General features: G+C 35.7%; 6 protein-coding genes and 1 long non-coding RNA gene across 7 annotated transcripts; 5 read left to right on the forward strand and 2 right to left on the reverse strand.

Moving 5' to 3' along the window:
* The first annotated feature begins 2,400 nt into the window (after positions 1-2,400).
* Positions 2,401-4,891, forward strand: LOC125215016 (putative inactive receptor kinase At1g48480). The gene is made up of 2 exons (XM_048116299.2): positions 2,401-3,789; positions 4,080-4,891. Exons 1-2 carry the CDS (start codon positions 2,523-2,525, stop codon positions 4,679-4,681), a joined length of 1,869 nt encoding a protein of 622 aa, XP_047972256.2. The 5' UTR covers positions 2,401-2,522; the 3' UTR covers positions 4,682-4,891.
* Positions 4,892-13,630: 8,739 nt separating this feature from the next.
* Positions 13,631-16,097, reverse strand: LOC125216899 (LRR receptor-like serine/threonine-protein kinase SIK1). The gene is made up of 3 exons (XM_089066746.1): positions 15,973-16,097; positions 14,335-15,887; positions 13,631-14,250 (listed from the first exon to the last, which is right to left on the reverse strand). Exons 1-3 carry the CDS (start codon positions 16,095-16,097, stop codon positions 13,880-13,882), a joined length of 2,049 nt encoding a protein of 682 aa, XP_088922872.1. The 3' UTR covers positions 13,631-13,879.
* Positions 16,098-17,163: 1,066 nt separating this feature from the next.
* LOC125210507 (uncharacterized) lies at positions 17,164-17,597 on the forward strand. The gene is made up of 3 exons (XR_016137303.1): positions 17,164-17,272; positions 17,351-17,399; positions 17,479-17,597. It is a non-coding gene; the product is annotated as an uncharacterized LOC125210507 (long non-coding RNA).
* Positions 17,598-41,510: 23,913 nt separating this feature from the next.
* Positions 41,511-43,983, forward strand: LOC125214104 (glutamine synthetase cytosolic isozyme-like). The gene is made up of 12 exons (XM_048114987.2): positions 41,511-41,687; positions 41,801-41,840; positions 41,932-42,035; positions 42,113-42,161; positions 42,249-42,355; positions 42,440-42,527; positions 42,712-42,840; positions 42,928-43,002; positions 43,083-43,136; positions 43,205-43,242; positions 43,338-43,497; positions 43,578-43,983. The coding sequence occupies exons 1-12, from the start codon at positions 41,614-41,616 to the stop codon at positions 43,728-43,730; spliced, it is 1,071 nt and encodes a 356-aa protein (XP_047970944.2). The 5' UTR covers positions 41,511-41,613; the 3' UTR covers positions 43,731-43,983.
* A 12,919-nt stretch (positions 43,984-56,902) lies between these two features.
* Positions 56,903-63,798, forward strand: LOC125211463 (Tetratricopeptide repeat (TPR)-like superfamily protein). The gene is made up of 18 exons (XM_048111268.2): positions 56,903-57,078; positions 57,327-57,410; positions 57,954-58,144; positions 58,238-58,342; positions 58,771-58,871; positions 58,954-59,032; positions 60,012-60,023; positions 60,115-60,180; positions 60,299-60,367; positions 60,457-60,513; positions 61,213-61,290; positions 61,479-61,576; positions 61,658-61,703; positions 61,954-62,081; positions 62,233-62,341; positions 62,732-62,794; positions 63,065-63,130; positions 63,487-63,798. Exons 1-18 carry the CDS (start codon positions 56,985-56,987, stop codon positions 63,664-63,666), a joined length of 1,626 nt encoding a protein of 541 aa, XP_047967225.2. The 5' UTR covers positions 56,903-56,984; the 3' UTR covers positions 63,667-63,798.
* Positions 63,799-65,793: 1,995 nt separating this feature from the next.
* On the forward strand, positions 65,794-68,146 carry MMD1 (RING/FYVE/PHD zinc finger superfamily protein). The gene is made up of 3 exons (XM_048110056.2): positions 65,794-66,055; positions 66,137-66,380; positions 66,658-68,146. The coding sequence occupies exons 1-3, from the start codon at positions 65,794-65,796 to the stop codon at positions 68,138-68,140; spliced, it is 1,989 nt and encodes a 662-aa protein (XP_047966013.1). The 3' UTR covers positions 68,141-68,146.
* A 90-nt stretch (positions 68,147-68,236) lies between these two features.
* On the reverse strand, positions 68,237-69,748 carry LOC125209514 (ARM repeat superfamily protein). Its single transcript, XM_048109115.2, has one exon. It carries the CDS (start codon positions 69,644-69,646, stop codon positions 68,345-68,347), a length of 1,302 nt encoding a protein of 433 aa, XP_047965072.1. The 5' UTR covers positions 69,647-69,748; the 3' UTR covers positions 68,237-68,344.
* Between the last annotated feature and the right edge of the window lie 2,341 nt (positions 69,749-72,089).

The following is a 72,089-nucleotide window of genomic DNA, read 5'->3' on the forward strand; positions in this document are numbered from 1 at the left end:
AGAGTACAACGGCAAGCAGCTCATGCCGTGCTGATGGCAAGAGCACAACTCTTAGCTAAGGCTGCATAAGAAATGCTCTAAAAATCTTGCATTCGCCGTTGCATGCAAATATCATGGTTGAACAAGTAGACTATAAGACTGAAAATATGATCATTTAGAATTACATCTAGTACCTATAAATTCTGGTGAGGGGGTTATGCAAACAAGCTAAGCCGTAACATTATTTTTTTATATATACGAAGTAATTTTATTGATTCAATATTACTTAAAGTTTTATTTTATCTGTAACGGCCATATTTTATTTGGTGGGACTAAACTAGACATGAATCCTATTAAATGCGTTGTCTGAAAGGGCTAGGCATAATAATATATCGCGTATTTTTAAAACCACAAAAATCCAGATTTCAGAATCTGTTGCTCAGCTGTATCATTGTAAGCTTTCTTAAATATTTTTATACCCAAATTAATAATTTTCCGTCATTCTTAATTCTCATTTAGGATTAATATACATGATTAAGATACCACTTTATTATGCTATAAAAATAATAACTTTACCCTTAAGAATAGTTGATAAACATGAATATTTCTTAAAACTTAAAATAATATTGTGTGCGCTATAGAAGTAAATTTAAATTTAAATTGACATCTTTTAAATTCTCGTATACTCATATATATTTGTGGAGATATTGACCGTTAATATCATGAAACTTTCAAAAAATTTGATTTTTCTCATGAATTATCAACTTGGCACTAATATGACGAACTTTATTTGTGGTTGTTATTTTCCACCCGTTAGTTGAGATGGCAAATTAATGTGTAAGTGGATTGTCAGGCTTCTCGGAAAGTTGATGTGCAATTCACCGGGATTTAAACAAAACGATCGTTTTGTTTAGTAAATTGTAAACAAAAACGACAACGTTTAATTTTCTTCCTCATTTGAACAGATTTGTCTTCCTTATTTGTGGTGTGAGATTGGAGTTTTTTCTTCCATTAGGGTTCACAATTCATAGTGCAGATTTAGAGTTTGATTCCATATTCAGGATGTCTTACATGGTGGGATTGAAGTCGATCTTGTAACGTTGCAGACCAATGCTAATCTCGGACGGCGTTATTCTCGTCTTCAATGTCGACCAACGCAAGGAGACCACTGCTTCATTGTCACATATCAGTAGAAGAAAGGAAAGAACATTGAGGCCAATGCTTTTTGAATTTAAATGGAAAAAAAATCTTTTTATTTAAGGAAAAAATGGATGAAAACGTTTTTAGTTTATTTAAATGATTTGCTAACTAGATTTAGGAAATGAAAACCTTTTTAACTTAATTTGCCAACTAGATTTTGTTTTGTCAACTCAACATCTAACATCTATGTCCTTTTAATGTAGTCAGAATCCATCGTCAGTCGAAAGGCTCGCCAGCTTCCTCCCCCCCAAGGGCTGCTCCGCGCAACAAGAGCCATGCAATGCTAGCTCGTTGCTGGGCCGTCCTAGCGAGATGAGTTAGAGCCCACGACGAGCTCAGCAGCGTTACGAATGATCTAATGATCGAAGTAGCATAATTAAAGTTATAGTATGTAATTCATAAAATATATATATTAATTTCTAAAATATAATTAAGGTTAAATATTTAAATCAAATCAAAGCCTTTTGCAGAACTTGTATTGTCACGTCGTTAGTCAAATGTTTCATGCTTTTGGCCGGCACATATTTGAAGATATATCATGTTCTTGGTCGTAGTTGTTATAATTGTGTTTGTGTGCCACATAAATAACTACCAATAATTTTGATAGAATAGCATGTAATTTGGTAGGAAATACCTTGCATAGAACATTTTTTATAACGGAGTGAAATCGCGTAACTTTGCATCAAAATGATGAAATATTTATAGGAAATGAGAGATATATAACAGAGGCCTTATAATGAATAAAATAAAATATAATGTTAAATAAAAAGTCGGCGGCAAAACAAAATAAAACCTTATAATTCAAGAGCTGGAAACATACTATAATCGATTATTAATAGAAAAATTGGTATTATTTGTTAAAAATATAAAGATACCATGTGGTAAAAGGACACCACTTTTAGAAGTGGCGATAATATAATTATAATTATCATTCATGATACTTATAGTATATGCATAGGCAATTAGACATAATTTTGCCATATCAACCGGTTATATCATTTTTTATTACTCTAAACACAAGCGTTAAAAAATTATTAATCCTAAGAGAAAGTTAACAATTAAAACCAATTTTTGATATCTGTATAATCTTATTGATTGTGGTATCTCCAATTAACGTAAAATAATAAGCATTAGACATTAATTGATCTGGTGCAATAAGTAGCGTGGGCCCCAATAAGAGTAACATGGGTTTGTATAATTTTATATCAACAACGGCTTCTCTGTCTCTAAACTACACAAGCTCATTCACTGTATAATCTCTCTCAATTTGATAGCAGCAAATAGCAATGTCGCGATAAAGATTTCCTCCTAAATTCCGCGAAATTGCCTACATTTGTTCCAAGATGAATCATCCAATCAGCATCCGCCACCTCCTCCTATTGGTGGCCGCGGTGCTCCTCTTCCCCTCCGCCGCGCCGGACATCGCCTCCGACCGCGCCGCCCTCCTCGCCCTCCGCTCCGCCGTGGGAGGCCGGGTCCTCCTCTGGAACCTCTCCAGCCCCACCCCCTGCGCTTGGTCCGGCGTCAATTGCTCCCCCGACAACTCCTCCGTCGTCGAGCTCCATTTCCCCGGAATGGGCCTCTCCGGCGAGCTCCCACCCAAATCCTTCTCCAACATGACCAATCTGCAGACGCTCAGCCTCCGCTACAACGCCCTCTCCGGCCCCCTCCCGCCGGACCTCTTCACTTCCCTCACCTCCCTCCGCAATCTCTACTTGCAGCACAATTTCTTCACCGGCGAGCTTCCCCAAACCCTCTTTTCCCTCACCTCGCTGGTCAGGCTCAATTTAGCAGAGAACAACTTCTCCGGCCCGATTTCGCCGGGTTTTACCAATTTGACCCGATTAGGCACGCTCTATTTGCAGAGCAACCGCTTCTCCGGCCCGATCCCGGCCTTGGATCTGCCCTCGTTAGTTCAATTCGACGTTTCCAACAATAACCTAACCGGCTCCATCCCCAATTCCCTTTCTAAAAACCCTAAATCCTCCTTCCTCGGCAATTCACTCTGCGGCGAGCCTCTCGATTCATGCGGCGGCGCCAATCCGAAGAAGAAGAAGAAGCTCTCCGCCGGCGCGATTGCCGGCATTGTAATCGGCTCCGTCTTCGCGCTTTTCGCGATCCTGCTGCTCCTCTTCTGCTTTTGTAGGAAGCGCTCCAGATCCAAGGACGAACACGTGGCGAATGCGAAGGAAGTCGAGGCTCCTCCGCCGCCGATTCCGCCCCCTAAATCGGCGGAGAGCCTTTTTGCGGCGGCGGGGAAGGAGAAGGAGGTGGTGGTGGAAGCTGATTTGAAGAAAGGGTTGGTTTTCTTCGGGAAAACAGGGTGGAACATTGAATTGGAGGATCTGTTGAAGGCCTCGGCGGAGGTTTTGGGGAAGGGGACGTTCGGGACCGCGTATAAGGCCGTGCTGGAGACGGGGCTGGCCGTGGCCGTGAAGCGGCTGAGGGATGTGACAATGCCGGAGAAGGAGTTCAGGAAGAAGATGGAGGAGATTGGGAGAATGGATCATCCCAATTTGGTGCCGTTGAGAGCTTATTACTACAATGGAGAGGAGAAGCTTCTTGTTTATGAGTACCTTCCATTGGGAAGCTTATCTGCCTTGTTACATGGTAATTTTCTTCATTAATTTCTGATTTTGATTCAATATTGTGTTTGTTTAGATGCTGATTAACATAGTACATTTCTGTCTTGCATTAGTTATAGTTAAAAAAATTTTGATCTTTTTGTAGTATTTCATTCAAATCTTGTCCTCTCTTGAGACAAAGACTTGTCCCATTATATTTTGTATTGTAGCTCAAATTATTGTGTAGAATCTTGGCACATTGCATTCAAATTACCCTTCCTTCTTTAGCAATTGTGTATAAAGAGCTGAAAATGTGATTAATCGCCGGTGTTCCAGGAAACAAGGGAGCGAGCAGGACGCCGTTGAACTGGGAGACGAGGGTGGGCATCGCGCTAGGGGCCGCAAAGGGAGTTTCGTACCTTCACTCGCAAGGACCAACCGTCTCCCACGGCAACATCAAGTCGTCGAACATTCTCCTCACTAAGTCATACGAAGGTCGCGTCTCAGACTTTGGCCTCGCGCAGCTCGCGGGTCCTGCTGCTGCTCCTAACCGCGTCGCGGGATACAGGGCGCCCGAGGTGACGGATCCCCACCGAGTCTCCCAGAAGGCGGACGTGTACAGCTTTGGCGTGTTGCTGCTGGAGCTGCTGACGGGGAAGGCTCCAACACACACGCTGGTGAACGAGGAGGGTGTGGATCTCCCGCGGTGGGTCCAGTCCGTGGTCCGGGAGGAGTGGACGGCTGAGGTGTTCGATCTCGAGCTCCTCCGCTACCAAAACGTCGAGGAGGACATGGTGCAGCTGTTGCAGCTCGCGGTGGACTGCACCGCGCAGTACCCGGACAAGCGCCCCTCGATGGATGACGTGGTCGTGAAGATCGAGGAGCTGTGCCGTCCGAGCGGCGGCGGCGATGGCGTGGACGTCTTTGAGGAGTCGTGATTGAAATAGCCGGAAAATTGTGGTTTATTTGTTTGTTCATTCTTGAAGTGTAATATTTGATTAAGGAATTTCCCACTATTTCATTCTTATTTTTTTTAATTTTCTTGTAATATTTTGTTGGTTATTTGCCTTGTTGTAGGAGAATAGATTGTTTTTGATGATTCTTGGTGGTTGTGAACTGTAAAATGAGTATGAATTTATTCTTGTTGAGCTGGCGGTGACCTTTTAATGTAAAGATTTCTTCCAAATACAAATGCACATGACCACCACACACCAACTCATCATATTTTGTTGTCAATGTCGATTTATTTGCAGAAATATATTACTACTACATCGTGACACCAACTACATTGTAGTGTGAAGATATTATTTTTTTGTCTTTTAAAATTATGGGTCGCTTTCAGCCGTTTTAGGTCTGATGGTAGTAAGCCCTTTTCAATTGTTCCTTTTTCTTAACGTTTAAAAGGCTAAAAAGTCAAGAATCTATATTCCATCTATGTTATTTTCTGCAAATCACAATGGATTACTCCCTTTATCCCTTAAATTTTATCACATTTTGACTACATTTTGACTGCGTATGAGTTTGAAGAAATATAATAATAGAATGTGAGTCATACTTTTATATATTAGTTTTATAATAAAATGTGAATGAGAATGAGTTAGTAGAATATAAAAAAATGTGAAATGTTAAAATTTTGTGGGAGGGACGGAAATGAATAAATGTGACAAATTTTATAGGATGAAGGAAGTATTATTACACTATTACTTAAATTTGTTTGAGGGTAAATTTTTTCCGTTTGATTAACGGATTTGATTTGATATAGTTTACCTCTATATCTAATTATACATATTATTTTGAAATTAAGTATGCTCCATATTGAGGATGTCTTTTTCAACACAATGTAGAATCGCTGAACCGGAATAGGAGATTTTCATATAAAAAATCTTGTTTGTCAAAGAAATAAGTGGACTATTTTAGTATATTTGATTCTAATATAATGCAGTTACCATTTTATAACATAATGAAAATTGATGATGGTGGTTTGAGCGTCTTAATTAAGTAAAGAATGTAATTTGGAGCATTTGAGGTAGATATTGCTTACTTGTGATTTTATCTTTGTTGGTTGTTCAACTTTTGATAAGAATTTGCTTTCCAAGTTAGAGTCTTATCATTATGAGTTAAGTGCACGTAATTTCTGGTTGGATTATGATTGGCCGATGAATCTTTAATCCGACCCATATTTTTTTTGCCCACTGCATAACTTTTCCTAGTATCTAATAACATCATTGCAGTAGGTGTCATTACAGAATTTTTAAATGAAAGGATTTGAATTTTTTTGAATTTGAATTCCATTTTTTTTATTCCATTGGAAGTTGGTTTTTCAAAATTCAAAACTACACATTCAGTTAAACATAAATTACTAGTACAATTCTGAATTGAAATTAAGATGATGCATTTACATTTACAGGGCTGAGTTCCATTCCTGTTTGTAGAATAAACTGAAAGTCTGAAACACATCATGAACAAAAACAAAGTGTTCACATTCTGGACTTCAAATGCTCATTAATTACACTTATTTAAATTGTGATATTTATCAAAAATTACATAATTTAAATATCATAAATTACATATTATTTTTAAAAAATTACTTCAATTTTAGTGTTCATGCAAGTAGCTGGACTAAGGCTTCATATTGTTGCAAATTTGCCATTTGGTTTCATCCATCATCTGTGTCTTTTTCAATCGTTGCTAAATATATTTTGAAATTAATTGCTTTAGTCATTGAATTTCTTTGAACATGCCAAAATATTTCTCCTAAAGAACAGTTCGACTACTCCCGTTGTCGAACTCGTCCCCTTCACCTTCAACATTTCTGCTTTACGACCTATGGGATGGCCCCGACTCTACATCATCTCGTTGAGTACTTGTTGGAAACGGAGAGCGTCGTTGTTATACGGTTAGATGAAGTAACACCGTAAAACTGCGAGTCACTTTGAACAATTGACCACATCTCCTTTGTTAGGATTAGTATACTTAAAAATCATGTTTCGAGCATGATACATGATCAGAATTGATTGTATACAACAAATTCTACAATCCACTTTCGTCCAAGCAGGAGAAGTAATGTTATCGCATTGTATTTGCTTATTCATTTATAAGATTTTTCTCAAATATTTAAATGTATAAAAAGTAAACAAAGTGTAATTAATCTAAACAATAGACATGTTGTGAACAACGTTCATCGTATGTAACACAATCGGTTCTTTGTAGAACTATAATACTAGTTCACAACCTAGAGACTACCTATCGTGAAAGGTTGCAGTGTCAATCCACATGTTTCCTTACCTTAGAAAATAAACCACGCCGGTGTGGAATAACACTGGATGATCTAAAAATTGAAATAAGTCTTTCTTGTTACTTACTAAAAGACGATATCTCGGTGATGATTATTTCTTAATCATCGTTGACACAACATTGAGCATATAATATTAATTATGCACTATTTTAATTTATCAAATGGCGCATATATTTCATTATCCAAGAATCTTCATATCTTTAATATGACCAGCCATTTGAAATGTACCTATATATAATATACGTACGCAACAATAAACCTATCAAGCAATAGTTTAGTTGGTTAAGTTAAAGTAGCATTTTGAACTATTGATCTTAGGTTTGATTCCCCTTTGCGCCTATTAATTGTAATATATTGTGAGTCCTTAGATTTTCTCTTGATTTCATTTATGTTCCAATATTTTTTATATCTCCTACTATTTTCTATGTCTTCTTATATTTTCTCTTAAATTCATTTATCTTCAAATATTTTTCTATAACTCCTCTATTTATTTTTTTTAGTAATTTTTTATACAATCTTTTAGCTAGTAAATTTGTATTACTTTTGTATCACAAAGAATGATTTTTCATAATTTAAGAATAGAAATTATTTCTTTAATCCTTAAATATTTAAACATGTCATATTATGTTATTTAAAATCAATTTTAATGATATGATCTTTATTATTCTCTCTCTTACTTAATTTTATCTCCACTTTAACTATTTACTATTCCCTCTGTTTCGTAGTAGTGGAGATATTTTTTTTCGGCACGAAAATTAAGAAAATTTGTGTTAAGTAAGTTTAGTAAATGGATAGTAAATGGAGAATGAAGTAGGAAAGGGAAAAGGTAGAGAGATGGAGAGAGAATAAAATTAGAAAGAGTAAAATAAGTGAGAAGAAATTACTCAACTACTATGGAACGTATTAAAATGGAAAAATGACTCAACTACTATGGAATGGAGGGAGTATCATTTTTTCCAAAACAAGTCAAAAAATGAAACGTCTCGTTTAGACTGGACAGAGAGAGTACTTCTTTAATTTCATGAATAAGTATATAATACTAGCAAAAATCAATTTAATACTATACTCTTTGTTATAAAAATAAACTCCCTCCGTGCCGCCTTATTGACACATTTCTTTTTTCTAATATTTTGTGAGAAATGATAATAAATACTCCCTCCATCCCGGCTAAAATGACACATTCCTTAGCCGGCACGGGATTTTAGGAGTTACTGATTAAAGTGTTTAATTGGAGAGAGAAAATGTGGGTGTAAGTATTAAAATAGAAAGAGAAAGAAAGATAAATATTTTAAAAAGAGTGAGAAAGAGTTGTTGGGTGTATTAATTGGAGAGAGAAAGTTTTCAAAAAAGGTAATGTGTCATCTTAATTGGGACAAACTAAAAAGGAAAACATGTCATCTTAAGCAGGACGGAGGCAGTGGCGAATCCAGGATTTTCGGTTTGGGGGTACGATAAATATTTTTATCAATTAGGAGATTCAGAATTGATTAATTATTTTTTCTTTAACATGTCATTATTTTTTTCAATAAAAAGCTTCATTTTCTTGTATTTGAAAGACTTTCATAGGAAATTATTATATTTATATATTAGGAATAATTTATTTAAACTTTTGCGAAGTGCGTTCTTTTTAATGACAAAACTTCTTTTGGCTTATTTAAGAAAAGTTTCAAGAATTATCAAAAAAAACAAACAAATATTAGCATTAGAAATACAAAACGTAAAATATGAAATACATTAGAAGAAAATTGAAATTTTGTGCAAAACAATTGGAAAATGATAAAATAAATAAAATAAAAGTATTGAAAAAGAATTAAAAGTACTCTTAAAAAATTAAATGTATTACATAAAGAAAATTTTTTAAAATACAAATACTGAAAGGAATTAAGCGTTAGAGCAGTGAAAAGATAAGATAACTTTATATTAGTGGACAATTCAATGTTTTATAAGAAAAAAATCAAAGCATTAAATTTTTATAGCACTGGTAGTAATAATGAAAGGGAAAAAAATGATAAAAATGGATCAACGAAGGGGGACAAAAACTAAGAAATGTGCCTACCAAGATTCGAACTCGCATCTTATGCAAAAGAAAAGCAAACCTTTTGCCGCTGGGCCAATAGCCTAGGTTGTCTTTGATGGAATTCTATACGGTATTATTATGATATTTTTGGGGTACACTTGTACCCCCTTGCTCCCATGTAGATCCGCCAGTGGACGGAGGGAGTAGTTAAACTAGAGAGAAAATAAAGTAAGAGATATAATAACGTAGAAGTGACTCTCTTCTACATTATTATCTCTCTTGTTTTATTTTCTTCCGCTTTAACTATTTTTATCATTTTTCCAAAACACATGCGAAAGGGAAATGCGTCATTTAGACTGGGATAGATGGAATATTTTTTTAATTCGATGTCAACATTGTCACTGTATCTTAATTTCTATTCACCCTCTAATTATTTATATAATTATTCATCTCTACATTACTCATGTTCGATTTATTTACGTAGAAAGTAAATAACTCAACAAATTTTAACAGTAATTTGGACCTTGGAGGATCTGAGTACGATCGATGTTCAATGTCATTCATCCTCACGTGCTCATTTCAGTTTTTCTGAATTGTATGTTTATCAAATAACAAAATTGTCGTCACTTTTATTTATTTGTCATGCTCCGATTCCGATTTTTCCATGACCAATGGTCATTGTATGTTCTAGGTACTATGTTTTTTTTTTTATCTTGTACGACTCATTTGTGCTCTTATTCTGATTATAATATGGTAACTGGTATGCTTCGATTTTGCATTTATTATGACCTATTATTCAGTTGTAGGCAATATTTCATAGTACTTATATGATTCTTTTTTCAATCATCACTTTGTAATTATTATATCTTGTTTATGCATGTTAGATTAGCCTCGGCAATGGCGCCAAAAACTTAATGTACTTAGCACTAAAAATACCTGCAAGTTTATAGTGTAGATCTAGTATAATTAAAGGTCAGTACCGGGATATCGAACACAGGGAATAAGATTGCAACTATCTATTATGTACTAAGCGTCATATACTATTTAGGGACACGAGATTTTTGGATTTAGATTATAAACTAGACATAAATAAATAAACAAATAATAGAAAACATAAAAACAAATGATACAAAACAGGATAAGGAATGTAGAAATTTAAGAACCACAATAAAAAACTAATATCCAAAAGACTTCCTTGAATTACGGTCTTTAGAGTTACTAAGCTATCACAGATGCAAAACTATATATTCTCCCGAAGCATGCAATTTGTAGATTGCTACCTAGAACCGAAGTGTCCTTTCTAGAACTAAGGCAACAACTCCTAAAAGCTCCTAAGATAAATTTGCTTCATTCAAAGACTCAAATCTCCCGATTATATTGGCAAAAACGTCAACTTCTCTTCTTTCAAATTAAACTACTCATCTCTCGAGTATTGTGGTAAAATACACATGCATTTATAAGATGTCCAATCAAACAAATGTATAAGCACAAGAGAAATTGAAATAACTACAAGAGCTAACAAGAAAAAACAATTGAATAAATAACTTATAATCATAGCATGTTTATCAAAAATTCTACAAAAGATGTTTACTATGTTACTCATAGACAAGTAAAAACAACAAAAAGTACTACACATGAAGAAAAACAAAGCAAAATCAAAGGTTGAATTATGCAGTCTTCAGTCTTCTCTTGCCTGGATCTGTAGAGCTCCGCTTCAATGGAAGATGGATGAATTTAAGTGTGGAATATGGGATGGAAGAAGTATAGAGAGGAAGAGGATTGGAGGCTCTGAGATGAATGTTATGAATTAGGTTATGAGATATATATATAAGTTTGAAAAATATTTATAATTGGTGAAAAGTATCCTCCAAGTAATGAGAAAGATGGTAAATTCGAATTCCTCAATTAATAGGAGAGATTTGACAATAGTTTCTTTCCTTTCTTAATTTCCGATTAATTTTGACTGTACTGCGCAATGTTCGTAAAATGACCATAACTTTATCCACAGAACTCCGATTTAGATGTTCAAGGTACCCACGCGAAGATCTTTCAAAGGCAAAGAGAATAGTATGTATTAAGCACTGATTGGACTTCAAACTCGCCGGAAGAAGGGCTCGAACAGAGGCTGCTGCACCTTGGCCATTTTTGCACCTTTTTTCTTTCTTTTTCTATCATTTATCAGCAAACATGTCAAAATACCAAAATGTATAATATACGCAGTTTAAGAACATTATTTGCAAGATTGACATTTAAAGGGAGCCAAATCTAGGCCCTAAAAACATGCAAATCCCGTGTTTATCATTATCTTATATGACCTGATGTTGTGTTTGCCATGGTACGTATCACAACTCTTCGTCTTTAAGAATTCTTAGTTTACGTACTTGTTTTGGTAGCATTTGACTCGGATTCCAGTTGACACCGTAGTTTATAAAGATTCTCAGTTCTATCGCTCCAAGGAGCCAAAAAAATCTTATTTGCTTTGTCTTTAAGAATTCTTAGTTTACGTACTTGTTTTGGTTGCATTTGACTCAGATTCCAGTAGCTATCTTACTTGGAGCATCTTTTAGTTGATAATCTTGAATGCAATGAAGTTTATTGAGTTTTATTTTGTGTTTCAACTAACTTATGTTTTCATTGTGCCTAGTTAGATATATTTAGATTTTTTACGTTGATTTCTAATTTTTACATGCTTGAATTTTCTTAGTTAAATTAGATCTAGTGGTTCTTTAAGTTTCAATCGTTCCTTTATTCTAAAGATATATGGATCTGGTTTTTGGCTAAATTCTGCTACCTTTCATGTTAGTCATGTTAAGCGTCTATCGTTTTCTACATGATTTAGCATAGTTTAATTTCGAGTTAGATCTGAATTTTACAAGTCTGAATTCGAGCATTCATCAATGGAGATTTGATTTCTGATCAGTTTTGTTACTTGGTGAAGAGGATAATGTCACCATCTGAATCTGGGACAACTATGTTGCTTTTGTTACTTTTCTGTCTTGTCCTTCCATCGTTTCAGCTTTATGCAATTTTAGGAGTTTGTTAAGTTTCCACTTTTCACATGGACACTAGTAGTACAACACTCACATTCTCGTACACATTCCACAACATGAAGCACTTGGTGTCACACCGGTCGGGATAAGTATAGTCCCAGTTTAGTTCACGTCTACCTTTCCAGAATGTCATCACAAAGGTATAATGCCTACATCCATCTCTATGGGCTCAATGCTTTACACCATTATACTAACCAGTAGAAGTTGGTTGAGATTTTGATAAGAGAAGTTTATGCATAAATCCCAATGACATGGCTAGATCTAGGTACCCTCTTGGCCAGTTGAAGCATACACCTGCACACCAACTTAGGCACAATCATCATGAGCTTATCACTCCATTTTTGATATCTATAAGTGCACTATCTGTAATTTCTATATTCATATAAGGTGGTGCGCCTTACCATAAAAAAAGGTTCATTTTCACATATTCGATCAGCATCCTCCGCATTTGATCACTACCGGTACTAGTAGCTGTAGTAGTGGTTGTGATCACAACATATGTGAGGTGTGTGAGGAAGGCACAGAGCTCCGTTATTGGTTCTATCACTATGCTAAATGTGACTACTCTTTCCACGTAAACTGCATTTTCTCGCTTGGGCATTTGTCCAAAGTCAACTTAGGAGGAAAATGTAGCATGCCTTGTCACTCTCATCCTCTCATAATTAAACGGATGCTTAAGTTTGGAAGAAATGAGAGGTGTGGGTATAGCAACCAAATCATTTCGGGATTGGTAGATCAAGCGGCTTCCTCCTGTTGACAATGCGATTATTGGATTCATTTTTCTTGTGCAAGGGATTCATTCACATCCTTTCACGAATCACGATTATAGATCCATGGTTTTTGGGAAAATTGATGAACAAAAGTTGTATGATGCTATATTGTAGTAATTGTGGAGGAGATGGATTCACTTTGTTTATGAAACTGTACATGTTTATATTGTGATATGGGTGAGGTGTGTGAATTTAATGAATTAAAAGAGCTTGGTTTTACAAAATTTGATTTAAATCCTTTCCTTTTATAAATCCTTTTGATGGGGAGAATGGCTAATTTAGTTGTAACTGGGAAGGAGACGGATGATAATGTGTCTAAGTAGTTGTATTAGTACTTGTTTTTTGTTATTATTGTCATTACTACATCATTGTCATGAAAGACAAATGGATATTGATTCCAAAACAATGAACTCTTGTTTTAATTTTATTGGAAGGTTAGTCAATTCTATGATTGTATTTAAGATTACATAAAAATTGCTAATATAATTTTAATGAAAGACAAATATGTACATAAAAATTGCTAATATATGAATTACTCCTATTGCTGTATTGAGGATTATGCCACAAAACATAAAATTTGGTCGTAAATATAGTAAACTTAGATAGGAAATCCCAAACTCTATCATGAGCTTTTAAACTTGGAGAATCTGGAGATCAGCCATAATTCGTGATATTAGTGACCAATAAGGTCTAAATAGAATTCTTAGATGAGAAGGCTTTGCTCTTATATAATTTTTGTTTTTACCTTCCTGAGCTTGAAGCAAAAACCCACAATCTTCCGAACAAAATGCTGAATATTATAGAAAATGTCAGGATAGGAAATGTCCCAACCCTCCACATCTTGTTTAGAAGCTCTTCTAGAAACAGTGGTAACTAGCTTAGGGCTATTTGTTTCATAGAGATCTTTACACTTTGTTCGACATTAGAGACTGATTATTATCGGAAAAAACTAACAAAATGGAAGAAGATAGAACACGACACAATAACAACATCATGACATAAGCTCAATCTGAATGCATGAGATGAAGCACTGATATGGAGCGTAATGGCATGGTCAACCGTGGTGGGTGCTTAGCGAGTTCATGAGACACATCCTTCATACACGGCCGCGACTTTGGATCAGAGCTTATGCATTTGAGTGCTGTTTTCACCGCTCCAACCACTTCCCTCGACACTCTTACATCTTCGTCTGGAGATGGCAGCCGCTTGTCCAAGAGTTGTTGCACCATCATGTTTTGAGCAGACAGTGTGGATCTCATCGTCGTCATGGAGGAAATGAAATGCCCTGGATGATCTCCAAACATGATTTCCAGTGCCACAACTCCGAAGCTATATACGTCACATTTTTCTGTGACCATCATTGTGAGGGCTAACTCTGCAACCAACAAACATTTCACCATCATTCATAGATATAGTTAATGTGTTAAATGAAGATGTGGTAGGTAAGCAATATTTAAACCTGGTGCAATATAGCCTCGAGTCCCGACTAACAGAGTCTGATTGGAGGAATTTGGATCCAACAATCTAGCTGTCCCAAAATCAGATAAACAACCTTCGTACTCAGAATCCAAGAGTATGTTGCTAGTCGATACGTCTCTGTGTAGAATAGGCGGGCTGCAATCGTGATGCATGTAAGACAATGCATTGGCAATGCCCTTCACCACATTTATCCTCTTCTTCCAATTCAGCTCCACTGCTTCATCTTCGGCCTTCAACACACTAAACAAGCTTCCTCTTTCCATGTAGTCATATATGAGAAACATGCTTTGTTTGTGCAGACAAAAACCAAAAAGCTTTACAACATGTCGATGACGTATTTGAGAGAGAACCTTGACTTCGTTTCTAAAACACATGTCATAATTAGGATTATCTCCTTCAAATCTGTGAAGCTTCTTAACAGCAACAACTCTTCCACTGGGCAGTTTTGCTCTGTAGACACTTCCATAGGCACCAGTTCCAATGCAGTATTTGAAATCAAAGTCTTGTGTTGCTTCAATGATGTCTTGATAAGCCATGTTGCCATCAAAGTTCCAAATCTTGAATATATCTCCATGTTTGGGATAAGGTGGTGTGAGTGGTGCTGCTTTCTTTTCCCTTCTTTTGGAGAATATGAAATAGATTCCACAGAAAATGAAAATCACAAAGATTACATAGTAAATAATTTCCATGTTAATCCTGGATCCCTTTGGAGGATGTAAGTTGAGATTGTCTAGGAACGATTCTGTCCCAAACTTACGCCATACGTTGGATGGAATCCGGCCTACTAAACTGTTGTAGGACAAATTAATTCCATCCAAACGTGAAACAGATTCAGGGACTTCACCAAAAACATAGTTCCAAGAAAGATCGATATTGAGAAACTGTGCATTAGCACCATATCCAAACTCAAAAGGTATCCGTCCTCGGATTGTATTTCTAGTGAGGTCTATCCTTTTTATAGAAGGAAGCATGTGTATTCCTGCTTCAAAAACACCCTCCAACCTATTCAAGTCCAATTTCAAGATTTCCAATTTTGTTAATTGGCTCATATTCGTGGGCAGATAGCCACTGATGTTATTGTTGCTCAAATCAAGAAATATCAAATGATGGAGATACCCTATTCCAGAGGGAATGGCACCAAAAATTCTGTTAGAAGATATGTCAAGCACCTCTAAGTTTCTTGGCAGTAAAAGAGGCAGCTCAATTTGAAGTTGACTATGAGACAAATTGAGATAAACTAGGCTGGAGCTCCCTATTTCAGGTGCTATGACACTATTACCAAGATCATTATCAGAAAGGTCAAGCACATGTAACTGACTCAAATTTGTGAATGAAAGTGGCAGATAAGAATAGACATGATTATGAGACAAATTGAGATAAATTAGGTTGGAGAAGTAACTTATACTATTTGATGAGATATCTCCATAGAGACCACATGAGGTGAGATGAATGCTAGTGAGAGATGTGAAAACAAGCGGATCCAAATAGCGAAGATCGTGGCAGTACCAAGGTTCATCATCGCACCCTACATTACTAGCTTATCTTTGCAACGCGGCCATGATCATCACAGGTAATGCCTTCCAAGTGGCAGTGGTGAACTGTTGAATTGATATAAGGCCATCCAAAATCCTTCAATGCTTGGAATTCTCTGCTCGAATTTGAAACATTCCTTGCTACTGCTTCACTCAACATTGATTTGGTGATGATGAGGATTATGAAACTAGTAGCAAATCCTAAATCCATCTCTTATCTCTTGATCTTGTAGTTGCAGCTCCAATATTATCTCTCTATATAATTCTTTAATTAACTAGTACATAACATGTTTTTAAGGTCAATGCCTTAAATACAAGTCAACGCTGAATTGTATTCAAACATTGGCCTACTATCCTATAAATTTCCTACTACTTTTCTTTTCCTTTATTCAAAGGTATGGATGCAACCCAAGCCTTGACTTGGGAAGATATTCATTTCATGAAGCTCTTCTAATTTTATTTTGTTTATTAAAAAGGCTGACTTGAAATAATATTGACTATTAATGCAATTTCTGTAAGGATTAAGCTAGCTAAATTAACTTAGTTTGTGTAAAACAGAAGGGAAGAAACTAGGGATTACACATACCAACATACATTTGATCTTGATTCTACAAATATAAAATATTCACAACATAATTCAAGAATAAGAAGGAACCACAGACATTCTACAAGATCATTGCTGAGTATATTTGGTGAGTTTGTTCATACAAATTCATTGATTTTATAAAGGATCTTTCTACCTTGTTTATTTTGATTTGATTTGGCTAAAGTGACTGATGCAAAATATTTGGCAGGATTGGTGGCTCTGGTATGGACCTCAGAAGCAAAGCTAGGGTGATTGGTACAAGAAAGAGAGAAGTAAAGAATAAACGCAAAAGGTGAGCTAAATAAGAGTGTGCAAGGGTGCATGCACACGTGGAATGATAGGAACAAATCGTCACACACGCGTGAGTGTTGGAAGTTAGGAAGTTAGGAAGCCGTTAGGAGGCGGTTAGAGGTTGTTAGATTGGGAATCTGAGCTGTTAGCTTAGTCACAGCTATATAAGCTGATCTTATTCATTGTAATGCGCATATTATGACTTAATGCAAAGTTCTTCTTCTACTCTCTCTTCTCCGTCTAGTAGCTCGATTCGTGTAGGTGCTATTCTGGGTGTCGTTCCTATCTCCGGTGACCTCAATACCGCACCAATGATAATCTAAATTACTCTAAAATTTTCCATTTTTTATTGTTTTGATTGAAGTAAAAATTTAATTTTAATGTAATAAGTTGTTTCATATCTGCAGACTCTTTCTGTCCTGTTAGCAATCCTTCGAGCTCCCCAAGTGGAACTTCGATGGATCTAGCACCGGCCAAGCTCCTGGAGAGGACAGTGAAGTCATCCTATAGTATGTTTATAAATATTTATTTTCATTTATTTATTTGAATTGTTTTATGTACTGATGGGATGAGTTATGATGAAATAGTCCACAGGCAATTTTCAGGGATCCATTTAGAAGGGGACATAACATTCTGGTGAACTGTTTGTCTGCGTGTTTATTTCCCTATATTTGGATTGAATTATATTTGAAGTATTGTGTTTTCTTGCTTGTAGGTCATCTGTGATGCGTATACGCCTGGTCGCGAGCCTATTCCAATGAACAACCGACACAGTGCAGCCAATATTTTCAGCCATCCTGATGTTGTTGCAGAGGTTCCATGGTATTATAATGATTTCTTTTTCGTCTGTGAGTCTGTGACATGATTCACTAGGAAATCTAAATTTTTGGATCTCGGATCTTGTTCTAATAGGTATGGTATTGAGCAAGAATACACGCTTCTGCATAAGGAAGTTAAGTGGCCTCTTGGATGGCCCGTTGGTGGTTTCCCTGGACCTCAGGTACCGATCTCTCCATATTCCTCGTTTTCTTGTCCCTTGATCACTTCTTGTCACAGTTATCGAATTTCTTGTTCTTATAATTAGACTTGGCTTATGAATGTGAGTTGTATGTTTTCTGGTGTTGGTTTATATGTATAAGTGCCAGTTACATATTAGTCAATGGTTGGATATAGGGACCTTATTACTGTGGAATTGGAGCTGACAGCCTTCGGTCGTGACATCGTTGATGCACACTACAAGGCCTGCCTTTATGCCGGGGTCAACATTAGTGGCATCGACGGAGAAGTGATGTCTGGCCAGGTAAAGTTTGGTGTCTCGAAAATTTTGTCTTATCATGTTAATCAACCTCAAGGACCATCATTTTTTTATTTTCCATTCTGAAAAATGTGTGTGTGCACAGAGTGTTGCTAACCGCGGTGCATCTATCCGTGTGGGGCATGACACGGAGAAAGAAGGCAAGGGCTACTTTGAGGATAGGCGCCCGGCTTCCAACATGGACCCCTATGTTGTGACCTCGATGATTGCGGAGACCACCCTCCTCGGAAAGCAGTGAGCAAACAAGGGATTTTGTTTACTTCACATATGATATGTAGCTTATCATATGGATTGGGATCATTGGTATCATTGGTGTATGTTAATAATTTATGTGTGGCCTTGCTCGGAAATTCAACAAACAATGTCTCTGAAATGTTTACCTCGTGTTGTTATAGCATGTCACTTCATTTTCAATTTATTTGTTTTGTTATATTATTATGTGGTTTTGTGCAATAGGAAATTGAACTATAAAAGAGGTGTATAATTTGGCATATGGTTTATGGAAAATGTTTTAGAGACATAATGGCATTGCCATAACGAGGATAAAATAGTAATTATGTACTATATTATATTTTTATTTAAATTTATGTTATGTTTATTTACTTTTTTAACCTTCACATTAAAGTATTCATTAAATATACTTATTTTTGAAAGATTACATCAAATTTTAATAAAAAAGTTATCACATATCCTGAACCCATCTATTTAATATTCTAAAAAAATATATAGTTAACATTTTCTTTTTTTTCTTTATAAATTGTTAGAGTCATAGGATCATTTACTGTATTATACAACAAATTAAAATTTGATACAAAGTATACAATAATCATACTGATTGAGTTTTTGGATATCATTTTAATTCTTTACATTCAAAATTTTAATTAATTTAATTTTTAATATCTGGAACGCTACAATCGAACATCTAAAAAACATAATCACATGTTCTTAACTCGTTATTTACTATTTTGAGTTATATTCTCTCTTTTTTAGTACAAAATATTATAATTCTTAGCTCGGTTCACTAAATCATGCAACAGATTATAATTTGATATATGATAGGAGTAGAGTAGTATATTAATACTAGTTGAGTTCGCGGTTTTGATTTTAAAAGTTTCATAATTTTAATTTTAATATTTTTGCATTCCAAAATTTTACATTATTTAAATTCTTAATTTTTTGAATGTCACAGATCCATCAATCACATGTTCTTAAAATTTTTAAAACATGTAATTGTTTATATTCTTAAATTTTAATATCAATTAGTAGTTGATATATAATACACTAAAATGAATTAAAATGTGAATAGAAGTCTCATCAATTATTTTCATATTAAACAATTCCTAAAATTATAGAATCTAATCTTGTTCATTATTTTGGAAACAATAGGACTCCCTCCGTTCCATAGTAATAGAGGCATTTCATTTTGCGCACTCGTTTTGAAAAAATAATTATAAATAGTTAAAGTGGAGAAAAAGTAAAGTAAGAAACAGAATATTGTAGATAAGACTCTTATTTAAATTATTATTTCTCTTACTTTACTCTCTCTCCACTTTAACTATTTATTATCATTTTTTCTAAACGAGTGCAGAAAATGAAATGACTCTATTACTGTGGAACAGAGGGAGTAATATATATCCTGATGTATACATGTGGCCATTTTTACAACTTAAAAATTTAATAAATTCTTATTAATAAAATAATTGAATGAAAATATATATTTTCATTGAATGATAAAACTGAGAAATTGAGTGTAAATACATGTAGTTGTTTCCATAACTTATCATCTAAATGATTATTTAATACTAATAAAATAATTTAATATGAATGACTATTTAACACTAAATATACATAATCGTTTACAGGGGAGTGATCAATTGTTAACTCATCATTTAATTGCTAACTATAACTAATTTAAGGCCATAGGATTTTAGAAAACGTGTGGTCTACAATTTGTCATGTGTAATATTCGTTTTTATTAATAAAATAAAAAAAGATAAAAAAAACTCCAAATTAGGGTTTTGGATGAAAATGTCAATATAGTGTTTCGAAAATATCAACACAATGCTTTGAGAATGTTAACACAGTGCTTTAAGAATGTTAACTCATTGCTTATATTGACATTCTACATGTATTATAGTGACATATTTTATATAGTATGTTGACATTCTGTTGTACGAAAAAATTAAAAAATTTTGAATTTTTTTTCAAATTTTGACGTCGGAACATATGCATGTAGGATATAGTTGGAATCCTTATGAAATTATCTTTAATTTGATATATGTTATATGAATTTAAAGTTTTGGGATTTCTTTTAAAAGTTAGTTATAACTAAACATGTAGTTAATTGACATTAATACCCCTATTGATATTTTTTGGAATTAATCCTATGGTCTTATTGATGTTTTTCGTTGATCGTATTGACATTTAGGGATTGATGATTTAAGCCCTTAATTTGAATATCTAATGGCTATTATTTAGTTGTAGTTAGCAATTAAGTTATGAGATAGCAATATAACACTCCCCATCGTTTATATGACTTAAAATTTAAATGTTACTACTCCCTCCGTCCCATTGAAGATGACCAACTTTCCTTTTTAGTTTGTCCCAACTAAGATGACCCATTACTTAAAATGGAAACATCTTTATCTCTACTTTATTCCCTCTCTGTTACTTCATTCTCTCCTCTCAACACACAAAATAAATTTGCATAAAATCCTGTGCCGCCAAGAAAGGTGTCATCTTCCTTGGGACGGAGGGAGTACTATTTAATGGAGTATCATTTTAATTTATTTTATATTAGACATCAAGTATTTTTTATAACTTACAAATTTTAGAACTATTTGATAATTAAATAATTAGATGAAAATGACTATTATAATTATAATTTACTTCTAATTTTTATAAATTAAATTTAGTTTTTTTTTTATTTAGAATTTTAAGAATTATTTAATAATAAAATAATTGAATATAAATATTATTTTGTTGGATATCAATAAGAAACTAAGTAGTGAAAATAGTTGAGATTATGTTAAAACTAGTTTTAACCCACGTGCGATGCACGATGGAATATTTTTTTCTGTCGTACACAATTTTAAATTATTAATTGATTATTTAAAATAAGAAATAATATAACTGAATAATATTTAAAAATAGAAAAACACACTACATAATAATAATTCAATAAATATATGCTCCTCAATTCATTTTATACCTAAACACATAAAATTAAATATATTTGAAATGGAGTCAAGACAAACACAATTATTTGGACAATGATGAAGAGACTATATCAATTGTTGACACTTTTGAAAAATATGTTTAAAAATATCCTTCCAATTTCTCTACTAAAAATAATGTAAATCACACTTTTAACTAAATAATAAATCGATAACTCATAATATTCAAAAAAATTCAAATGATAAACTACACAAAACACATTACATTAATTGGTTGAATTAACACTATTATATTAATTAATAATGATAACTCTTTTGAACGTTGGAACGTTTATCTTTATTTATTGCAATTTTAAACGTGGTTTGTTGGAACATGAAACATATATAATCTACTATTTTTTATACTACTTTATAATTCTCAATACTGCAAATTTTCTTTTTGTAAAAATATAGTTCTTAATAGTATAATATATATCTTACTCAACATACTCACCTATAGATAAGATAATTAGATTTTTTATATAAAATCAGTTGTATCACAGACTAATTAAGTGCCAAATCCGAATTTCAACAATAATATTATTAGTAAACAAAAATTTCGTAGCAAACTAATTTATTCTGTTTGAACAACTGATTGTTTGATAAACTCGATTTTGATAGGTTTAATTATTATCTCATTGCTAAATATACAAATTATGCACCACTTATTAATTCATCATAAGTGATAAAATATTATTTTTTGTGACATCACTTAATATAATTATTGTGACGGCCCGAATTTTCGTGCCCTTCTTTTGGAAAGAGAATTTAAATTTAAGTGCTAATGATATACAAGTGAAACAATATATGGAATTTATGTACACATAAATGTGTATTTGGGAGTACACGCCTATGTGGTACATATCAAGACTTTTTACATCACATTGCAGAAAGAAAATGCTACAGTTAATACTCTTTAAGGAGCTCAAGAATCAAGGATTTACTAGCAACAAATAAATGGAAATGAGGATTTAATGAAAATAAGTACAACTTCTTTACAAAGGTCACTCTACATCATCAAACCAAAATTAGCAAAGAGATAGCTACAAATCTTTGAGGATCTTCTCCAGCTCGATTCTTGCTCCCCACTCCACAAAACACCAAGGTGTAGCCTAGCAATAATAGCTCTCTCCCATACCAAGGATCCTCCCTAGTTGTCCTTCACCTGCAATTGGATTTACAAAGATAAAGTGAGAAATACAATTTCTAAGGCAAATGGATAAGAGTGATTAAGGGCATCCACAATGGATACCCTAGTGGAAGCCCCAGTGAGAGCCCTAGTGGTTGCCACATCAGCATGCCCTATCTTTCTACAATGGTAGAGCCCTAGTGGATGCCCTATCTCTTATCCATTTCTCATTTCAATTTTAATAATTTTTTTTTATATTTTCACATATTATAAATAAAAAAATTAAATACTAAATTAAATAAAAATCATACATTACTTAATTTTAAAAAAAGAATTTGTAAATTTCATATTTAATTTTAATCAAATAAAAAATAACAAAATATAAATACACTATTTATAGAACACAATAAATTTAAATAAAACACTTACATTAATCAAATAAAATGAGAAAAGTATAATAAAAAAAAATATGTTGAGTTTGGGGCTTGAACACACAAACTCTATAATTTAACAAGATACATTTACCATTAGGCTAACCTAGATTATGTAATGAAATCAAACAAATTTTTACATAAAGCAAAAAAAAAACTCTCTTTTAAGTGTAAAACTAATTGTCCCACATCGAAATCACAAAGAAATTTGGAGTTGAAAACCTATCTATAAAACTATCATTTGTCCCACATCGAAGTCACAATGAAAGTTAGAGTTGAAAACCTATCTATAAAAGGTTTACTCAAGTAATGCAAAACTTGCTCACTAATTCATGGATCCGTCTTTTAGTACGGATCGTTGTGAAATTATAGTTTTTTTATTTCAAGTTAAAAAATGATTTTTTAATTTAAAAATCGGTTTTTTAGAATTAAAAATTGGTTTTTATAATTAAAAATTAATTTTTTTATAATTTTTTTTTTAGATCGGGCTCGGGCGCGCCTCTGCAATGGGCGTCCGATCTCACGCCCGATCGATCGGGCTCGGGATTGGGCGCGACCGAGGGCTGCAATGGATGCCCGACCGCGCCCGAGCCCGATCTCGGCCGATCGGGCGCGCGATCGGGCATCCATTGTGGATGCTCTAAGCTTCCAGCTCATGCTTCCCAAAGTGGATGTGATGACAATTGGATAAAGAATGGTGAGTCATTTCCTTAACCAAAAGAGTGAAAAATCATTTTCTACCACATGGTCAATTAAGGTACTTGATCACCCAGCATAACACCTTCCAAGACTTTCACCAAGAAGGCAAGGAAGCCTTTTTCAAGATTCAAAAAGAGAGATGAACAATTAGCTAAAAAGGGAATTTGGTATCTTCCCCAACAAGCCAAGAGAATCGGCTATATAAACAGCCATACCACACTCTACCCCTTCCTTCCTCCACACCCATCATACTTAGAAAATCACAAATTTTGGAAGCACAACAAGGAGTGGAAGGGAGAGCAAGGAGTGGTGGGAAGAGAGCAGTCCAAGGATTCACCCAAGCTAAGGTAATGTCCACAACATCGCCTGTGCATCATTTAGAACAAGCCAATAGATAGCATGAGAACTTAGAACTTCAATAGGATTCTCACATCAATACCAAGAACAGTAGCAAACTCATCAAAATCTTTACATAGTAAACATGTTATAGGAGTGAGGACTCTTTCCAGTAGGCATAATTATCACAAGATTAAAGCTTGATCCCAACAATAGTCAATGCCTTTAAATCACCTAGTTACTGCCGGAAACTCAATCTTAGTAAGAGTGGAAAGAGATAAACTTAGCTTGAGGGGAAGGAGCGCCGACGCGACGGAGGCGGCACCGGCAGCGGCTCTGCCCGCCGAAGCTGGCGGCGTGGGTGCGACGGCGGACCTCGAAGCTCCCACGCGCGAGGAAGAGAGCCGGAGAGAGTACGCAGCGCTAGAAGCTCCCCGACACTTGTTCGGCGGCGGCGCTGCGGTCTCCGGAGGAAGAATCCCGGCGGAGAAAAGAAAACAGAGAGGGAAACGGAGAGTGAAAGGCGACACCTTCTCTGTCGGCGACTTCGTCGGGAGAGAGAACTCGACGGAGGCGGAGGTAGGCGCTGCATCTCCCAAATTAAGGGTTCTGATTGGGAAATTAATGGTGTGAATTGAGTTGAGAAAGGATTAGAGGAAAGAGAGACGAGAGACGGCTGGCGCTGGTGAAGCTCCGGCGATCTGGTCGGATTCGTCGGAGAGGGGAGCGATGGCGGCGTGAATTCGTCGAAGGAAGAAGAGGGGTTTGGCGGAGGAGAAACTGTGGCTGCTTCTATCAGTTTGGGAATTTCTAATTGGATATTTAGGAAAGAATTTAAAATAAGGAATTTGGTGTTGAGAGGGAGTATAGCCGATGGAGGAAGGAGTATATTTGGACTTTTATTGATTGGGCCACTCTAGTTTCTTTAATTGGGCCAAGTGAAATTATTTTCCTTATATGGACAAAACTAATTAATTGGCAGAGGGCCATTTAATTTGTTGAGAAGTTGGACTGCGAATTTTAAACGTTATTTGGGTTAGTAAGTAGAAGCTCCAATTAAGTAACAAAAGTGAGAAGTTGGGCTGCCCAATTTAAATAATTGGGCCGAGAATCAATTTAGTTTGGATGGGAATAATTAGTATGCTGGATGGACTTGTTTAATTGTGGAAATGGACTCAAGGGAATTTAAGTAATAGTGGGCCAAGAGTTTTGCTTGTTGGACTGTTGCAACTAATTGGAAGTGGGCCGAGATGTTTTAAAGGAGAATGGAGCATGAACCAAGATTAAATAATTGGGCCAAGAATCACTTGGGATGGATTGGAATTAATTTAAGGACTGAGTTGGAGCTCAAATGATTAATTCCCGAATAATTTACTATGTTTCCGAAGATGGAAAATATTGAAGTTGGAGAAGCCAATGGGTGGCCTTAAGAAAATTCAAAGAAAGGATTTAGAAAGGGATTTTTCCATGAATCCATACTTTATTAAATAAATACCCAAGTGATTATCTTCGAGAAAATAGAGATTTCCCCGAAATTAGTGAAGTGAATAATCAAACCTTATGAAGTAGTGAAGCCCGAGGTAGGATTAGAAATCCTATAAGCCGAGACTAAGATATAGGTGTTATCCATTAGGATACATGCATTGTTTCTCATGAGAAATATTTCAAGTACTAATTAGCGTGCTACGCTATTTATTTTCAAAGGATATTTCGCTCGAGAGCAAAGTGAGGCCAACAAGAGAGTTGTTATTTGGAGATAGGCGTATCAGGTGGACTTTCTTTTAATATCCAACACTATAATGTGGATATAAAGCAAATACTTGTGAAATTATGAAAAATCATCTTTTCTCAAAATGAAGCAGTGATTGTTTTAAAGTTGTTGTCATGCCATAAAATGTTTGTTTTGAGGCCTATCTGTTGGGGTAATAGCCCGCGGGTTTTGGCGATGCCAGCCCGAGTTTAACGAATTCGGTTCCCAATAGGACCGCAAATCCTGTTCGAAATAACGTGCATGTGAGCCGTGGGCCATCAGCTGTTGGCCGGCGATGTGTCCGCTGAAGGTGGCCACCTTCACGGTACACGATTCTCAGATTTGGCGAGTGATTTGGAGAACTTAGATTGATCAATCGAACTTTTAGCTCACACAAAAGAATTTAGTATGCTCGGGCCTTTTAAGAAAAACCCCCGTGTGATACTGTGGATGGATGACAACTATATATTGTATGTTTTGTTTTCGGCATGTGTCCACTGAGTACTCCTGTACTCAGCCCTGCATGTATTTATAAATGTGCAGATTTAAGCAAGGGGGCGGAGGCGTGCTGATCAGAGTCGATGCTACTTAAGAAAATAAGTGTGGATCTCTCGACGCTTCGTGTCTTCATACGCGAAGTCGTTCTCTGGACTTTTTCCGCTGCAGTTTGTTAAGAGAGAATAGTAAACTCTCAACATTGTAACTCTGATTCATTTTGATGAAATGCTATTGTCATTTAAATCCTTGTATTTGAATACTTGGATCCTATCATATGATATTGTTTGACTTTTCAATGTGCAAGTTCCATTTCCATTTCTTCCTAATTCCTTTAAATCCATTTATTAGTCGCGATTTACCCGCTTTCGCTATCCTTAGCAAAGTGCGGTCGTGACAATTATAGCGCCAGCGACAATATATATATATATATACAAAAATAATAAATCGTATTAAGAAGAAGATAAGTATTATACATGTTTCGAGTTAAGGATGTTATATGTGACGCACCAGAATTTCGTCCCTTTCTTTAGAGATAAATCGAATTTATTAGCTTACGTGATCATAGAATTCGCGTGTAATCCTGACTTTGAAATTTCAAGTACTTGATTTGGAGAATGAAGAGTAAGAATATTAGATGCAAAAGAAAAATTATTAGAGAATGGCTTGCTTGGAGAAAATAGGAATCAAGGAGTATTATTTCAAGAATGATGGAGATACAAATGGTACATGCTATTCAAGTTGTAATATGTGAATGGAAGGGACAACACACCCCAAGCTACTCTACCCTTCCTAGCTACACAAAATATTTCTGTTCTTCTTTTTCCATTCTCCCCTCATTCCACCCCACAAAGCTCCAAAGGGACAGCCAAGTTACACCAAGGATCCTGCAAAGGTGGTACACCAAAAGGGTATTAGAAATGGATCAACAAAAAGTAGAGTCTTGGAGCTTCATCAAAATGGTAAAATGCCAAGTTGTACTAGATTATGCATTGCATCATCATCCTAACAAGAGTGAAGGAGAAAACAAAGTAACAAGGGCCATGATCTCATCAAAGATACCTTTCCAAGACTTTCACAAATTTAGTAAAGAAACATTATACCAAGGCTGAAAAAGAGATAAGCTAGCAGCCCCAAAAATAGGAGTCTTTGCCCCAAGACTTGCACAAATTAAGTAAAGAAGCATGGTGCTAAGAAAGAGCTAAGCTGGCAGCCCCAAAATGGGAGTCTTTGCCCCCAAGTTTCCAACACAAGAGGCCTATATAAACTGCCTCCCCACCTTCTTTTTCCTCCACCACTTTGACACCCAAATTTCACAAAGAATTCAAGGAGCTCAGCGAGGAGTGAGGAGTGGAGGAAAAGGCGAGGAGAGGCAGCGGCAACATATGGAGAGGCAGCCGTAAACCGAGAATCGCCAAGGAGAGGATAAATTGCTCGATGGCAAGTGAGGTCAAAGCGAGTAATTGAATTGAAGAATAAGCATACCAGGTGGGCTTTCTTTATCCAGCAGCACACTAGTGTGGATATAAATCAAATACTTGCGAAATTATGAAAAATCATCTTTTCTCAAAATGGAGCTACGATTTTTTTTCAAAATTGTTGCCATGCCATAAATGTTTTGTTTTGATGATTATCATGGAATAGATTGCCATGGAATGTCATTGAATGATGGATGACCGTTGGAGCGGCACTTGAATGGAATTGAATGATGGGTGGCCGTTGGAGAGGCACTTGAATTGAATGGAATGATGGGTGACCGTTGGAGCGGCACTTGAATGGAATGGTGGGTGACCGTTGGAGCGGCACTTGAATTGAATGGAATAATGGGTGACCGTTGGAGCGGCACTTGAATGGAATGGAATGATGAATGATGAAAGAACTTAGTCTGCAGTCGAACTTTTAGCTCACAAAAGAACTTAGTAAGCTCGGGCCTTTTAAGAAAAACCCTCATGTGTTACTGTGATGGCTTGACAACTATATAATGTATGTTTTGTTTTCGGCACGTGTCCACTGAGTACTCCTGTAGTCAGCCCTGCATGTATTTATAAATGTGCAGGTTGAAAGTCAAGAGGATGGAGTGATGATCGGAGTCGATGTTATCAAGTTGATCTCCCAACGGTTCGTGTCTTCATACACGAAGTCGTTTAGTAAGGACTTATTCCGCTGTGTTTTTGTGAAGTGAGAATTTTAGAATCTCACCACCAAACTCTGATTCATTGTTGAGTTCTTTATCCTATCTCCAACACCATGTAATGAAATACTTGACTTCCATGATATCAATTGACTTGGCTTTGTGCAAATCCTCAAGTTCTATCCCTTTTCTTTCCCCGCTTCTTTAATCCCTCTTATTAGTCGCGGTTTACACACTTTCGCTATCCTTAGCAAAATGCGGTCATGACATTATAATTCTTCCATCTCTAAGAATTGTAAAAAATATTAGCATAAAATTCTCAAACCATATACACGCAGTACTCTAACTATTGTAATCAAAGAAAAAAAACAACAATAGATGAAATGGATATTACAATGAAAATTATAAAATAAACTGAACTATAAGTCTGGTCGAGAAAAAACCTCTTTCCGCAAGACAAACCGTAATAAGGTAAGAAGGTGACACTCCTACCATCATGTCATGTAAAATACATTCTAAGGAGATTACATTGGTTTTGTCTCCACGTTTAATAAATTCATAAACACACGCACATCGTACTCGAATGAGTGACGAAGTATTGCTAGGTTATAGATTATCAAGGAAGATGAATTCGATGCTTTCAACAAATAAAATAAGACAATGAAGAAGTGATTATAATCTTGCACATACTACATATTTATAGTGCAGATAGGCAAATAAGAGAGGATGGCCGTTACTTTTATGCAATTGATTATAATACTCCCTCCGTCCCAAGGTATTAGACCAACTTTCCTTTTTGGGATGTCCCAACATATTAGACTCATTTCCTTTTTTAGCAAAAAACATCTATCTTATTTTATTCTCCGCCTTCTTTTTTCTCTCTTCTCTTCCCTACTTTTTCCCTCTCTCATACTTTACTCTCTCCACTTTAACTATTTAAATATCAATTCCTTAAATCATGTGCCCAAAAGAAGTGAGTCTAATACTCCGGGACGGAGGGAGTATTGTAATTGATTAGTAGTTAATTTTTTGAATTCATCATTTTACCGTCATATTAATGTTTGTTGACTAATGTGTAATCAACTTTATAATTTAGTATGTTCTATTGATATAATAATATTGTAATTGATTAGTTCGTTAATTTTAATGTAGCGATTTTAATATTGGAGTCATTTATAATTCAGCAGTTACTCCATGTTTTATTAGCGGCTACTTAAATATTTAATTTCACTCCCTATATTTATAAAATATTTAAATCTATACTCAAAATTCACAAATATTCAAAAACGGCCCAAAACTCGCCTTTTATATGCGTTGGGATCCCCTGCTGTGCAAAATGCCACAGCATGGGATGCTGTGCACATCCCCACCTTTGAATAATTTTACATACTTGTATTATTTTTTTTCATTCTAGCAATGGATGGTGTGAATATGCACAACATCCTCTACTATGGCATTTTGCACAGCAGGAATCCCAATCCCCTTTTATATATGTATAGATTTTGCTAATAAATGTGAATCTTAATTGATACTACTATGTATTAATTAGTTATAGATAGTTAATTTGATTAGATTTGACTTTCCTCTCTAATAAACAATTATACATAACGGCTAATTTTCTTTTTATCTAAAATAAAGATATACTAGTACATATTTAAATTAAGGTTATGACAAAGTGACATAGGAGCATTATGGCATAGAGATATTATGTGACTTTACCCATAGTTAACTATTTATATGGAATTATCATTTTCCCCACTCTTTATTTTGTCCAGCGTAAGCAGTTTTTGGCTAAATTTGGGAAGTTGCTACATACTACTAGTAATTAATACTATTTCTGATTGGTGATTAATGTATTTAACATTTACAATAATTTTCTATTTCGACGATGGACCCATAACAAAGTCTCAACTTGTTATGCATTTGTTATATTTCCACTTTTAGACTCTATTGATTGTAACGAAATTTGTAGTATTATAGCTCTTACCAACTTGTTTACATATTGTAACAACTACATACTACTGTATATAATACAATGAATATTATGTGCTATAAAATATTTCGTTACAATTTACCTTGTATACATTTTTAACGAGGAAATCTCATGTTTTTTAGGCTCTTCTTGGTATAGTGGAATGAAATGGAGAAATGAAGAAATGGCATTCCTACCTTCATTATTCCATTCCTTTGCTTGGTAAATATTTTTGTTAGGAATCACCATTCCTTTTGAAATGGTCATTCCATTCCATGTGAAAATACTCATTCCATCCATTTAGCTAAGGAATGACCATTCCATTCCATTTCATTTTCCTTTCTTCTTATTTTAAAATTTAACAAAATTATATAAATATTATTTTATATTATATTTAAATTTAATATCATTATAATTTTACAATAAACTTAAAATTTAAAATATTTTAATAATTGAAAAATCCACACACACACTTCACACACTACACACACTTCACAAATTCACACACTTTACACACTACACACATCACGCACTACACACATTTCACACACTACACACACTTCACACACTACACACATTACACGTATTTCACACACTTCACACACTACACGTATTTCACACACTTCACACACTACACACATTTCACACACTTGACACACTGTTGCACTTTTTATTAGCACTAAAAATACCTGCAAGTATACAGGGTAGATCTAATATAGCTAAAGGTCAGTACCGGGATATCGAACACAGGGAATATAATTGCAACTAGCTATTATGTACTAAGCGCCAAATACAATCTAGAGAAACAAGAGAAGTTTTGGGTTTTTTGAAAGTAAAAACAATTAAAAGCAATCAAACAACTAAATGCAATTAAATCACAAAGATAAAATATGAGAGATAAGAAAATTCTAGGGATGTGCGTTCACAATTATGGTTATACAAATTCCAACTACAATACCCTAGCACAGTTTATACTTTGAAAGGACGAGTCACCTAGCTTATGCTCATGCGATACAAACGTTGATTACAACATTAGGGTTGTCAATCCTAACACGTAACTCCAAAAAGCTCCTAAGACCTTTGAAAAGTCCTCACTCTCAATTAACAGTGTCGTTTTAAGGGAAGCTAACTGTAGCGTCTACTAAGTAAATCTAACTCGCTAGAACTCTGTCACAGTTATGAAGCAAGCTATATTAATTCATACACGATTGTGTCACGCAATCATGCAGCATCAAAACTACTTAGGGAAGAAACAAAGTAAAAACAAAACAGATATTAAATAGAGAAAGGAATTGTATAACCAAAGTCGTTACTAACACATCCAAAGAATCCTATGAATTTAGTTAGACATAATTGAATAAGCTAAAAACATAGATTGGAGTGAAAACAATTGGAACATAAAACTAAAGCAAATAAAACCCGTAGGTTGAATCCTTGTCGTTCTTGATGTTCTTGTTTCTTTCTCCAACCCGTTGCACAATGAAGAACTCTCAAATTTATGCTAAGGAAGTAATTGGCAAAAAGAAAATGAAAGATTAGGGTTGGAGGAGGAGCTATGAAAGCTCCCCTTTTGGGGGCTAAGGAAGAGTTGAATTCTATGAATGAGGTTATGGGGTATATATAGGCTTTAGAAGGATTTAAATTTGATAATAAGTGTCCTCCAAGCATTAGGAAATATGTAATTTTCGTTCCCCATATAGAAGGAAAAGATTTGGCTTCACAAGGTAAGATCTTCTTTCCTTCTTCAGTTTTCCGCCTAGACTGCAGCTGGCAGCTTTGCGCGACTTTGATAGAACGGCCATAACTCTCTCCACAGAACTCCGATTGAGGTGATTCTTGTACCATCTTACAGCTCTTTTCACGACGAAGAGAATAGTGAGTAGAACACCCTGATCGAACTTCATGATCGCCAGAAATTTGAGTTTGAAGACAGCTGTCACGCGCCGTGTTTTTGTGGCGGGCCGCCGCACCTTGGCCGGCGGTCGCCGCGCGTAGTCCAATAGCTTCTGACTCCTTGTGGCGGTCGCCGGGCGTGTCTTTGTCTTCGCTGAGCGCCGGCGGTCGCCGGAAGTGTTGCGGCGGTCGCCGGAGAAGCTCCAGATTTCCTACTTCGCATTTTTACTCTATTTTTAGGCTCAAATATGCACATTTCTCACAAAAGATTTCAAAATACCAAAATAGATAAAATATGCAAATAATGGACATGTAATGCAACTTTAACATTAAAAACGGACCAAATAATGGCCTTAAAACCGTGCAAAATCCGAGCGTATCACACACTACACATACTACAGACATTTCACACACTACACACACTTCACACATTTCACACACTACACACACTTCACACATTTCACACACTTTACACACTTTTTTTTCGATAAAATAAAGGCTCATACTGCATTTAAAATGGGTGAGCAAGTCAAAGAACAAACAAGTCTAAAACAAAAAACCAAAAAGGCTATAGAGCCAAAACACCTAGACTAACAAGAACGGACAAAAGGATCCAACAAAAGCTCACACAGAAAACAAAGGGAGGTCACCTTAGCAACGGCCATCACCTTTTTGCCTAACTTTGGGCAGCTCCTCGCTAATTTGACTTGATAGAAATGGAAATCCCGGACACCAAGCTTTAGCCCATGATCCCAATCTCCATAAAATAAGCTTCTTCTCAACCTCCCAATTTGGCTCCGCCTTTTCAAAAATCACCTTGTTCCTCAGCCACCAAATGGTCCAAGAGACAACATAAAAAAGCTAGGTCCAAATCTTCTTATCAAACTTGCAAAAGGGACACACTTTACACACTACACACATTTCACACACTACACGCACTACACGCATTTCATACACTACACACATTTCACACACTACACGCACTACACACATTTCATACACTACACACACTTCACACACTACACGCACTACACACACTTCACACGCTACACACATTTCACAAACTACACACACTTCGCACACTACACACACTACACACACTTTACACACTACACACACTTTACACATTTCACACACTACACACATTTTCACACACTTCACACATTTCACACAATACACACATTTTAAAGACCGAACTAGAGACCAAATCTCATCCATCAATTTACAATCTCGTGGTCACAATAATTCATCCAAAAATTATTATTTTATTTATATTAAAATGGCTGAAGGGTATAATTAGAAAACAAGATGATTCGCCCTTGCAATCCCATCGCCACTACCGAATCCCATCTGCGGCGGAATCGCTACGATCGTGAGGAATATGTCGGCCGAGGAGGCGGAGGTGAGGGCGGTGGCGATGGAGTGCCTTTATCGCTACAGCCACTCCCCACGTGAAGCTACATGTATCCTACATTTAAAATATTTATCGTTTCAAGTTTAATATGTCCAAAAAATTCATTTATTTATATAAATTTATTGGAAATTTCAGTTTCAATAAAACTATCTTCTGGAGTGGGCCTTGGTCATTTTTTTAAATTGGGCTAAATATCCTTCCATTCTTCAGCACAAATATATAATTCTTTATCAAGCTTTTCTAATCATGTCAACATGAACTTGATGCAGGAATTAGAGCATAGAGCTCAAGTTGTATCATCGCCCCACTTTCAAAATGAAAGTGGATTGCAATGGTTTGCCTTCTATTTTTCAAGTCCCTGTTTTATTAGTTATGTTGGTAGCGAATGATAAGATCTTTTGAGATTTCAGAGAAGAGATGTCCATTGCTTTATCTTCCCGAGCAAATACATAATTTGGCATGCCTTCATATTAAATCCTCCAAGATAATGCATATATTCTATGTTGTCGTTGATGGATCATGAGAGCCTAATTGGCCTAAAATTGGACCCATGTGGACTTGAACTTTGTGAAATCGTGGGATGTAAGAAGCATTCGAATGTGTTTGGATTGTTTGGTCCGAAGTCATAATTGAAGTTGAGTTGAATCATTTTGAGTTGTGTAAGTTACTTGAATTATTTATCTTTATGGCTAAAAATAAAGTATTTAACGTACTTTATTTTCTCTTTGACTACACTCTCTTTCTTACTATACACACTTTTCTTTATTTATGTGTTGAAAAGAAACGCCTCAAGTTACATAAGACGGAGTGAATAACAAGTATTGTTGGTGCACTACTGAAGCCAAGATGAGATGAAATGTTTGAGGAAAATACATTTTGTTGAAGAAGAAAAATATAAAACCATGTTTGAGAGGAAAAAAATTAAAAATTCAGAACTATTTTTTAATTGGACAAAATATTCTTCTTTTACAAATTGAAAATGAAAATATTATATTTGTTAAACAGCCGAGGAAATAAACGAAAAATTTAAGTATTACTTAAAAACAATGAAGTCACACTAAATTGACAGTATGTTGCACATAGCAAATAAGTTGAAAACAATTTGCAATTAAATTGGTCATTGCTTTTCCTAAATAACAATAGTCAATATAGGCAATAAGTCTCAACTCTCAAGCCAATACATGGAATGATGGAAATGCACTATTGACTTCATCATACATCATGCCCCATCCTTCTTACAATTGAATATAACTGATTTTCAATCTTTAATTTATTTGATCCTTTGGAAAAATACCACTTGAATTTTTCTGTATTTGACTTCATGTCCAGCTCTTAGAATATTTTACACAGCTTGATAATGAACGTTGATTTTTATTTAACTTATTCGTATTTCTTTACTACTGATCCTAATTATTTATGATTAGAAAAAAAGACCAAATCATAAATTAACAAATATTTTATAGTATTGATGTCACTTTTTACCTTTTGTGCTAAAAATATTAGTAGCTAATTCCTCCGTCCTATTAGAAATAAAATATTTACTTTTTAAAATAAGATTTTATATGGTGTTGGTTTGTGAGTTAGTAAGGAGATAGTAAAAAGAGAGACATGAAAGTAGTGATGATGGAATAATCCAAAAAGAAAAACTTTTCATTTTTAATGGGACAATCCAAAAAGGAAAACATTTATTTTTTAATGGGACGGAAGGAATACTTAAATCACAATAATTAATGAAATTCTAGTTCGTCTAATAAGATTTAAGATAGAATAACAAATTACAAAATATCAAATTTTTTCAATTATCTGTACAAAATAACATTTTTAGTGATGTTTTAATTTTTTTTAAAAAAGAAAGGAAATGAAAACAAAAGGAAAATATACTTCTTATATAATCAAACAATGTCAATTTGAATATCACCGAAAGATTAATTTTACACATATGAGTCACTTGTGACAAATTAAAACTTCATCATTTCATATTTAATTTTCAAATACCTTGTAAGACTGTGACCAAAATTGAACAAATTTTACATATGTACGCAGGGACGGATCTATATACACTTTACAAGGGCAAATGCCCCACCTCAAAAAAAAATTATTTGTGCTATTTTAATACAATTTTTTTTTTTTTTTTTGAAATACCTTTATAATGCCCCTTCTCAAAACCTTAAAATCTCTTTGTATAGAATTTTGCCCCACCTATAGAGAATTTCTGCGTCCCTGTATGTACGCATTACGTAAGTTGATAAATTCTGAAACGTAGCATGATGAAATTTTTTGTTTTGGGACAATTGAGAAAAATATCAATGTTATAATATAATTGGGCTTTTAATCAAGTTGCGGGATAAACCAGAATTTAACCAAAATTCATGAATATTTTAGCCATTTACCCTGTATTTAATTAATAAAAAACCCTGTATTTAATTGCTTTACGTGAATAAGAGCTGATTGACCTAGAGCTAATTATAGTGCAAACGTGCAATTAATGTATGTTTCTCTATTATACAGAAATAGGTGAGTTCACAATAATATTTAGGACTCATTTGATAAAAAAGATGGGATATGAGAAGATATGTAAAACAAGATAAGAAATACGGGCTTCATGTCAAGATATGCAAAGATATGATTTTTTTCCGTTGTTGTTTGATAGAAAAGAAATTATCTAAATTTGAATTGTATATTAAATAACATGACTTAACTTGACAAATTGGTGAGATACATAAACAAGGTTAATGTTATAATTTTAGTAAGATTAGATAGGGCCCTGGTCTTATACTGGGCTTTGAGTTAAGCTTAACTATGATATCAAACAATTAGAAATGTCCATATATAATTCTCTATCTTGGTATTACTAACTTATCAAACATGCCCTTAGAATATAAAGAACGATATAGAATCACATTTTTGTTATAGAAATTAATATGTATGTTATCAGAGAGTTTTTAGATGTATTTTGTTAAACTGTTTTATACACATTGTTCTTACATCGAATAAATATATTATGGATACTGAAAGTGGTGTAGTTAGCTTGTATGAATGAATCAAACACTAAAAATAGATAACGTAACATGTACAATGTCTAATACTGCCTCCGTCCCGCTTTAGCAGTCCTATTGACTTTTCTGCACTCATTTTGTAAAAATGATAATAAATAGTTAAAGTGAATAAATAATAAAGTAAAAAAGAGAATAATATAGATAAGACTATTCTCTATATTATTCTCTTTTTTACTTTATTTTTTCTCCACTTTAACTATTTATTATTATTTTTACAAAACGAGTGCAGAAAAGTCAATGGGACTGTTAAAATGGGACGGAGGGAGTATGAATCTAGATCATGTTGTTCTCTTTTATTTCCATTATGTATCAAATATGTAATCAAGTCAGTTGGATTATAGCAGTAATTTAATAAGGACGTGATCAATTGCTAACTAATTATCAATCCAAAATTGAGACCAATTTTTAATCATTAAATTAGAAGATCTTGTGGTTGATATAATGTCAAGTGTAATATATTTTAAATTTAAATAATTATTAATTAAATTAAAAGAGTATTAATGTCAAATTCTATATGTAGTAATTATAACTAACTACTTTCTCTCTCCTCAAAATTATCTCAAATCTTTAAATTTATGTAACTCTCTCAATTTAAATTATTTTTTCGCAAAAAATATATCAAATCAAAGATAATTTAATAAGAATTCCAACGAGATTTCAATTGCATATGTTCCGACGATGTTCGGATGATGAAATTTGATAAATTATATTTCAATTTTCGTACATGTTGATAAGCAGCTTTTATCAACAAATGCAAAAAAAAATCTCAATATATTGTAAGCAAAATCTCAATATTATGCATGTACAATCTCAATAAAAATGTGTCGATATTTTCTTGTCCTTGTGTTGATATTCTAATGTCATATTGTTGATATTTGTAATACACAATGTTGATATAAAAAAACACTCACGAAAATTATCATATGATAACATAATGACGATATTACCCTTTTGTTGATATTTTGTCTACTATTTATTGAGATTTGTGAGCTTTAATCTCATCCACTCATTTTAAAATCTAAGAGTGGAGATTTAGTCTTGATTTTGGATTAGGGTGCTATAAGGATTAGAATAGGACCTAGGCAATTTATTTATTGGTTGGCGTAATGTTTAGAGAGATTCTTGTTCTCGCACCCAAGACTAAGTCAGATTAATTACACTAATCATCGACAATATTTTTTGAAATGACCAATCACCAAAATTTGATTATTACTATATGTACATAGAGTTAGATGTCAATTATTGAGTTTTAAATATTAAAACCTCAAATATAATAAGATATGCGAGGTCTCGAAGTAGCTAATTTGGATATGAACGATCTACATGCATATAATAATAGTTTAGCCTGTTGATTTTCAACTCTTTGCTAATAGTGATGACAAAACTTAATATATAAAATAACATAACTAACCTTAATTAATCCGCTTGACGCTGCAATAACCCTTCGCAATCAAATTAATCCAATTGTGCCCCTTCAGGCGACCTTTCTGGTTTCGAATATCCAATGTATAGTACTTACTCCGTTACCGTGGTTCCGTCCGCTATTTATAGTCTCATTTTAACTTGATACGGGTTTTAAGAAATTGTTTGATTTTATGAAGAAAAATAGAAAATGAGTTAATGGAAAGTGAACTATGAGTGTAATGAATTAGGTGAATTGTGAGTCCCTTTTCCTATAATGGTAAAAAACAAATGAAACTTTAAATCACGGACATCCTAGAATAACAAAATAAGATAGTATTATTTCACGGAAGGAGGGAGTAACCCTTTTCTTATCTCATTATTCATGTCTTAAGGGAATTACATACATATTAACATTATATATATACGCTGCATTGACTAATTTGAGGTAATTATCAATAATGATCATAACATATTTTCAAGTCTCGGTAGATTAGTTATCTATTTTATATACTACATACTCCTTGGATATCTCCGCGAAGGAAATATATACGAAAAGAGTATATTATCTATTTATTTTTTTAAAAGTGAAATACTTTCTTCGTGTTAAGGCAGTTGATTCGTATTTTCTTTTTTTATTTGTGTAAGGTAGTTGAGTCATTTCATTTTTTATGTAAAATTTTTATCCAATCTCTTATTTTACTCTAGATTTCTTCATCTCTGTTACTTTATTCTTTCTCTTACATTCGTCTTTCCACTTTAACTTCTAACAAATCACTTTCTTAAATCACGTGCTTAACAAAATGTCTCAACTACCTTGGGTCGAAGGGAGTATAACTTTTCTAAAATAACCAACTTTAAGTAGAAAAGGTATATAGAAAAGTAAAATGGTGATTTCCAAATGATATAAAATTTTAAAAATTATTTAGAACATAAATGATATTAGAAATGAGTCACTCACCTCTTTAAAAGCCTTATAAGGGGGAGGGTTATCCACACTTTTATAGTTGAGCCAGGATCGTTACCAAGCCAATGTGAGACAAAATATTAGAATTTTAACACGCCCCCTCACGTGTGGGCCGGAATGACACATCGGACTTCCTGATACGTGGGTAGGCAAGATAAGAGATAAAGAGTTAAATCCATCATCGGATTGGGCCGCTCTGATACAAAATTAGAAATGAGTCACTCACCCCTTAAAATGTCTTATAAGGAAGAGGGTTATCCACACTTTTATAGGTGAGCTAGAATCGTTACCAAGCCGATGTGGGACAAGATATTAGAATTTTAACAAATGAGCTCTAAACTAATCAAATATACTCCCTCCGTATTCAAAAAATAAAAACATTTGAAATGACATGAGTTTTAATGCACAATTGGTAACGTAAGTAAGAAGAATTGGTAAAGTAAGAGAGAGGAAGAGAAAAAGTAGTGAAAGTAGAGTTAATGGATTGTGGGGTCCTTGTCTTAAAATAGAAAGATTCTAAAGTTTCTATTTTTAAGGAACGATCCAAAATGAAAATAGTTGCTATTTTTAAAAAATGGTGGGAGTAAAAAGGCAAAAGCCTGCTCTATGAACCCAATTAATATTAAACAACATATTTAACAGATAATATATTATAACAAATTCTCCCATCGTCCATGAAATATTGTCCAAGTTTAACTTGGCGCGAGTTTTAAGAAATATAAAAAAATTGAGTTGAAAAAGTTAGTGGAATGAATGTCTCACATTTATATATTAGTTTTATAATTGAATGTGGTTGTAAAGAATTAGTGGAAAGTGATGTCCATTTACCAAAAACAGATAAACAAAATGGACAATTTTTTACGGACGAACCAAAATAGCAAAACTGGACAATATTTCACGGACGAAGGGAATAATATAAAGTGTTAAAAATATTCAAACATAAATCAGCCCTAAACTATTCGAATAAAATGGTTGAAGCCTATTCCACATGAACCCAGCTCCCTACTTTCTAATATGTTATCCCAATCCTTCAAACAAAGAACCAAAGTACTACCCTAATCCCTCGAACACAAATCACTTTCCCCTATCTTCTTCTCTAAATTTGTACCTTTCAATTTTTTTATTTTTGTGATATAGAAAAGTAATTGATTGGCTTTCATTCATTTTCAAAAGTACCTCAACTATATTCTTTCTTCATTTCTCACTTTGACATGCATTACAACTAAAATCTAAATTGCTAATTACTATAAAAAAAAATAAATTGCCTAAAAAGTCACAAATTTTGGGGAAAGTTTGATTTTTCCAACGAACTATAAAAGTTCCGCCTAAAGTCACGAACTTTATCGGATCGTGCAAATTTTCCAAACTACCCGACCTGACAACATATTTCCGTTAAAAACTTGTCCCACATAGCATGCCGGAGGCGTGACTTGGAAAAATTTCTGAATGGGCACAAAACGACATCGTTTTATGCTTTTATTTTATTGAATCTTCTTTACACGTAGCTGATTTCATCCATAAACCGTTTGTTGACAATTCCACTCTTGTCGATTACGTTTTCCGTGGATTGCATCGGGGTTGCGCTTTCAAAACAGCCAAAAAGAGGGTAGTAATAAAATGCAAACTCTAAACTTTTCAGCACAGTGTCAACACAACTTCATCAACTTCAACACAGTGCAAACAGTATAAAATTTCAAAATTTTGATGTCAGCACAATGTCAATACAACAATGTCAACACAATATCAAAACAATGTCAACACGGTGTCAATCGTTGAAACTGTGTTGATATTTTCTGTCGCTATTATTTTGGAATCTGTTGACATTTTTTATCGGTTCAGATCATAGTTTAAAGTTTGTACAATATTTAGAGTTTAAATTTGATTACATTCCTATAAGGCTATTTCTACTATTTTATACTAGTATTTCTATATTTCTTTATTAAGTTAAATAAATTTTAAAAATTTTGACAAATCAAATAAAAATACAAATGACGAATATGAACCACCACTCCTATACATTAATTATATCTATCACATTTTGAATATATAATTATTTGGTTCCATTAAAAGACTAAATAGCGTTCTTACCAAAAAAAAGATGGAATCACAACTTAAAAACATAAAGTGAAAACTTTTTTGGTGAAAATGTTATTAAAAAAACTAAAACTAGATATATTCAACTAACAGCTTTTCCGCAATACATTACCATTTTCCTACTATTTCATTTTCTGCAAAGTCGTCATCGTTAGAATAGTCAAATTAGATAAATTCAACTAACAGCTTTTCCACACGGCATCACCAAATCACTCTTTTGAATTTTCAATTTTCTGTATTTTACTCAGGGACATAATAGTCATTCTACAAAATGCAATATGCAGCATGTGAATCCAGAATCTTTCCAACGAGATTCCCTCTCATTACAGTTTCTCAATAACCAATATATTATCATTGATTTGAGTATTTATGTACATTAACATTTAAATTAATTTCAATTGCTCTGATTTATTTTATTGCTAAAAACGGCTGACATATCAATGGAGTATATTTTTTATCAACGTCTACTATAAAAGCTACTCACCTCTCTAGTCAAGTACAACTAATTTTGAGAGAGAAAGACAGAGGAAAACCGGCTGAATTCCTTTCACAATGTCGCTTCTTACAGATCTCATCAACCTTAATATCTCAGAATCAACTGACAAGATCATTGCTGAATATGTTTGGTGATTGTTCCTTTTTTTTGTTCATACAAATTCATTGATTTTATAAATAATCTTTCTACCTTGTTTATTTCGATTTGATTTGGCTAAAGTGATTGATGCAAAATATTTGGCAGGATTGGCGGCTCTGGTATGGACCTCAGAAGCAAAGCTAGGGTGATAATCTAAATTACTCTTAAAATTTTCCCTTTTTTATTGTTTTGATTGAAGTAAAATTTTGATGAAATAAGCTGTTTCATATATGCAGACTCTTTCTGGCCCTGTTAGCAATCCTTCGGAGCTCCCCAAGTGGAACTACGATGGATCTAGCACCGGCCAAGCTCCCGGAGAGGACAGTGAAGTCATCCTATAGTATGTTTATAAATATTTATTTTCACTTATTTATTTGGAAAACTTTATGTACTGATGGATGAATTATGATGAAATAGTCCACAGGCAATTTTCAGGGATCCATTTAGAAGGGGACATAACATTCTGGTGAAATGTTTTTCTGCTTTTAAATATGTTGATTTCCCTATATTTGGATTGAATTATATTTGATGTATTGTGTTTTCTTGCTTGTAGGTCATCTGTGATGCGTATACGCCTGCTGGCGAGCCTATTCCAACGAACAACCGACACAGTGCAGCCAAGATTTTCAGCCATCCTGATGTTGTTGCAGAGGTTCCATGGTATTATAATGATTTCTTTTCCGTCTGTGACATGATTCACTAGGAAATCTTAATTTTTGGATCTCCGGATCGATCGTGTTATAGGTATGGTATCGAACAAGAATACACTCTTCTGCAGAAGGAAGTTAAGTGGCCTCTTGGATGGCCCGTCGGTGGTTTCCCTGGACCTCAGGTCACGATCTCTCCATATTCCTTGTTTTTTTGTCCCTTGATCACTTCTTGTCACAGTTACCGAATTTCTTGTTCTTAGAGTTAGACTTGGCTTATGAATGTGTTTTGTATCATTGTATGTTGTTTTCTAGTGTTGGTTTATGTTTATAACTACGAGTTACATATTAGTGTATGGTTGGATATAGGGACCTTATTACTGTGGAACTGGAGCTGACAAAGCCTTCGGACGTGAGATCGTTGATGCACACTACAAGGCCTGCCTTTATGCTGGAGTCAACATCAGTGGCATCAACGGAGAAGTGATGCCTGGCCAGGTAAAGTTTGGTTTCTCGAAAATCTTGTCTTAGTCCGTTTCCTTTTGTTGGCTCTCGAAAAATATATTGTTATTGCAACATCTGCAGTGGGAATTTCAAGTTGGACCATCAGTTGGCATTTCAGCTGGAGACGAGCTGTGGATAGCTCGCTACATATTGGAGGTATTGATTCATTTTATCGTAAATGGAAAGTACCAACGACTTCACTGCTTGTGCTAAAACATGTTTTTCAATCTTGGCAGAGGATCACTGAGATTGCTGGAGTCGTTGTGTCGTTCGACCCCAAGCCCATTGAGGTGACTTTAGTGCATCTTTTCAGGACTTAGCTTATTAGTTGTGATTCTTATTTTTTTTATGTGATTAGGGTGATTGGAATGGGGCTGGTGCACACACCAACTACAGGTGAATGCTGTTGTTAATCCCATTATGTCGATGCAAACTCGTGTGTTCTCGTTGAGGGCTTGTTTGCTTACTTCGCTTCGTATACACTATTGCAGCACCAAGTCAATGAGGGAGGAAGGAGGCTATGAAGTCATCAAGAAGGCCATTGAGAAGCTCGGGCTGAGGCACAAAGAGCACATTGCTGCCTATGGGGAGGGCAACGAGCGTCGCCTCACTGGAAAGCACGAAACTGCTGACATCAACACCTTCAAATGGGTAGCATTTCTTATCATGTTAATCAACCTCAAAAATCATCATCATTTTCGTTTTCCATTCTGAAAAATGTGTGTGCACAGGGTGTTGCTAACCGCGGTGCATCCATCCGTGTGGGGCGTGACACGGAGAAAGAAGGCAAGGGCTACTTTGAGGACAGGCGGCCGGCTTCCAACATGGACCCCTATGTTGTGACCTCGATGATCGCGGAGACCACCCTCCTCGGAAAGCAGTGAGTCTGGTTCTCATCAGCTCAAACAAGGGATACTGTTTACTTCATATGTGATATGTAGCATAGTTTCTCATAGTCCCATCTCTCTCTGCATGTTGTTTTACTTGATTGAGTTCATTGGTGTATGTTAATAATTTCTGTGAGGGGTGATTTTCCATGCCTTGCTTGGAAATTCAACAAACAGTGTCTTTGAAATGTTTACCTCATGCTGTTATAGCATGTTACTTCATTTTCAATTTATTTGTTTTGTTTTATTATTATGTGGCTTTGTGCAACTTTATTTCTGGATGAAATAGGAAATTGAACTATAAAAAGGTGTACAGTTTGGCATATGGTATAGCATTATCATTTTCCCCTAAGCACTGTTTGGCTAAATTTGGGAAGTTGCTATATGCTACTAGTAATTAATACTATTTCTAATTGGTCATTAATGTAGACATTGAATTGGTTGTTGGCTTTCTGTATTTAACATTTAAAATAATTTTCTGTTTTGACGATGGACCCATAACAAAGTCTCAACTTGTTATGCGTTTGTTATATTTCCACTTTTGGATTCTATTGATTGTAACGAAATTTGTATATATTGCTGTTACCAACTTGTTTACATATTGTAAATTTGTAACAACTAGATACTACTGCATATAATACAATACATACATGTGCTTTAAAATATTCCTTATAATACAATATATATACATGTCTTTTAAAATATTCCGTTACAGTTAACGCAGTACTTCCTCTATACTATTAGAAATGAAACATTTTCCTTTTTAATTTATTTCATTAAAAATGAAACATTTCCAAAAATGAAAACAACTCTTCTACTTTTTCTTCTCTCTTATTTTACCCTCTCTTCGTTAACTTACAAAACAACACTACCTAAAATCATGTGCTGAAAAGCAAATGTTGCATATTTAATAGGACGGAGGGAGTATACATTTTTAATGAGGAAATTTCATTTTGCATTCTAAAACCATAGAACGGTTCTTAGCAAAAAAATTTAGGTGACTCAACTTATTTTTAACACAAGTATACCCGCTAATGTACGATGCTAATGTAGCAAACAGTAAGCAAGAGTATCGTATCCACAGAGACAATGCGTGTCAACCTAAGTACCACGAACCAACCTCAACTACTATATAGATGAATCGGAAAGTTTTGTTTTTCAAATCTACTTAAAAGCAAAGTAAAAAAACAATTAAAAACAATTGGAGAACTAAAAGCAAATAAAAGAAAACGGATGTAGATCAAGGATGAGGAAGATAGAATCCTACAGGATCGATAACAACTATCATATGCTCAACTAATTTCCAAACTATGCCAACAAGGGTCTCAAGGGTTATTAAGCTATCACTAAGGTAAAACGATATCTTCACCAGAAGCATACAATTTGTAGATTGCTACCTAGAACCAAAGTGTCCTTCCTAGAACTAAGGCAACAACTCCTAAAAGCTCCTAAGATACTTAGCTTCATTCAAAGGCTCAAATCTCTTGATTATATTGGCAAATGCGCGTCAATTTCTTCTCTTTCAAATTAAACTACTCACTTCCCAGGTATCGTAGTAAAATCCACAGACATTTATAAGGTGATCAGTCAAATAAATGTATAAGCACAGAAGAAATCAAATAACCACGTGAGCCGCGACATAGAAAAAGGAAATCGATTTAACATAAGAATCACTATATCTCCCCCGTAGAATTCTACGAAGGGTTTAGCTACTCATGTTCATTACAAAAGTCAAAGAAATATTCAAAGAAATGTTCAAAAACATTGTTTGAACAAAGGTAAAACTAAAATATGAACTCCTAGAATTATATTCGGCGGATTAGAGGCCTCGTCTTCAATCTTGCGATGAATAATCGTCCTCTGCTCGTTCTTCTCTTCTTTCTAGGTGAAAAACTATGATTTTAGGGTTGGAGGCGTGTAAAGTTGTGTTGGGAGGCGTTTCCTAGGCATATATATACCTAGGGTTGACTTTGAGCGCGAAATAAGCTGCCTAACGAAGCTAGCGGGTCGCCAGGTTTGGTGTGCGTCAAAGCTGGCGAGTCGCCAGCTGTCTACGGCATTTTTCCTGTGCGATATTGGCGGGTCGCCAGGTTCGTTTGCACGCGAACCTGGCAGGTCGCCAGTTATGTCACTGTTCTGCGCATTCTTTGTAAAACGGCAATAACTTCTTCTACCAAACTCCAATTGAGACGTTTAAGATATCCACGTGAAGCTCTTTCATAGACAAAGCGAATGGTATGCATTATGGGCTGATCAGACTTCGAAATCTCCAGAAAAACTGTCTCAAACCAAAGTTGTTGCACATCAATATATTTTGTACATTTTTCTACACATTCTTCACAAAATGATCAAAATATGATACACTCGGATTTTGGATTGTTTTAAGGCCATTATTTGATCCGTTTTGGTATTTTGACATGTTTTGTGAGAAATGTGCATATTTGAGCCTAAAAAGGGAGTCAAAATGCGAAAGTTGGAAATCTGGAGTTTCAGGTAGCGTCAGGTGACCTCCGCAACACATCCGGCGACCGCGGCACTCAGCAGAGACAAAGACATGCCTGAAGACCGCCCGGAAGTTCGTGGCAACCGCCAGGAGTCAGAAGCTTCTGATTTACGCGCGGCGACCGCTGGCCAAGGTGCGGCGGTCCGCCACAAAAACGCGATGCACGACAGTTGTGTTCAAACTCAATTTCCTAGCGATCCTAAAGTCCGATCAGGGCGTTCTACATTTCATTCTCTTCGTTTTCAAAAGAGCTTCGCGTTGGTGTCACGAACACCTCGATCGGAGTTCTGTGGAGAAGGTTATGGTCATTCTACTAAAGTCGCGCAAAACTGTCAAATGCAGTCTAGGCGGAAATTTAAAGAAGGAAAGAAGATATTACCTTGTGAAGCCAAATCTTTTCCTTCTACTATGGGGAATGAAAATTCCATCTTTCCTATTGCTTGGATGAGACTTTTTACCAAATTTAAATCCTTCTCAAGCCTATATATACCCCATCAAATCTCTTCATTGGAGAGCTTATTTTTGCAACATAATTCCCAGAGATTAAAAGTTAGATTACGTCATTGTGCAAGGAGTTGAAGAATGATTTCAAGAACATCAAGAACAACAAAAATTCAACCTACAGGTTTTATTTGCTTTAGTTTTATGTTCAAATTGTCTTCACTTCAATCTATGTGTTTAGATTATTCCATTATGTGTAACTAAACTCATAGGATTCTAAAAATGTGTTAGTAACGACTTTGGTTATACAATTCCTATTTTTTATTTAATTACTTTGTTTCTTTCCTAAGTTATTCTTGACGCTTCATGTCTAAGTGACACATTCTGTGTTGATCTGAGAGAGTTCTAGCGAATTAGGTCCACTTAGTAGACACTACAATTAGCTTCCCTTAAAACGGCACTGTTGATTGAGAGTGAGGACTTTTCAAGGGTTTTAGGAGCATTTCGGAGTTACGTGTTAGGATTGACAACCCTAATATCAGTAATCAACGTTTGCATCGCATGAGCATAAGCTAGGTGACTCGTCCTATCAAAGTAATAACTGTGCTAGGGTATTGTAGTTTGGATTTTGTATAACCATAACTGTGAACGCACATTCCCGGAATTCCCCTTATCTCTATATTTTATCTTCGTGTTTTATCTGCAACTAGTTCTTATTTGCTTTTAATTATTTTCAGTTTTTAAAAGTTTCCAAAATCTTTCGGTTCTCCAAATAGTAATTGAGTTTTAGTAGAAGATAGACACTTTGTGTTTGTTTTCCCCGTGTTTGATATCCGGTACTGACCTTTAGCTATACCGTTGCCACTCTGTATACTTGCAGGTATTAATAGTGCTAAAAAATAGTGCATCAAAATACCAACATAATAGAGAAGTAGGTATAACCATACCTCAAAGTACACAATATATGATTAAAACCAAGTAAAAATACTCTCTAAAACCATGCAAAAACCAAGTGAATCACATGGTTAACCCCTAGAGCATTTACATTACTCACGAATGATGTCATTTTTCATCATGTTAGAAATTTTTTGGACGAGAACGCCTCTAGGCCTTAGTGGGCAGTTTTGTCCATTCCAACTCCCTCAACTTGCACCAAACCGTCGCGCCGTGATGGTGTCAAATATGTCATTTTTTAGATATTTACTAAACCATGCTCTTTTGTGTTCCTCTCTCTCCTCTCTTTTAGTAATCTTTCTTCTCTCTTTAATTGTTCTTTCTTACCTCTGCAACTTTTTTGAGTTTCATTAAAATGACGATTACTTCTTCCACAACCTACTCCACTTAAGGCCATGCGAATGATTGCAATAGTTGTAGGTGACTAAGGTTCACGTCAAAAATTGTTGGTATCAATGATAATGCTTACAAAGTGGATCTTCAGGGTAAGTATAATGTGTCGGCCACATTAAATGTGGTCGACACATTATACTTACCCCGTAGATCCACTTTATAAGCATTATCATTGATGCGCTTCACAATTCGAAAAGGACCATCTGCCTATGGCTGCAACTTCCCCCAACGCCCTCTAGGAAAACGTTCCTTCCTTAGATGAATCCACATCAGATCGCCTTCCACAAAAGCCACCTTTTTTCTACTCCTATCAGCTCGCAACTTATAGCTATCATTCTGTTGGATAATGCAACGCCGTACCTGCTCATGCAACTCCTTAATCTGCTGCACCTGCTCCTCGGCATCACTAAACTGTGTCGTTGTCGGTTAAGGTACCAAATCCAACGGAGTAATCAGATTACGTCCATAAACAATTTGAAACGGACTCCTCCATGTGGTTCTGTTCATTGATTGATTATAGGCAAATTCTGCATGTGCTAACACCAAGTCCCACTGTCGAGGATTATCTCCAATCAAATTACGAAGCAGATTCCCTAAACTTCGATTAACAACTTCTGTCTGGCCATCAGTCCGCGGGTAGTGGGAGCTTCTGAACTTAAGCTGTGAACCCACTCGTCTCCATAATGTGCGCCAAAAGTGAATCACAAACTTCACATCTCGGTCAAAGTCAGAGACTTGGGGACTCCATGGAGTTTCACGCTCTCTCGAATATTTAATTGTGCCACCTGACTTGCGTCAAATGTTTTGTTGCAAGGAACAAAATGTGCCATCTTTGAGAATCTATCCACAACAACCATAATTGAGTCCTTCTGTCTTTGCGTACGTTGCAACCCCAACACAAAATCCAAGCTGACATCCTCCCACGGTGCAGTCGGGACAGGAAGAGGTTTGTACAAACCCCGCATTGTTGTGGTGGGTTTTAGCGATGTGGCATGTCCGATATCTCTCCACAAATCGAGCCACATCCTGCTACATTCTTGGCCAATAGAAAGTAAGAGCGAGTAAGGCCAAAGTCTTGTCCTTGCCAAAATGGCCAGCAAGGCCACCCCCATGCGCCTCAGAAATAATGGCTGCTCTCAATGAGCATTGCGGAATACATAACCCGTGTCCCTTAAATAGGAATTTGTCGTGTATCATGAACTGCTGGAAACTCCCATTAGCACATCTTACCCAATTATCACGAAAATCTAGATCGTCACAATACAAGTCACTAAAAGTGTCAAATCCCACGACTCGAGTTTGCATCGTTGACAATAGAGAGTGTCGGCGGCTCAAAGCATCAGCTACCCTATACTATGTTCCCAACTTGTGCTTGATCACAAAATTGAATAATTGAATGAATTCAACCCATTTGGCATATCGAAAATTCAACTTGTGCTGCCTTGTATGTACTTCAATGCTTCGTGGTAAAAAAATAACACAAATTCCTTGGATAAGAGATAATATTGCCAGTGATTCAACGTTCGGATAATAGCATAAAATTCTTTGTCATATGTAGAGTAACTTCATCGTGTCTCACATAACTTCTCACTAAAAAATACAATCGGCCTCTGATTCTGACTCAACACCCCACCAATTCCCACGTTAGAAGCATCACAATGAACCTCAAACACATCATCAAAATTGGGTAAAACTAAGACAGGGGCTTGAGTGACCTTTAATTTCAACAGTTGGAAAGCAGCGTCCGCCTCACTACTCCACACGAACTTACCCCCTTTCAAACACTCGGTGATGGGAGAAATAATGCTACATAAAATCCTTAATGAAACGACGGTAAAATGAAGCCAAACCGTGGAAACTCCGAACATCATGAATGCTAGTTGGTGTCGGCCAGCTAGTGATAGCATTTATTTTGCCAGCATCCATCCGTATTCCCTCCTTGGTGATTACCAATCCCACAAATGTTACCTCCTCGGTTAGAAAATGGAACTTCTTCGCGTTAGCATACAGTTGTTGCTCACGCGGCACGACAAAAATCTGGCTCTGGTGCTCTAGGTGTTGTGCTACTGAACGACTAAAAACTAGGATGTCATTGAAGTAAACTACTACAAACTTGCCAATAAATGGTCGAAAAACCTGGTTCATGAGCCGCATAATGTGCTCGGTGCATTCGACAATCCGAATGGCATAACCATCCACTCATACAACCCATCTCGCGTCTTCAAGGCTCTCTCCCACTCATCTCCCGGTCTGAGAAGAATATGATGGTAACCACTGCGAAAATCAATTTTTGAAAATACCTGCGAACCATGAAGCTGGTCCAGTAAATCATCAAACCAAGGGATGAGAAATCTGTATTTGATCGTGATCTTGTTGATCACCCTACTATTGATCCATCTGCTTTCGGAACCATTAAAGCCGGAACAGCACATGGACTATGCTCTCTCGAATAACACCTTCCAAAGCAACTCTAACACCTGTTTCTGCAACTCCTCATGATCCTTTGACCGCAAACGGTACGCAGCCTTGTTGGGGATAGAGGAACCTGGAATTAGATCAATACAATGTTGTATATCTCGCATAGGAGGTAAACCAGACGGAAATGTTGCCGGTAAAACATCTGCATACAATTTCACAAGCGGCTGCACTGGTGGGGGGTTATTCATCTCCGGATTGTTACTCTCGATCACGACTAACACGTAGCATGTTGGTGTCTCCGCTGCTGCTACCATGAAAGTTGACCTTGTCAAGAGGTTACTATTCTCGTTGCTTGTTTTGTTGACAACAGAATCATCGTTCTTATCCGGACAAGGGCACAAGGTGATAGTAGCACTGTCTTTCCTGAATGTGTACGTATTCTTAAACCCATCATGCCTGACCTTGTGATCAAATTGGCCAAGGACGACCAAGCAAAATATGACATGCATCCATAGGAATTACATCACACCAAACCTCATCTTCATATCGCTTTCTAGGGCTGGCAATTTTTGATCCAACACGATAATCCGACACGAATCCGCACGAAGTTAACCCGACACGAACAAGCACGTTTATGATTTGGGTCCTTATAGGGTCGACCCAATAAGAACCCGAAAATTTTGGGTTGGGTTGGGTTGGATGCGGGTCGAGTTGGGTCATCCATTAAGAAAAAAAAATTATTTTGATTATTTTTATTAATTAAAATAATATATTAAATTTAAATTTTAATTATTTTTATTAATTAAAAAATATTATAATTTAAATTTTATTAGTAAAAATATGATTAATACTATTATTAATTATTTTTTATGATAAAAAAATTTACTGAATACTTAAATTTTATTAAAAATAATTATTTTAATTATTTTAACTTTATTTATTAGATTTAATTTTAATATACTTTAATTTTATTATTTGGATTTAAATATTATTTAAATTAATTAATTTAATTATATAATATCATATGTCGGTCACTATCGTATAGCGTTTATATTGTGTAATAACTTACTATCATTAAATGATGACCAATATTTTTTTGGATGACACGAAATCCGCACGAATCTGACACGAATCTGTTTGGGTTGAACCCGATAAGAACACGATGATTTGGGTTGGGTTGGGTTGGGTTGGGACCCGATAAGATTGGGTCGATATTGGGTTGACCCGATAGCGACCCAATCCGCATGATTTGCCAGCCCTATCGCTTCCCAATAGAAAATTGAAATGGACATCGCTTGCTAACCTTCAATTCACTACCTTTGATCAACCATAATAGCTTGTAAGGTTGTGGATGAGCAACTGTTTATAATCCCAACTTCTCCACCATGATCGAAGAAACCACATTCTCACAACTACCTCCATCAATAATTACGTTGCATACCTTTCCTTTCGCAGTACACTTGGTCTGAAAATATTGTGACGCAACCATTGCTCGTCCTCCGCAACTGTCATATTCAACACACGTCTAACCACCAAAGTAACCCCCTGGTCGGCATATACCAACTCCGCACTCCATTCTGATAGTTCACCCTCGTTGTCTTTGTTGTCAAACATAGGAATATTGTCGTCACCCACAAACGTCACCATCTGTCGATTGGGGAAATAAGCTTGTATATGCCCAAAGCCTTGACACTTAAAAACAACGCACTGGTGTTCTTGACCGCTGCCCCTTGCATGACCAACGACTTACTGTCTTTTTCATGGTCAACTGTTTCTCCACTTTCAAATGATCAAATTCATTCGTGAAATCCTCTACCGAGAGATCTCCTTGCTTACAACCATGATATTCAATGAAAGCCTCCTGCCTAAAATAAGCTGGAAGAAATTTTCGACGCAATAATTTCTTTATCTTTTCCCATGATTGAATTTTCCCTTTTTCGTTCCCTTGATCGTTGCTTTTTTGTGTGCTCCCACCATATTGAAGCATGCTTCTTCAACTTAGTGGCGGCCAATTTCACCTTATTGCTATCACTAATGTGTTTAATATCAAACACTCGTTCAACCGTATTCAGCCAATCGATGAATTCGTCAGGCAAGGCTCGACCTTCAAATTCTGGAATCTCAACCCTCATGTCGATATCTCGTGCCGGATCAAGCCCGTATTCGCCACGGCGGGGGCCGTCCAGATGAGCGAACGGATTGACGTCTTCTCCATCGTTATGGGTGGATACATCTGTATCCGAATTTGCATCTGTCCATGACGTGAAAGTTATGGAATGCTTTATTTTGTGTGTGTGAAAATAAAGGCAAGTTGATTGAAGAGCAGATGTTCAGTTGACCACTACAACAAAAAAATCCGTTTAAGACGATTTTTAGTGCAATCAAGGATGCTAATTTGTGTTCCTAAATATACCACCAACGCTTCAAAAAGCGTCCTTATTGTTGGCATCAAAACTAAAATTAGAGGACGGAAGTGGAAGTGTCTCATAAAAAGTAAAAGATTAAGTTAATTTGTCCTTAATTTAGGAACACTTTTGTTTGGACCCTAAAATTATTATTATTTTTTAAAAAATTTCAAGGCAAGTAATTGCGTCTGGATTTTTGTATCCTTAAAAAATTAGTTTTTTTGCAGTGGGCGGAGAAGAAATGTTAGATTTTTGGTGTTAACCTAAAGGCTCTGGATACCACAATTGTTGATACTTATACACGAAAATACTACAAAGGAAATGATGGGGTTGGTAGCGGAAACACAAATAAATCAGAGACTAAGATCTATTTAGCAAATTACTCAGACAAAATCTATTCGCGTAATTATCACATGTATCATGCTCATAACTTGAATTAAAACATGTTTTTGATTAATTGAAACCTAAAACATGCTTTTCTACGGAATAGAAGTTATACCTTCTTGATTCTCCAAAGAATCGCAGATTGCTCGTTACTTCTCTACATGAAGATCTTGAGTACTAGACCACATATCTTTTAACTGGTTCCCGAACTGTATTCTGAAATCAATGTGAGCTAAGCTTATCAGAACACTAGGACTTGAATAAAGAAGACAGAAAAATCTCACGGAGGAGAGCTGAAGAAATTGTTAGAGTATTGTATAATAAAAATCACCTTTCGAATGATTGAATACTGTAGTAACTCTTATTTTATTTTTCAAGAAATGAAACAGATTATTTTTATCATAATGATGTTATGTTTTACATTTAATGGTTGTTTATTACATATTTAAATGTTATAAGAAACGTAACAATTCAATTTCTTTGTTTTAGTAGGTACTGGTTGTGGGCGACATCCACTTTAAGGTAACACAGTCAATTCTGAACAAAGAAAAAGAATGAATTTCACAACATAGATAGGCCTTGACTACCTATCGTGAAAGGTTGCAATATCAGTCCGCATATTTCTAAGCAGTACTGAAACAAGAAGACATTGGTGTGGTATAGCACTGAACAGATCTAACAGCAAGACATGTCTTTATGCTATCTACTGAAAGAAGAGGTCTTGATAAATAACTATTTCTTAAACAACATATGTTAGCATTGAGCATACGATATTGATTCCACACTACTTGGACTTATCAAATGGCACGGGTTTTTTATATCCCAATAATCCTGATATATTGGGTAGTGGTGATTAATGTCTAGCTGTGCTAGTAGGCATGCACAAACCGAACCGAACATGCGGTTATCCTAGAACCGGAACCGGAAGTGGCGGTTCAAACCGGGGAACGGTTCGGCGGTTCGGATGGTTCGGTTCAGGTTCAAGAATTTGAGAAACCGAAACTGGCGGATCAACGGTTCAAGTAGGTTTTTTGGCTAGGTCCTAGGCTTTTCAGGTGTAGTGTTGCAGAAAATTGGTCAGGAACTGCCGGTTTTCCATCAGAAATCGGCGGTTTTGGTCAGAAACCGTAGACTGAACCGCCGGTTCCGGCAGTAAACAAGCTAAAATTTCAAATTTCAATTTTTTTTAATCTATTTTTTCCCAATTTTGCTCCTATAAATACCCCATTCCCCATCATTTCTACTCACCCCATTCTTGTGCTGACAATGATTTCTCTTCTCAATTTCTATTTTCTACTCTCATTCTCGTACTTCAATTTCAACATGTCTTCTTCTTAAAATTTACAAGTATATTTTAATTCATTGTTTAAAACTTCAAGTCTTTTGTAAATTGTAATTGTTGTAACTTGTAGTCTCGTTTAAATTTAAATCAATAAAGTTGCAATTTTCATCGTTATTGTTTGAATTTTATTGATGCACATTTCATAGATAAATAAAGACTAAAACACACAAAAAAAAATTGAACCGCCGAACTGGCCCTAAATGGTTTTGGCCAAAAATCGGCATTTTTTTGAACCGGAACCTGAACCGCCAAAACCCTTGGCAAGTCGGTTCATGTTCATGAATTTTTTGAACCGTGAACCGCCGGTTCTGAACCGGAATCGGCGGTTTTTGAATCGTGTGCATACCTAGGTACTAGGATTGCTATTATGTTGGAATGCACGTGAGAGGATCCGGATGTCCTACGGAAAGGGGCTACCCGTAGGTGTGACCAAAGGGGAGCCACCAAAAAATGTGGGCCCGAAGGAAAAGGGCAGCAAAGGGGATGGTGGGCCCGTGGCTTTGGGTTTGCCACCCGGCATGTGTCGTCCGTGGACGTCCGGTTTAAAAGAGGGATGGATTGATACGATCCCACATCGGTTTCACACGAAAGTGTGGAATAGCATATAATAGGGAGTCAACCATTTACCTTTGACCATGGTTTTAGGTTAAGTTAGGGCTTCCTATCTTATATGCTTATCAGTGTACAAAGAGAACTAAATCACTATATAAGTCTCATGGGCCCCTCCTCCTATTACCAATTGGTTTTAGGATGGAACACATGGATTTCTATCATGGTATCAGAGCAGGTCTCCGACTGTGGGTCAGTCTCAGACTGACCCAGCAGTATATCTGGGCCGAAACCAAAAAAAATTGACTGACCTAGCAGTACACCTGGACTTAAAAATTTGGGCCAAATGGTCCAACCGATCGAAAAAAATTGGACCAGTTGTCCAATCGATCAAAAAAAGTCCAACTCTTCCAAGGTTCACCTTGAAGGATTTGAGGGAGGGTGTTGGCAATTGAAACTAAAAAAGTATATTACAATTATCCCACATCGGTGTACAAAGAGTACTGAAATCACTATATAAGTCTCATGTGCCCTTCCTATCACCAATTGGTTTTAGGATATAACTCATGGATTTCTATCACAAAGAAATATGAATGAATATGTAATGTTATCAAATTCATTGAATATTGTATTTTTAAGATCATCTTTATGGAGAAACAAGTGCATAATTACCAGAACTGCTATAGAAATAGATAAATTAATTTATTGATATCATAATAGAGAAGTGTGCTCTTAGTATATTATCTAAATCGAGGAGCAAAAACTTTTAGTTATCCGAAAGTTTTATATGAAATGACAAATCATTCTAAATTAATTTTACCATCGAGCTTGTTTGTGAAATGAGAAATCCATGACCGGTTCATAATTTTTGTGAGGTTGAAGGTGGAGCTTCAATCATGTCATTCCAATAGCAACTCTCCCAATTGTCACCTTCAAAAAAAGCCAGCGTGAAGAGACTGCAAAAAAAAAACATGAGAAAGAACCGGATAATAACAGGCAATCTATACATCCACCAACATGTACCTGGAACCTATTATACCATCACAAAGTAGATATATAAGTTGAATAAAAGAGATCATATATCAACATAGAACAATGATTAGAAAGCTAAAACATCCAACAATTAAACTATATCCATAAAAATACATAGGAGAAATAATTTAAAAATAGTTACATACTTGTATTAGTCATTAATTTCTTGAGCATGAGATATCCAAGTTTATGCAAAACCATCACCATAAAGCCACATTTATAGAATATTGGAAGCCCTTCGAATTCTGCTCCTGGGCCTTCTTCTGTATCATTTCACAAATTAAATTAATGATAAACGTCTTGACCTTTCAAATTATTGTCTATTAAACAAAATTAATTTTATTTAATAAATATTTTTTAATTGAAATGACACTCTTGTAAATTTTTCCAAAACTCCCCTTTTATATATGTATGTATACATAGATTGATATACTAGTACCCCATATAAAAGTATGACCCACATGTCATCGACTTTTTCAATCCACTCTCTATTACATATCTTAAAACTCGTGCCGAGCAAATGATGACAAATTATGGCGACTGAGGGAGTAATATTTATTTATAATATATATTTAATTATGTACAGTATTTCGGTCCGACCAGTGGTTCAATCGGTCGAACCAGTTGAACAATGAACCAGTAGCCTCGTCGGTTCGTTTACTGGTCCGATTTTTAAAACATTGGTCGGCATCAAATCAACGACATTAGGAATTGGGTAACCCTTGTAAGCATTAACTCACGACGTCGTTTAGGAGTTGGGGCGTGCAGAGGGTTTAGGGCTTTTGATCTCACAAAACTCATTCACATTTGATTTACTAATCTAAAAAGAAATGTCTTTTCGGCAAGCAGTTCGCAAATTGTGCAAGGAGCTTGCTAATTCTGCATCACTACAGACTAAACCCTTCAATTCTCTTCCTAATGCAGGTACTTCCTCACCTCATACTGTGTATAGTGACAATACCGTTCAAGCAATTGATGAAATGAGATTTATCTGATAAAGGGAAAAACACAGCTAAAAACTTGGATTTTTTTTGCATTTTCATTTTTTTTTCCATTTTTCTGGTTGTTTTAATCAGTGAGTTCTGATATTCTAGGTAGCTGAACCATCTGATTTTGTTCTGATTGGTATAGCCATATCTTATTTGATTGAGCTAATATGATTGTATATCCAGGAAAGCTATTTGAACTTGGAGGTCATACACGGACTAAGTCCCGTTTGGAAATAGCTCAATGGATTTTTCTGTCTGGACAAGCTGGTATGTAGCATATATTGGGTTATCTCGGCATAACGTTATTGATAGTACTCCATCCGTCCCATAGAAATAGGCTAATTGGGGATGACACAGGTTTAATACGTAATTGGTAAAGTAAGAGAGAAGGAGAGGAAACATCTCCTAGAACAGTGGTGTGTAGTGAACAAGTTTTAAGTGCTCTGATTCAACTGAGAATGTGATGCATATATGTGATTTTAGACGTTGTTATGCATTGGACAAGTACTACTATTGGAATCGGCCTAATTAATGTGAAAAGGGTGGAAGGATAGGAGCCTCATGGTTTGATCATTTTCATAAAAGATGATGCTGGCAAAGATAATAGCACAGAGATCTTCTATAGGAAATTGTTGTATAATATACAGATTTAATAGAAATGCTAAGCTCGGGGAAGGTACAGAAATAAACGTTCTTCACATAATTATCCCCAGTCAGGTATCTGGGTGCGAGTTAAATAATTTCAGTTTTAGTTTTATGTGGAAGCTGTGCTTATATGGCATGTATTTTTGGATAAAACTCGTTTTGCAGCATTCATTGTTGGAGCATGTTCATCAACTTCAATGGCTGAAGATGCGTCAACTGCATCAAGTTCTAAAAATGCTACGAGTACTGATGACTTTAGTGGCTTGCTAAAAGTAGAGGATGAATCAGTGATATCGAATGAGCATACATCTAAATGGAGAGTTTTTACTGATAATGGAAGGGAGTACTTTCTGAAGGCAAGTTCTTTTGTGATTCCTTTTCTAAATAGTCCATTTTTGTGCTCTTTCATCTGGAAATTTTGTTTAATAGTCTTTTTTTATGTCATCTAGGGAAATATTCCTCAAGCTGAAAGATTCTTTTTGTCTGCATTACAAGAAGCTAAACAAGGTTTTGGGGAAAGGGATCCTCATGTTGCATCTGCATGCAACAACCTGGTGGGTCTGGTCTACCTTATAAGACAGTTAGTATAATGATTATAAATTTTAATATATTTTTCTCATGGTCTTTTTCTGGCCATGATACTCATACTGAGTTCTGGGTTTACTTATGAAACCTGTAAGACCTACCGTTTTGTTTGACGTTGCTTGCTCTAGTGCTGCTTATACGTTGTTGAGCAATGCTTTTTAAAGATTTATACACATAATTAGTAACTTACATTCACAAACGTTTCTAACTTAATGTCATTTTAGTACGGACTAGAAGTTGCATGTTTTCTTCATTCCAGTTAATGAAGTGCTGCATGTTTATTTCATCATTTCATGGGAAGCCTGATTCCTTTGAATTTGTCAGCACAAACTCCCTCTCTCTCATGCAGCACAGTCAATTTTAGTCTTTCATGTGTATTTGGTTTATGTAATTTCAGGCTGAGCTGTACAGAGTCAGCAAGGACTTCGACAAGGCAGAACCCTTATATGTGGAGGCCATTAATATACTAGAGGAATATTTTGGAGTAAATGACGTAAGGTACATAATGCTGTCTGTCATAAATCAGTTCTTATGTGACAGTATATGGGGGGGAGAGATTAATAAATTTATTATCTGGTAGAGTCGGTGCTGCCCTTCATAATCTTGGCCATTTCTACCTTGGACAGCGAAAATTGGAGAATGCTCGTGTATGCTATGAGGTAATAATCACACAGGTTTCTGCCGATGTAGCTTGGCTTCATTGCATCTGTTTTATAATTGATGTTACTACTCAGTTTATAAATTGCTCAATCTAGATACTACATTGAATTGTCTCAGCTTATCCACTATGTAAACGACATATAGAAAACTTGAATGATTACTTATTGCCATATTTTCGTTCTTAAACATCAAATTGCTTCTGATATATAGTCAGATCCAAATGAGCCTTTTTATTTGAAATTGTCGTCTACTAAGAATAATAATCTATTAATCAACATAAGAGCAATTATAGTTGATAAATTTGACATATGAACTGATTGAAGCTCATGACATTCCAATGTAATAACTATCCTGTTTCTCTACGTAGTCTTTCCTAAATAAACATGTTAAAGTTTGTGGTTGATTGGGTTCACCCAGTTAGCTTATTGTGGATTAAAATCTCTTTTAACTTCGTAAATATTCGAGCTATACTATTTACTTAATGACTTGGTCCAAACTATCCTGTAGGCATATTCAATCTATACTAACATGCCTTGAACACCATAACTAAGTAAACAAATATTCTTATTTCTAACACCCAAACAACTACATGATGTACGGATAATAGATATTGGTACTTGGTGGTTAATGTTGTCAAAGTTGAAGTATGATAAAACTGTAAAGGAAATTTGGCCCTGGCACCATTTCCCGTAATCAGCTATAAATGTGGAAGTACACCTCTTGGCCTTGATTGATGACCATCTGCATTTGGGAACCTAAGTCGGCTTGGCTTGTTAGAGTGACAATGTTGAATGTCTTCCTTTATCAATTGCTTTGAGATCATGGGATAGTCATCCCATAAACATGAAATATCACTGAGAACTCTATTATGTGAATAATATCTACTCTTTTGTTATATATGTGCCTTATTTGAAAGGTTGCCCCTTCTTTTCATCTAATACTGACAAACTTATATTTCTTTGTGGCCAATTTTCACAGCGTGCATTGAAGGTTAGTCTAAATCACTGTAATCAATCTTTGTCTTCTTTAGTTGTGAATTTTGGGGAAAACACTTCTCATACAACAGATTTTGATTGATTAGATAAAGCGCCGTGTTTTGGGAGAAGCTCACACAGAATATGCTGATACTATGTACCATTTGGGGACTGTAAGCATGAAAACCTCCTCCTTGTGAATCACACAAAAACTTTTGGACCATGGAACTGATGCTACTTTATGAAAAAATTTTGTGATACTTACATCTGACCAATAAATTCAAACTGCAGATTTTATACTTGCAAGGGAAAGAGAAGGATGCCGAGGACCTAATTCTAGACTCTATAGATATCATGGAGGTCTGCAATATATATTCAAACTGAATGCTGATGGGTCTTCTTCCTTTTTATAGAATTTGTCTTCCTTACTGCTTTGCATTATCATGTAGGCAGGTGGCCACGGAGAATCTATATCATGTGTCAGAAGAATGCAGCATCTGGCTCAGGTTAGTTCCATGTCGAGCAGTTTGAAGCATGCACAGTTTATGCAAGCATCTCAGCAGCGGGATTGAATACCCTGATCGAATCCCTAGAGAATCAATTTCACTCAAATATAAACCCAGCCATGCCTACTAGTGCCCATCTTTTTTCGCAAGTCAATAACTCAATAACCATTTTGTTAATATCTATTCCTGCAATGAAGTTATGTTCACCCATCCATGGCAGACTTGGTACATATAAGCATACAGAAGTTCTCATCATTCAACTTTTAAGCCATGAGACATTCCAAAATTGTGAAATCATGTGGTATGACCTGTTTCTCCTTATTTCAAGGGATGGAACAAAAAGAGAGAATGAGAAGAAGCAATATTCGTAAAGAGAATTGCAATATATGTTCTCAAGTTTCACCTAAGCCACTTCCTACGCACCATACCATGTCAACTTAAATTCATAGCTCAATATACTCTTGCAAGAAAGGTTGCTGTAGAACTGAGGGAATATGTATAGTTTCTGGGTTGAGTATGTCATGAGTGATAGAGTGAGAGACTACATGACAAGTAAATTGATCTTTAGTTAATTAAAAAACATCTTTTGACCATTGTACTTTTGTGTTATGCGGCAATTCTTCTTTTTGGAACCTTTTGAAGTGCACATATATTCTATTCTAGGTGTGTTCAGTACTATTTTCTTCCTGGTGATTGTAGATATACAACAAGTCCAACCGATTTCCTGAAGCTGAGAATATATTGAGAAAGATTCTTCATATGATGGAATTATCAAAGGTTTATCATTTTCTGCTATTTATGATCTATTCTACAAAATCTTTCAACTCTATTGTAGCTCAGTCATTGGCCTTTTGTATTCATTATCTACTTCTTCCTATTACTTTATTGATTTAACTGGGAGTCGAAATTTTCTGTTGTAGTACTTATTTTTTATATTAATATTTGTAGATTATTTTATGCCACAGGGTTGGAAATATTTAGATACTGTTGTTATAGCTGAACGGCTTGCATTAACCCTTGAAGCAGCAGGGAAATTAAAGGAAGCAGTAGAACTGTTAGAGAGGTACATTAATTTTAAGCACTAAAAGTAGGAGCAAATCCAAATGGTTCCTAATGGATATTAACAAATTCTCTTCTGTGGCAGATGTCTTGATGCCAGGAAAAACTTGCTTCATCGCGAACATATTCAGGTTTAATGGATTTAGGGCCATGTCCTTTCCTAAACTTGCTTCTACATGTGCATTGACAATTTCATAATTCTGCTGGTTCAAAACTCATGGCAATAGAGTACATGAATCATCTTAAAACTTGACTGTGTTAATAGACTGTCAATAGGAATTAGAAGTAAAAGGGCCTTAATTTATTTATTTGCTTTTCACTCTTATCGTGGGACCCCTTATTGTCCTCAAGTCTTATTGCAACAAAATTTCCTGTCAATAGACTGCTGCTGACATGCTCCACATTGCAAGAATGAATATTCTCATAATCAAGGAGCTACCAGAGGCCAACAATTCTCAAGCTATAGCTGAGCGTGATAAAGCCAAAAGTCTATTGAACGAGTCAGTAAGGTTAGCATGCATGAGCATTATAACATAGTCTCGCTTGATGGAAAAAACTCTAACCATAGCTGTCGTAGTATCAGGCAGATACGCTAATAAAAGCAATTTTTTATTCACTTTATGGATGTGGCTTTTGACTGTTTAATGGCCATCTTTGCAGGATAGCTCGAAAACTCATTGATCGATTTCTGGAACAGAAAGAAAAGACAGAACGCTTTGGAGTATCCCAAAGAACTAGAAAAGATGGTCATTCAGCAGTTGTAATACTAGTAAGTTTTCCCTTTCTGATACTGGCAAGAGAAAAAATCGATATTTGGTATGAGAATGAGATATAGGAGTCCCGGTTCACTTTTACTATAAAATGTAGGTAGGCTCCATGTTTCACTTACTCATTCCACTCACATTTTATTCTAAAATTAATATTGAAATGGGATTCACATTCCACTATCTTTTTCCACTAAATACGTGCCGAACTTAACCGGGACTCCTAGTTGTGGACGGAGGGAGTATTTCATTACCACTTTTCAGTATTTCTATCTGTTACTAACAAAAGAACTCTAGCCTTTCAATATTTCTCTCTCTTTTTGTTTATTGGAAAACTTAACTCGTTCAACTTACAAGTGATCATAATTTAATATTCGTTCTACACGCGTTTGTAGCTACAATCGTTCAATGCTCTTGGTGCGTTGGAGATCATGGAGCAGGGCTTTCTCAGCTCACAGGTCAGTCAATCAATTTTCATTTACTATGTTATGCAATGAGTTCAGAGAGTAATAGTTGTGGACGATTTTATATAGATGCTGTCAAACATCAAATTCTGATCAAAGCATATTGATTCCTAGCCATTAATAATCTAATGTGACATTCCCTGTGAGGAAATGGATTGTAAAATCATTAGTCATTCTAATTGACTCGGTAATTTGCTCTAGTACATTTTATCCATCTATATATGAGCTCTGATGCTGGAATATATGCATGTATGATGCTCTTAGACACAGGAGCACAATAAGGCCGAGGCTAATGCTTCTCTCCGTCAATGCATTTCCACGTTTCAGGAGGTATGTTCAATCCAAACCCTGAAAGCTTACTCTGATCTTTGAATTATTTTCCATGTAATTGTGTTTAAAGTCGAGTATGTGTCCTTTGATGTTTTTATCGATGGAAACCAATTTTGGCGGTTTTATCGAATTCAGTCTGCTAATAAATTGCCTGTCCCCAGTTTAGGAACAACAAACGTTCTCAAAATTCTTGATGAACTTTAAACTTCCTTGGTTTCACATGATATGACAACAGGGGAGTATTACTCTGTCTAGCGATTTTGTTGACATGTCCACTGGCATATAGATTAGACCCGATTTTCGTCTTTTTAATCCATTTCTAATAGTTTGTCACTAAACTTATGTATCTTGTGCAGTTGAGATCTGAACAATCAATATCCGATTCTCCAGAAATCAAAGCAGAGTATCTCTTGTGTTTACGGAGCCTTTATCTCTCGATTAGGAAAGGTGCTGCAAGGCAAGCGGGCGAAGAAAAGGAAATACAAGAAGAAATTAGACGTGTCGAAGACGAGATATCTAACGCTGGAAAAACTTGAATTTTACAATAATACATTTCCGAATATTACACCATCAAAGGTTAGTTTGAAATAGTCAAGCAAATATTTTTTTTTAATAAACCCTCAATTGCTTTGGAAAATAGAATAAGACGTGTTTCCTTTTATTTTCTAGTTTTATTTGCGTTGGTGCAAAATTATGTATTAGTACATTGATAAAAATTTTATCAAGATTCTTATAAAATCGACCTTTGATAGAATGGGAATAGAAGACTATGGCTAAATATGTTAACAATTATGCCCTTCTAGGCCTTTTGACTTAGGTCTCAATCTCATATATGGACTGCTGAATCATTGGTCCATTTAGTTGTTAATTTTTATTGTATATTACTCCCTCCATCCACGAAAAATAGGACACATTGTGAATGACACGGGTTTTAATATGGAATTGGTAAACTAAGAGAGAAGAAAAAAAAAATAAGAGAAAAGTAGTGTTAGTGGAATGTGGTATTCATATTATTAGTAAGAGAGAAGTAGTGTTAGTGGAATGTGGTATTCATATTATTAGTAAGAGAGAAGTAGTGTTAGTGGAATGTGAGGTTCATATTATTTGTAAGAGAGAAGGGGAAAAAAAGTAAAAGAGAAGAAGTTCAAAACTTTTCTTTTTTAAATGTGCTCTATTTTTTGTGGACAACAAAAAATGAAAAATGTGTTCTATTTTTCGTAGATCGAGGGAGCAGTAATTATTAAGTAGTATTTAGTTTTAAATTGATTTTTTTTCAGTTAATTCGTATTATGCAGATCGTACCGATAGTTTACTATCACAAATATAAACAATTAAGTCATAAAATTTGAGTTAGTGTTACATCATTTATTTTTTAATTCATCACTTTTTATCAATCTCTAATTACATATATTAATTTAAATTGTAATAAGTTTACGTTAAAAATAATTAAAATATAAAAATTACTATATAATTAAAATCTTAATTTTTGAAAAACTTCATGATTAAAATTAAAGATCTCTCAATTCATGTGATCGTTTGAACATTCCTATGCATGAACATATTCTCATGGCTGATCTTTTCTCAAAGAAACACTAATGAAAAATATACCAATCTCGTGGTATAGTGGATTGAAAAAAGTCCTAATTCTTCAACCAGATGATCGTTTCCGCTATCTCAGGTCTAGCTCAACTTCTTTTTCTTAATGTTGAAAAATAACCTTTAAGGACCCTTCAAAGTAGGTGAATTCATTTCCCATCATCTATGGCTTGGGGTGATAAAAGATGGGATGATGGAATTGAGAAATATACTAATGTCTATGATCTTGAAAAGGGCCTAGGCATGTAAGAAGATACTTGTTTACTTTTTTATTAATGAAATTAATCGGTTGTAACTGGACAACTACGTAGTCTCTCTGTTTCATGTTAATTGAGTCATTTTATTATTTTGAGAAGTTCAAAGATAATTGAATCATTTCTACTTTTGGCAAAAAGTAACTATATCTCGTACTTTATTCTCTATTCATCTCTCTTACTTTATACACAATCCACTTAACACACTACTCTTAATCACTGTGCCGAAAATAAGTGCATCTATTAACAAGGAACGGAGGGATTATGTATTTAACTGAATTCTTAATCAATTCAATTTTGATCACTTGCTAGTGAGGTTATTTCATTTAGGTAATCGATCGATTTGGTTCAATTTTATTTGAGACCAATACTTCCTCCGTCCCTTAAAAATACGAACTTATGAAATGACATAGATTTTAATGCATAATTGGGAAAGTAATAGAGATGAAAGAAAAATATGTTAGTAGAAAATTAGTCACATCTTATTAGAGATAAAAGAAATTTCCTTAAACAGAAAATTTCTATTTTTAAGCCATGAACCAAAAATGAAAAGAGTTTCTATTTTTAGGGGACGGATAGCGTATTACACTTCACTCAATATTTTCACATAGTTACGTTTTCTCTCTTACTAATTTTAAAACAATTACAGCAACCAAACAGCACCTACTAAACGTGCGGGAAGATACAGTTAATCCCAACTGAAATTTGAAAAACTTCACCTGAGACTAACTGTTAACCCTCTGTTAAATCATCAATCAATCTTCTCCTTTCTCTCACAAATTCAACCAAAATCCTCCAATCAATGTAATCACAATGGAAAATCCCCCAAAATTCTACGGCTTCCACACTTTCGCAGAGCCCGGCTGCCCCATCATCCTCACCGCCTCATTCCGAGACAACATCCGCCGGTTCCTCCAAGAATGCGCCTCCATTGAGGGTTACCTTATCAATGGCATGCCTCTTTGGCGCACATTTCTCGTCTACGAGAGCAAAGGCACGGTTCTCCCCCTTTACACCATCGAAGAAAATGTCGAGGACTCTGATCGCCCATTCTGCGATTACTGCCGCTGTGTTGGTTAGTTCGAATCTCATCTCAACCGAATTGGGGATTTTCCGTCGAATTCTTGATCACTTAATTTATCGTTCCCGATTGCAGGATGGAGCCATCACTTCGTGTCGAAGAGGAAATACCATCTGATTATTCCGGTGAATGATCAGTGGGATGATCCGATTGATGAGGGCGTTTTTGACCTGCAAACACACCTCTTGCACGGCTTGATCCATTGCAATGGATTCGGGCATTTGATTTGTATCAACGGGATTGAAGGCAGTTCCAAATTCATCCGTGGTAAAGAGATTATGGATCTATGGGATCGCATCTGTACTACTCTTAGTGTTAGGTAAAATTATGTGTAAATTTTATTTTCTTTAAATTTTTTAGTTTCATGATTGATGTATGTTTGAAATGTTTACTGGTTTGGATATGATAAGAGATGAAATGTTTGAATGAATGAATATCTTCCAAAATTGTTACCAATAGTATTCCAAATGTTTGAATCTTTTCTGTGATGTGTGATGAACACAATCATTTGAAATTTCTGTTGTAAATTATTAGGATAAAACACCTCAAATTTGAAGGAAATTAAACAGAATATGACTAGTTGCTTGTTTTTGTAGGCAAATTACAGTGGAAGATTTGTCAAAGAAGAACAAAATGGAGCTCCGGTTGCTTCATGGGGTTGCGTACGGTCACTCGTGGTTTGGTAAATGGGGGTACCGGTTCTGCCACGGGCGTTTCGGTGTAAAGGAGCACAACTACAAAAGTGCCATCGATCTTCTAAGCTCGTTGGAGCTTGACCAAATAGTTGTCGATTTCAGTTTTGTGAAGGCTTGCTTTGATATCAAACAGATGATTCAGTACTACAGAAACATGAGTGGCAGCAATTTGGTTACAATTAGAGACTTGTTGAGATTTTTGTTCACAGTGAAGTCGACAACTTCAATGACACGATCCTTTAGATGGTCATCGAAATTTCCTACTAAGTTTGCTCTAATGAACAGATCCTTTAGAAAGGAGAAGCCTACAAAGTGCAGAAAATTCTCCAATGTTGCTGCGAAGATGGATAGTAGGTGGCCGGTTAGAAGGCTCGAGCACGTCTCACAAGTCATAGTTGAAGCCTTGAAGGAGAAACGAGCAGCAAAAAACACCGGCAGCAGTGGGATGACTAGGCAAGAGGCACGTGATGCAGCACGCCTCCACATTGGTGACACGGGGTTGATAGATCATGTCCTCAAGGCGATGACCAATGTTATTGTCAGGGATCACATTGTGCGCTGTTCGGTTAACAGATCCACCAAGGTGCTGGAGTATACGATTCAAGATCTGAAGTGTGAAGACGAGAAGCAGTCGTTGTACCCCTCAAAAGTTGAGAAGCCATTTTGGAGATTTTGTCTTGGTCCCGGGAGGAGCGTTTACAACGACATCTCGTGTCTGTATAAGAATGTGTTGTTGGGCTATCCAGAGTGTGAATCAGTAGACTGTGCTGCTCAGATGATCCTTCACAGTAAGCACTTTGTGAAGGAGTTTCCTTTTAGGAATGATGATGCTGAGTCACTGATGTTCATTTGCATACTGATTTTGAGCTCTGTTGATCTCAAAACTGATCTCTCGTACGAATTCACGGCTATGGAGAAGGTAGAAGTTCCACTGTACGCTACAGTCGGTGATCTCAAGAAGGCAGTGGAGGCCGCCTTTCGTGACACCTACTGCGTGTTGGATAGGCTGCGAGTGACAGAGATTTTGGAGCTTGAAGAAGTCGAAGACGGGGAAGTTCTGTTTGGGGTGGTTCAGTCGGGTATGGAGATCCACGTCAAGGGCTATGGAACGGATACGGAGAGTAGCTTCTTGAGATACGAAGGTGGGATAGAGAAGTGGACTGTAAAATGCAAGTGTGGGGCGAGAGATGACGACGGGGAGAGGATGGTTGCCTGTGATATATGTGAGGCGTGGCAGCATACGCACTGCTGTGGCATCGAAGAATCCGAGGCCGTCCCAAGGTTGTTCGTGTGTGAGGCGTGCTGTACCTTACTTGTAACAACAAAGATACCCTGTGGCTTGACATACGACTACGGGCCGTATGTGGAAGAGCCATTTGTCTAAAATGTTGGTTGTTCTTTTGTGAATTCTGTACAGTTTATGTACATGTGCAAAGTAGTAGAATTTGAGCATTTTCAAGAAAGTTGAAGTATGACAACATTTTCTCCAATCATGAAACTGTATCTGTATGTTTGTTTACAAAGAATTGAATGAATTCTACAAAACTATTGTGATTGTATCTGTATGTTTGTTCTAAAATGAGTAAAATTAGTTAGATCTTTTGATGTACTTGAATCCCATGGAGGAATCAAAGCAATCCAACTTATCTCTATACAGATTCATTAGTTTGAGCAAATCAGTGAGTTTGTCCTTAAATCTCTCTCCACTCCCAATTTGAAGCACAACCAAGAGCTTCTGAAAAGCACCAAGCTGCACTGCCTCAACCAGAGCACTCTCATTCTCTCCCAAGCAGAGCTTCCAAAGAGTGGAGACGGCGAGCTCTGTTGCAGCGTCCGAGACGCGCAGAATCTTCTTCACGAGCAAGGGGACTGTGAGCGCGTTCTCGTTGGCGCTCTCCCTCCCTTGCTTCGAATTGCAGATGGTGTCCATCACAGCCAAGGCCTTTTCACAAACACTCTTGTCACCATCAACCAGGATTTCTAGAATGAATGGGATGAGCCCCATTTGGACTAATCTTAAAGCAGTTTTTTCATCCTTTTCAATCAAGTAATTGATCACTACCAAACATGCCTTAGTGGCCTTGGGGCAAATTGGTACTTTCACAATCTGAAACAGAGCTTCCTTTACACCTTCAATCCCCATTACTCCATCAATCACAATTCCCCCTTGATCCGCAGAGATGAGCTCTCGCAACACACACACCGCGTTCTGTCTCGACGACAGATCGTCCTCGGCCTTCAACAGCCGCGCTATCCATCGCAGCGAAACCGCCGATTTCAGCCTCGAAATTCCGTCCTGATCGGCCGGAAACGACCACGTCAGCGCGGATAGGATCTCTTTGATTAGGTTTTCGTTATCTTCGGCGGAAAATTGCGCCAAGGACTCGAACGATTCGGCCAGCGCAGATCCGAAGCCGTTGGCGGAGATGCACCGCTTGTTGTGGTCGCTCTCCTTGGCGGAATTTCTAGTCCTGAGAAGCAGCTCCTGTAACTTCGCGGCGTCGGAACATCGCGCCGCCGCCACCAATCTGGCGCAGATCTCGGAGACCTCGTAGCGGGAGATCGGGATCCGCGGCGTGGGGATCCTCTCGACGCCGTGGGACTTGTTGGCGACGCACCAGTCCTGGATCATCTTCCTGATGGAGTGGTTGGGGATTAGGTCGAAATTGAGCAGCACCTGGTTGGTGACGGGGCAGGTAACCTTGCCGGAGTCGATCCACTTCTCGATGCTGTCGCGGTCGTAGGTGATCCCCGTCGAGAGCGTGACCGGATCCTTCATCAAATCGAGCGAGATAGGGCAGCGGAAATGGGTGGGGATTGTGAGCTCAATTTCGTGGGCGATCGCGGTGATCTGATTCTTCCCCCTCCTCCGCCTCCATGAAAACGTCATCGTTTTAGCCTTTTAGGGTTTTGTTTGTAAACCTTTTTTCTGCTTTAATTGAAAATTGGATTGGATTAAGGAGTATATATATGTGAGGTGATGGTCAAAGTGGAGGGAGTTAGGGGCATTATTTTGACTAAAAGGAAATATTCAAATTGGTAGAAATTTGGAATATTGATTTGAATATTTGACCGTTGATTGCATAGTCGGTTTGACTGGTAACGGGTCAGCGTGGGTAGTCGGTGATTAAAGGTCTGCCGTTGGATCATGACTTGCGTTTGGTAATCCGTCTTTGTTTAATCCCTACGCTAATGCCTAATTGTGCCAACAATTCTTTTATTTTTTTTTTTATTTCACCTAATGTATAATGAATTCATTATATTCGTTCTACATAAATCGCTGTCCATGTTATACGGACTACTTTATTACAAATCTTTGTTTATTAACACCAATTTTAATTTTTCTACTTATTGGGCCAACCTTAGAAAGCATCCTAAGGAAAAAAAAAAGTATGAGTTTACCTCAAAGAGGAATATCATATTAATGCAATGTTTTAAAAATAAAATCGGACCGGTGAATGAACTGGAGAAGTTATTGGTTCTCAGTTCTCGGTTTAACCGGTCCAACCGATTTAATCACTGGTCGAACTGTTATACTATTTTAAATACATATAATTAAATATAAAATATAGAAAATATATTAAATTTATATATAATTAATTGTATTATAAAAAAAATTAACGTTATATATAACTAGTTGCAGGGAAGTGATCAATTGTTAACTCATCATTTAATTGCTAACTGTAACTAATTTAAGACCATAGGATTTTAGAAAACTTGTGGTCTACAATTTGCCACGTGTAATTTTCATTTTTATTAATTAAATCGAAAAAGATAAAAAAAATTTTATCAAATTAGGGTTTTCTTTGAGAATGTTAACACATACTCCCTCCGTCCCAAGGAAGATGACCCATTTCATGGATGGCACGGGATTTTATGCAAATTTATTTTGTGTGTTGAGGGGAGAGAGTAAAGTAAGAGAGAGGGAATAAAGTAGAGATAAAAGTGTTTCTATTTTAAGTAATGAGTCATCTTAGTTGGGACAAACTAAAAAGGAAAGTGGGTCATCTTCAATGGGACGGAGGGAGTACTAGCTTATATTAACATTCTACATGTATTATATTGATATATTTTATATATCATGTTGACATTTGTTGTTGCACGAAGAAATTGAAAATATTTGAATTTTTTTTCAAATTTTGACATCGAAACATATGCAAGTGAGATCGCATTAGAATCTTTATGAAATTATCTTTAATTTGATATATGTTGTGCAAAAAAATAATTTAAATCGAGAAAGTTATATGCGTTTTAAAGTTATGAGATATTTTTCAAAAGTTAGTTACAACTAATTTATTGTAAATTGACCTTAGAGCATTCTCAACAGTTTCCCTAAAACCTCCCTTATTTCTCCCTAACTCCTGCCACATCAGCGTCACATCAACACCATAATTTATCTCCAGTTTTTAGCCAACTGCTCCAATGGTTTCTCCCTTATTTCTCCCTAACTCAACATTTCATTTTTACATCATCACTAATTTAATTGTTTTATTTTTGTATATAATAAAGCTAGCTAATTTAATTTATAAGACAAAACAAATAATAGTAATAAAGATCGTTGTATTAAACACGGGTAAACATTACAACGACGAAAATTAATAAAAAAAATAGTATAGGAATGGAAAAAAAAATTCATATCTCCTCGTCGGACCGAGAATGAGAAGACGATTCAGAATTCATTAAATATAGATGGAGAGAGAGAAAATAAATGAAGAGAGAAAAGGGATGAGGATGAGGAGAGAATGAAGAGAGAAAAGGGATGAGGATGGGGAGAGAATGAAGAGAAGGTGTGTATTTATAGGGGGGAAATTAAAAATAAAAATAAAATATATATTTATCGCCGAATTATCGCCCACAGTGGTCGGCGATAATCCGACGATTTTTCGCTGGTTGGCGATAAAACGGGAGGAAAAATCGCCGAATTATCGGCGACCTCTCCCATTGGTCGGCGATAACTCGGCGATAGACGGCGAAAAAACGCCGACTTTTAGCCGGCACCATTGGGAGTGCTCTTAATACTCTTATTGATGTTTTTGGTTGATCATATTGACATTCCGAAGCTAATGTCTAGGCCTTTAATTTGAATATCTAATAGCTATTATTTAGTTATAGTTAGCAATTAAGTATTGAGTTAGCAATATAACACTCCCCACTAGTTGTAAGTATAAATATTAAAATTTCATAAATAATAAAATTTCATAAAATTTTTGTAGATAAATAAAATTAAATATATAAATGATTAGTCACATAATACTAAAAACTATTAAATTCTATGTATAATTATAAACTCCTATATTGTAAAATATTATTGATTGTAAAAGTATAATTAAAAT

The sequence above is a fragment of the Salvia hispanica genome, chromosome 3 (genome assembly GCF_029641045.1).
Source record: "Salvia hispanica isolate PSC_SH4W2 chromosome 3, Shi_PSC_v1, whole genome shotgun sequence".
Classification (NCBI taxonomy): Eukaryota; Viridiplantae; Streptophyta; class Magnoliopsida; order Lamiales; family Lamiaceae; genus Salvia; species Salvia hispanica.

What these genes read in the sequence shown, in the direction of transcription:
- LOC125215016 (XM_048116299.2), top strand. Translation starts at nt 2,523, where the DNA reads ATGAATCATCCAATCAGCATCCGCCACCTCCTCCTATTGGTGGCCGCG. An exon ending in CTTATCTGCCTTGTTACATG is followed by an intron (nt 3,790 to 4,079) that starts GTAATTTTCTTC and finishes CCGGTGTTCCAG; the next exon opens with GAAACAAGGGAGCGAGCAGG.
- LOC125216899 (XM_089066746.1), bottom strand. Translation starts at nt 16,097, where the DNA reads ATGGATTTAGGATTTGCTACTAGTTTCATAATCCTCATCATCACCAAA. An exon ending in GCATTGAAGGATTTTGGATG is followed by an intron (nt 15,888 to 15,972) that starts GCCTTATATCAA and finishes AAGATAAGCTAG; the next exon opens with TAATGTAGGGTGCGATGATG. An exon ending in TCGAGGCTATATTGCACCAG is followed by an intron (nt 14,251 to 14,334) that starts GTTTAAATATTG and finishes TGTTGGTTGCAG; the next exon opens with AGTTAGCCCTCACAATGATG.
- LOC125214104 (XM_048114987.2), top strand. Translation starts at nt 41,614, where the DNA reads ATGTCGCTTCTTACAGATCTCATCAACCTTAATATCTCAGAATCAACT. An exon ending in GAAGGGGACATAACATTCTG is followed by an intron (nt 42,162 to 42,248) that starts GTGAAATGTTTT and finishes TCTTGCTTGTAG; the next exon opens with GTCATCTGTGATGCGTATAC. An exon ending in GAGAAGTGATGCCTGGCCAG is followed by an intron (nt 42,841 to 42,927) that starts GTAAAGTTTGGT and finishes CAACATCTGCAG; the next exon opens with TGGGAATTTCAAGTTGGACC.
- LOC125211463 (XM_048111268.2), top strand. Translation starts at nt 56,985, where the DNA reads ATGTCTTTTCGGCAAGCAGTTCGCAAATTGTGCAAGGAGCTTGCTAAT. An exon ending in ATATGATGGAATTATCAAAG is followed by an intron (nt 61,291 to 61,478) that starts GTTTATCATTTT and finishes TTTATGCCACAG; the next exon opens with GGTTGGAAATATTTAGATAC. An exon ending in TTCATCGCGAACATATTCAG is followed by an intron (nt 61,704 to 61,953) that starts GTTTAATGGATT and finishes TCCTGTCAATAG; the next exon opens with ACTGCTGCTGACATGCTCCA.
- MMD1 (XM_048110056.2), top strand. Translation starts at nt 65,794, where the DNA reads ATGGAAAATCCCCCAAAATTCTACGGCTTCCACACTTTCGCAGAGCCC. An exon ending in CGATTACTGCCGCTGTGTTG is followed by an intron (nt 66,056 to 66,136) that starts GTTAGTTCGAAT and finishes TCCCGATTGCAG; the next exon opens with GATGGAGCCATCACTTCGTG. An exon ending in TGTACTACTCTTAGTGTTAG is followed by an intron (nt 66,381 to 66,657) that starts GTAAAATTATGT and finishes TTGTTTTTGTAG; the next exon opens with GCAAATTACAGTGGAAGATT.
- LOC125209514 (XM_048109115.2), bottom strand. Translation starts at nt 69,646, where the DNA reads ATGACGTTTTCATGGAGGCGGAGGAGGGGGAAGAATCAGATCACCGCG.